The 72,089-nt window shown below is 41.8% G+C and overlaps 2 protein-coding genes across 3 annotated transcripts; both read right to left on the reverse strand.

Moving 5' to 3' along the window:
- Window positions 1-272: 272 nt before the first annotated feature.
- On the reverse strand, window positions 273-23,879 carry hck (HCK proto-oncogene, Src family tyrosine kinase). 2 transcript variants are annotated; one of them, XM_084068224.1, is made up of 13 exons: window positions 23,672-23,879; window positions 13,750-13,889; window positions 11,331-11,370; window positions 10,703-10,796; window positions 10,458-10,553; window positions 10,148-10,251; window positions 9,778-9,927; window positions 6,778-6,930; window positions 5,997-6,179; window positions 5,389-5,465; window positions 2,811-2,964; window positions 1,258-1,389; window positions 273-798 (listed from the first exon to the last, which is right to left on the reverse strand). In XM_084068224.1, the coding sequence occupies exons 2-13, from the start codon at window positions 13,879-13,881 to the stop codon at window positions 596-598; spliced, it is 1,518 nt and encodes a 505-aa protein (XP_083924350.1). In that variant the 5' UTR covers window positions 13,882-13,889; window positions 23,672-23,879; the 3' UTR covers window positions 273-595. The 2 variants fall into 2 exon arrangements, with proteins under 2 accessions (XP_083924350.1, XP_083924349.1); XM_084068223.1 differs by having other exon boundaries at window positions 10,703-10,802.
- Window positions 23,880-28,356: 4,477 nt separating this feature from the next.
- On the reverse strand, window positions 28,357-43,238 carry rbbp8l (retinoblastoma binding protein 8-like). Its single transcript, XM_084068403.1, has 15 exons — window positions 43,081-43,238; window positions 38,318-38,408; window positions 37,850-37,892; window positions 35,923-36,018; window positions 35,371-35,483; window positions 34,534-34,609; window positions 33,834-34,009; window positions 33,516-33,565; window positions 33,322-33,413; window positions 32,380-33,139; window positions 31,693-31,792; window positions 31,215-31,279; window positions 30,488-30,626; window positions 29,738-29,829; window positions 28,357-29,479 (listed from the first exon to the last, which is right to left on the reverse strand). Exons 2-14 carry the CDS (start codon window positions 38,376-38,378, stop codon window positions 29,753-29,755), a joined length of 1,848 nt encoding a protein of 615 aa, XP_083924529.1. The 5' UTR covers window positions 38,379-38,408; window positions 43,081-43,238; the 3' UTR covers window positions 28,357-29,479; window positions 29,738-29,752.
- Between the last annotated feature and the right edge of the window lie 28,851 nt (window positions 43,239-72,089).

A 72,089-nucleotide genomic window follows, 5' to 3' on the forward strand; every position in this document is an offset into this window, starting at 1 on the left:
TTTCCTGTCAATATGCTTTTTAGACACCAGTGTCTTGTTGAGATTCTGAATTCTGAAATAGAAAGCTGTATTTCGTTATTTCACTGATAGTTATACTATGTATTTAAAATGAAATCAGCCTTAACCTTTAAATTCAGGCCTTTGTGACTTCAAAAAAAAATACAAAACCAAAGGCTAAGCCCCTAAAACGATGAAATTCCAGGCCTGGCAATAGGCCATATTTAATCATTTTATACTGTAAAGTTTACTGCAGTTTACTTTTTTAAAAAAAGTGCAAATAGCCAAACTACAAGGTCACAACGTGTCCCATTGCGAAGTGTTGTGAGCTTGTAAATAAGCTATCTAAACTATTTTTGAAAATGTATGAACATTTTTCAACAGATGAATTCATACAGATGAATGGAAATGATTCTGACGATAATGCAAAATAATAATTGTGATTATCTCAAATAATTTAAATCAGCCGATTATGTAATATTTGTGACAGGCCTATGCATGTCCATCTGTGTCCTGTTATGAACACATTATGAATTGAACGCCACAGTGCTGTAATATAAATACTTTATGTGCCTAGGTGTGTTAATGTAACGAAATCTCATGGCTGTTGCTGGTACTGGCTCTCTGTGGCGGTGTAGAAATCTTCCAGAACACTCTGCAGGTATTCAAAAGTGGGACGTTCCTCGGGTTTGTTCTTCCAGCATTCCAGCATGATGTTGTAGAGCTCCTGAGCACAGCAATCCAGCCGCTGCATGCGGTACCCTTTCTCCAGCGCACGTATCACTTCTGGGTTGGTCATCCCTGGACAGAGGAACACATTACTGAGTAAGTGGATGTTCGTTACAAGTTGTGGAAGTTAAAATAACTCTTGGGTTTGTAACCAGAGATTGACATTACTTTTAGTTGGCAAACAAAAAGTGATTCTGGGGGAATTCTGCCCTAACAGTACAGTGGATGAAGATTGACACAGAGGGGGCAGAGATGAGACGTCACAGGAGGACCAGATTTGGAATCAAAAGCAACACATCAAGATTTAAATTATAATACATAACACACATAGAAAACATACAATAACACAATATCATTGATTTTCAAAAGTACTGTCGTTGTGTGATAAGTTCACAGCTGTGAGCATCTTGTATTTTGTTGCTTTTCAAAATAGTAAAAAATGCCTAAAAGGTTTAGGCATAAGGGGTAAGATAGGGCCAAATGACTTTTCAACTTTATGCTGATGTGATATTGAACTGAGCATTTCCTGACCTGGGTATGGCGTGCGTCCATAGCTGATAATCTCAGTCAGCAGGATGCCAAAGGACCACACGTCAGATTTAATGCTGAAGGAGCCATAGTTGATGGCCTCAGGGGCTGTCCACTTGATGGGGAACTTGGCTCCTGTTTATGTGTGGGAAATGAGTTACATCAATAACAATTTTGCATAATAATAATAATAATAATAATAATAATAATACTGCATCACACTACAATACACTGTCACATCTGATATATCACATGTGATGGTGGCTTTTTGATTGATTGAATACTTTATTAGTCAGAAATGTAAACAGCACGTAGTACAGTAAGATATTAAAGGTAGGGTAAGTGATTTGCGTTGGTTAAAATAATTGTTAAATAGCTCTATATTCTGATAGTACTCATTGCTATAGAGTGTTTGTTCAGTATTAGGAGTCTCCTTGTCTCTCCACCTCTTTATTAAACAGAAAATGCATTTTCGTTTCAGTTTCAGTTTCATTTCCAATTTTATCCAACGAGGACAGAGAACTCAATCAGGATACAGATTAAACAAGTGAAATTGGAAGTGATGACACTGAGAAATGAGCAGGCAAAATAGGAACTGGAACACTATACAAATTAAGCTTAAAAATGGGTACTTTCTCCTGATTGGCTGAGATTTTGACACCTACCGAAAAATGTATTTTCTGTTTATTAAAGAGCTGGAGAGACAGGGAGACATCTGTTACTGAAAAAAACACTCTATAGCAATGATTACTATCAGAATATAGTATTTTAACCTTTTAACAAGATACTTTTTGTTTTAACCAAAAAGTATCACTTACCCTACCTTTAAGGCTAAATGGATCAAACCTTGGCAACACAAAAGATCCTGGGCTGGGGACTTGTTTCCATTGTGGCAAGATTCAATTTGAAACCACTCACTCACTCACTCACTCACTCACTCACTCACTCACTCACTCACTCACTCACTCACTCACTCACTTTCACTAAGGCTCAAGTTTCACTAAGACAACAGTAAATTCTATGTCATCACTATTGTAGCTAGAATCCGCCCCGCATCTCTCATTCATTCTTTCTTGTTCAGCTCTCAGGGATCAGTTCTCCATCGACACAATGCATGGTAACAACAAAGCACTGTTATGTAACAGTGTATATCAGGTGTATCTCTCCCCCAAACATATCCAGCTGTAGCAGAAACTTGCCAATTCCATTGCATCCCATACATAGATAGGATAATAGTGTTGGGACAAAACAATCTAAATGCAAGCAAGGAGAGGCACTGCTGACTGTAAAATAAACAGCAAGAAATGCGGCAAGATATACGTAAACCTGTTGCTGTGTTGACTTGCTGTAGATCCCCATATAACCCATGTATTTTTGCATTGGCACTGAATTGCGTATTTTGTTAGCCTAGCTGTCCGTTATCGTAATGTCATACACTGTGAAGGAGTACATTTAGAATGCAAACAAGCATGCAGACAGAATGGTAGGCAATGTTAGCAGCTGAACCTTATAAATAAACGAATCTCCAGTATGCATGAATAGTGCTATAGTCTCACCTTCCCTGGCAGTGTATTCATTGTCCTCAATGATTCTGGCAAGGCCAAAGTCAGCGATTTTGCAGACTAAAGCCTTGTTGACCAGAATATTGGCAGCTCTCAGGTCTCTGTGGATATAATTCCTCTGCTCAATGTAGGCCATACCCTCAGCAGTCTAGGAGAAAAGAGTCATCATCAATAGAATTGGCAATAGGCAACACAATCATTCATATACATGTATATTGTAACAGTCGCTCTGTTTCATTCACTGTCTGTCGCAAAAGGATTCTCTTCTAACTATTTTCTCAACACAGAAACAAATTAAATCAAAAACTATTCCAGTTTTTCTCTTTTCGCTTGGATGCATTTCCTGAAACTCTAACCTCATTCCCAAAACCCGAAGTACGATCCCACAAAAAGTAAAATAATTTCTCATAACACTATACCAAGTACAAAAGTCTGTCTCTACAACAGTGTCACAAAATGTATGGCACCTTCTGATCTTGCAATGTCTCTCCTCTCTCTCAATGACTCTCCCCTCTCTGACCTTGGTTTCCTGACTCTATACAGAAAATACTGAAACCTTAGTGTACTAAAGTCTACTAAATACTAAAATCCTGAATGTTAATTTAAGCCTATGTAAAAAATGGACCTGCAATGTACTGTAGAATGCATGACAGCACATCCTGTACTGTATGGAGTGTGAGTGTGTTGCTTGGTTTGACCTACGCAGAAACAGTTTAAAACTTTCAAAGGGAATGAATCGTGGCCCGGCCATTTTTTCTCCATCAGATGTTTCCCTTTCATGATTTCATATGAGTGAGTTCACATCACTGCTACAGTCACTAACGCTAACCAATATGCTCCTTAATAGCGAGCAGTGGTTACTCAATTGACTATGAGTCAGTCATGTTTAAACATTACTTGAAGTTCTCTTTCACTTCATCCATCTTCGTCTCTCTCTCACACAAGCACACGCGCACACGCACGAATGCGCGCACGCACGCACGCACGCACGCACACACACAGGATTATCAAGACCAATCTGTCTGTGCCTATCTAACATCATCTGAATAATTTAACATACATTATATCAGGCTAGATATAAATCAGAACAGGCTGAGCCACGTGCTTTCTTCCTCTTCCCTTGTCTTTGTGTGGCTTTTGAAAACACCCTTTTGTTGATCTTCAACTAAAACTCCAACTTCAGTATGTTACCATATGCCTACCATGCCTTTGTTCAGTGGTTCTCCATTGAGGTCAGTTCCAAAAATGTAATAAGCAGCACTGCTTTATTACACTTGGGCTTTGCCATGACATTTGTGCAACATCTCACTAAACCCACTTGTAGCTCCTAATTCACTGGTTTAGACAGACCGCTCTTGTTCACTCTCCTATTTTAATATCTAATTGAAGACCTCCTGGCATGTGAGTTAAGGATGCAAATACACAATAGCCACAGGCCTGAGGTCATTGAAATGTAACAGAGCTCTCTACTGTACAAAACACCATGTGAGACACAGTGCCAACAACAGTTTCTTTAATCCTTAGAATTACAGAAACCATTGCTGCAAATTCCTCTAAAGCCAACAGTGAGTAAATTAATCCACGCTCACCCAAACACTCTTGCTCTTACAAAACAGGCCACTGAATTCAAGAGCTGTGATTTGAATATTGAAATACATCCCACAATAGGGAAGAAATGCGCTGGCAGGGAACAAAAGCTCTGCCGACACTAAACACACGGCAACCAAATCAGAGACAGACAGTGCACACCGAACAGAAACAGGAAATATATAAGCAACCTGCCATTGTTTGGAGTGAATGAGCAGGTAATAGTCCAGGGGCCAAGCCAGATTTTGGTACCACCTAAGGTGGCCGTACATTTTTGGTATTTTTGTATTCCTACATGTCTCTAGTTTATATTTTGGTATGATACATCTTCCAATTCAGTAGCTTAATGACAGTAATCACTCTAAACCGGCTAATGTATCCGGTAGGAGACACAAAGTAGAATCTTTGTGTCTCCTACCGGAAATACACCCGGGCATCAAATTATTGCGACAAAAAACAAAATATATCCATGTATTCAAGGCTTCATGGGGTGTGCAATTGATAGAAAATAAATCATTTTTTGGGTGAACTCCTCCTTTACATTTCCCAGGGGGACTCTCTACCCATTCAGCTATGACCACACTAGACCGAAGGAGGGTCAACTTTTACAAGCTTATGGAAAGCAGTCTTTTTGCAAACACCAAAAATCTGAGAAGTTATCAATTGCACACCCCATGAAGCCTTGAATGCATGGATATATTTTGTTTTTTTGTCGCAATAATTTGATGCCCTGGTGTATTTCTGGTAGGAGACACAAAGATTCTACTTTGTGTCTCCTACCGGATACATTAGCCGGTAGGTAGTGATAACTGCCATTAAGCTACTGAATTGGAAGATGTATCATACCAAAATATAAACTAGAGACATGTAGGAATACAAAAATACAAAAACTTTACGGCCACCTCAGGTGGTACCAATTTGTGAAAATATCAGTGTTGGCCCCTGGACTATAATAGTAGAGGACGTGAGACTGGCAGAAGCTCACCTGGGCAGAGAAGTCGATAAGCTTGGGCAGCTGGACGCGGTTGCCCTCGTCACTCTTTAGGAAGTCCAGTAAACTACCTGTAATTAAATTACACTAATGAACAGTATTACATACCAATCTTTCTCTGGGATAAATGCATGTTGTGCCTGTATATAGGGCGGTCACGATCATGACATTTTACAATGGACGATTAATTGTCATACAAATAATTCATACAATTGGCATTGAACATTGGAACACATAAATACAAATTTAATTTCTGTTTTTTCTTTTAGGCTCGAATCGAATACCAATCACTATGGCTAAAACAAAAAATGGCCATATTAAATCAATTCATATTTAGAATTAGTTTGACTAGAGGAAATAGCAGATGTACCAGCTCACAAAGAAGCGACACAATGCGATGCAGTGTGAGCTTGTAGATCAGCTATTTCATCTATTTTTGAAAAATGTCCGAAAGTGTATGAAACACACACACACACACACACACACACACACACACACACACACACACACACACACACACACACACACACACACACACACACACACACACACACACACACACACACAGACACACACACACACACACACACACACACACAGACCTTTCTGCATGAACTCTGTGATGATGTAGATGGGCTCCTCCTTGGTGACCACAGCGTTGAGGCGGACCAGCTTGTCGTGCTGCAGAGTCTTCATCAGGTTGGCCTCGGCCAGGAAGGCCTCCACGGACATAGTGCCAGGTTTCATGGTTTTCACCGCCACCTTGGTGTGCTTATTGTACGTAGCTGAGAAAGGGAAAATATTCACATGGTGGCCATTTTTCTCTTAAGTCATACTCAGGGGGGGGGGGGGGGTAAATAGTTATGACCACTTTCAACCTGGTGTTTAATAATATAGAACATCTGTAGGAGTAGCAGCAAAAAGTATGTTTTGAAAACACAAAATGACGGCCTATATGGAGTTGTGGTTCAAGAGTTAAAGGCCAAAACAACAAGTGGCCTGTTATATCGGCACCATGACGTACATTCTAAAAATGTTGGCGGTTCTTCCTTGGCCTACTGGGAGTGTGCATGCAAAGTCTGGAACGACCCCCAGCCTGGCAGACTGAGATAATAAGTTGCTGGTAAAACGTAGCGAAGTGCATTTAGTGGTGCAGTGCACACATGGGTTTGAAGTTTCACTGATGTGACCCCTACAACGATTAATTCTAGCAATGCAATGTGCTAAGACCAGACAGGACGGTAATGTGGCAGATTGGAGCGAACTGGGACTGGTACTTTAGTTCTATAAAATGAAGTTGAATAATCATGAATGTGATTTAATTTCTAGATGACTTTGACCTAAATAACTTACATTTGTTAGTGCAAAATGCATTTGACTCACCCAACCAAACTTCGCCAAACTGCCCCGCGCCCAGCCTCTTGTCCAGTTTGAGTGACTCTCTCGGGATCTCCCAGGCATCTTTCTCCCAGGGTTTCTGCGGCTTGAGGCTGATGCAGGGATTTGTTAGGCTCTGGCAGAGACCATCTGACTGCTCTGAAGCAGGTGGACAAAGATAACAATCACATCATTTATTTGTTTTTTTATCAATTATTTGTATTTGAGGTCAAAGTATCGACACTGTTTTGTCATTCATGCCATAAAAATGTATTTACAAAAAGAATATCCCATTTTTGTGTACGTGTAAAGCACGCTGGCCTGCATTTCATGACATGAAACTGAAACTGAACTGAGTTCAATGCAAATCCAATTGATATTCAGCCGGTAGAACGCTGTGGAGTCCCATTTGGCCAGCAGAGGGGGCTGTGTATCAGTCTAAGCAGCACATTTTGGGCTTACATGACTGACTGGTGATGAGTTGCTCTCTTTACCATTCCTTCCTGTGTAGGAAACACCTACTTCCTCCCTAGTCTGTACACCCATTGTATAGTGGTGTCTGGGGAAAAGGGCATATACTCTAATATTCAATGTGGCTCAAACTATATAGGAACAGCACCCTGTGTAAAAAAGAAAAATGACTGAATGCTGCCAAAAATTATCTGATTTGCAGCCCAACTTAACTCTCTAACTTTCTATAACTGCCAGAATAATAGCCTAATACAGCTAAAGGCCCAGATTGCCTGCGATTTTTCAATTTTCTTACCTTACCTAGTACACTAAGGGCTCAAAGTGTTTGCAAAGTCAATTGACTTATGCTGAAGCTAATGTTTGTAATTGTCACACACTTAGGGTGTCTACACACTGCCAGATATTTGAAGTGGTCGGGGAGTCATCAGATCGTTAAGCATTTCACACTACACACGCGACATTTTCTTGAAATCAGCTGTCATATATCGTTGTGGTTTTCACACTATTACGATTGATCGCCGACAAGGGATCACACATTGCAAGATGTTTCACCACGATGCGATCCACTCCCGACCTAATACATATATTTGTTTTTATTCCAATTCATTTTAACCGACGTCTCACGAAAAAGGTACACGGCTCCCGTGATATATGCACGAGACCAAGACAGGATGCTAATGACTGAATGACTGAAAATATGTTGTGCCATAGACCCCATGCAAGATTTGTGTGGATTTTGAAAACATTACACAATTTTCACATTTTTTCCAAGATATTTCTTTGAAAATAGCCGATCTACGAGCTCACAAACGAGCTTGTAGATCAGCTATTTTCAAATATCTAATGTATTACTATATAGGTTTAGTGCTTGTGTGGCCTAGTCGCTTCTTTTGAGCTTGTTTTTTTTTTATCTGGCAACACTGGTCAGACGCGTTTCCTCGGCGAGGAACGGCCGATTTTGCGTCAGATCAGGGGTTTTTTTCGGCAAGGTACAAAAAAGGTCCCCGACAGCCAAATCGGGTCAAATATCTTACAGCAGGGTTCCCCAATTAGTTTTCCCCAAGGGCCAAATTCTGTCTCGGGTGCCAAGCTGAGGGCCGGTGCCCTCGCGCCCGCGCGCCCAAATTAATTTAGTTTTTGCGGTTTTGGGCGGGTTTTGGGCGAAACTTTCGCGGTTTTGGGTGGATTTTGATTTCTGTTTTTGTCAACTTTATTTCGATTTTTTTCCCTTCTAATCTAGCTAATTTGACAGTTATTTTAGGCCTGGGGTTCTTGTGTAGTGCTTTTTAGGGGGGTCTGTTATAATTTTTACACACAATTTGTAAGTGTGTGTGAATTTCATTATTATCTTTAAAAAAAAAAAAAAAAAAAAAAATCATTTTTTTTTTTAATGCCAGGAGTCGTCGCGGGCCGCACAGTTGCCTCTCGCGGGCCGCAAATGGCCCGCGGGCCGCCTATTGGGGAACCTTGCCTTACAGTGTGTAGGGGGCCTTAAGGGACAGTGCTGTGGGATGTTTCTTTTTTACTGAAGACACTCATTCTGAATAACCAAACTAGTACATAGAGATCAGCCATTGTTCATGGAAATATCACTATTCTACTGACTGTTTTTAATTAAACTGTATGCATTTACATATATTGTTCTGCCTTGTGTAATTTACAAAAAAACAACAACTTTCAAGCGTGTATCTTGAAAAATCTGATACCATGGGGGTGGGGATACAGTAAAGTTTAGGCCATACATTTATTTAATTATCCATTTATTTATTACTTTTATCATTAGTGTCAATTGTGCAGCAAAAATGTATGCTAAAATGGATTGCTGTGCACACTAGAAGTGATTATGCCCACTGAAAAAAGTAGGTATATGGCGTGTACCTTCTTGGACGTATGTATATCCTCCACTACACCACTGTACATACCCAAGCTTCATGTCTTTGAGCAGGGCCTTTTTATGAGTCTACTCATAAAAAGGAGTCTACTCATAAAAAGGAGGTGTGGTTCAATTGTGACCGGATGTGTTAGGTCCTTATTTCTTAAGACTTGTAGATATTGAGCAAATGAGGAATTTCCACTTCTTTTGAAAATGTATTTTGAGCTGCCTCCTTTAATTTATTTTCCTCTCTCTATTTGATGTGTGTGTGTGTGTGTGTGTGTGTGTGTGTGTGTGTGTGTGTGTGTGTGTGTGTGTGTGTGTGTGTGTGTGTGTGTGTGTGTGTGTGTGTGTGTGTGCATGCATGCGTGCGTGCGCATGTGTGTGTGCGCTTGCAGGGGCCTAACAGATGAAAGTGTAGCTGTTGAAGAGACGATAATGAAAATGTTGAAGATGTTGTTCTTTTCTCATGTCTGAATCAAAAATCTATGGATACATATTGCAGATGACATCATTAAGTATATTTATGAGGTATCCACAGAAAACTAACCAGGGAAAAATGTGGTATCTCATGCGAGAAATGGGGGTAGGACTGATTACGGCTTTAAAGTTGATGGTAACAGACTCTACAGCAGCTAGAGTCCTGCACTGATGGAACTCACTCTTGTAATGGCCGACCAGTTCCTGCAGGGAGGTGAAGGTGATACGAGGGGAGATGTAGAAGCCTCCGTTGTCCAACGTACGGATCTTATAATGCTTGACTGTTTCTGCGCTCTGGACATCAGTGTCCCTCACCGACAGGGAGTAACTGCCTGTGGACGGACGGAGAGGATAGTTACTACAGGGATCAAAGAAGGTTACTGTTTATTTCCACCTGGGCCTGTGGTTATCATTGTGTCAAAACACACAGTGTAAATACGAATTATAGACAGACGCCCCTGATTCACAAATGGGGCTTTATGTTTTCATTTCTTCAGGTCGATGCACTCATAGTCAGTGCTGACACGTTGATGTGCTGATGTGTTGTCTCACCTGCAGTGGTCTCACTGTCTCTGATCATGAAGGAACCCAATTTGTTTCCAGAGGCCAGTAGCTGCCTCTCAGCATCCTTCCTGCTTACTCCCTTAAAGAACCACCTGAACCACAGCAAACGGGCATCAATCAATCAATCAATCAATCAATCAATCAATCAATCAATCAATCAATCAATCAATCAATATTGTACACAATCATATCTAGTTAATTATTCATTAACCAACCAACCAATAACACCAAGCTTTTTGCCCTGAGAGTGATGTGCACAGGACACATACAGAACAGTCATATAGTGAGTACTACTTACTCCTCTGTCTCCAAAGTGTCTTTGGCCACATAATTACTGGGGATGAAGCCCTCCTGACTTGTACTTATTAACATAGCCTTCCACCACTCCCCTGATCTGCATAGACAGAGAGAGAGAGAGGGGGGGGTGGGGGGGTACATTAAAAGTTGAAATATGGAGATATAAGGTTTCTGCCAGACCGCAATGATATGTTTGATAAATGGAAATTCCATTAAACACTAAAATGGAAAATGTGTGGCACTCACTCCTGTAAGATTTTGAGTTTGTCTCCCTTCTTGAAGCCCAGGTCTCCATCGTGCAGGGCCTCATAGTCGTACAGTGCGATCGCAATGAAATCTCCTGCGGGTTGGGACGATGGGACACATGAAAAAGAGTCATATGTGTAACACAACTGATTTCCGGTTGTACTTAATGACAATAGCAGTGGGGGTGGCCCTTTATGTGCTCAGGCGTGTGGTGAGGCAGTATGTGGTTGGGGTGGGAAATAATATGGTTTGAAGCCCACGCACCCCTTCCTCTCTCTGTGTCATATCCACAGCCTAAACAACACTAACGGACGATACACTTTAGACGTCATCTGATTCACTGATGTGACGGTGCTGGGGGTTACGTGTATTACTTAAGATCAAATGGAAACTGTAGTGACTGATTTCTGTATCGACATAATGTATGTACTAATGTAAGTACTTGCTCAGGGGAGGGTGAGTCGATAAATACAAAAGCTTTGCGAGGACATATGAAACACATTCTCTCTGGTACAGTAGCTCAACTGGCAAAGACATCGACAACCAAGATGTAACGTTACTTGTTTTGGCTCCAAACTGTGTACTATTGAAATAAAACAGAGATGCTGTGAAATGTATTTTTGCTTACCATCATTAGGTACTGTAGGTGGGGTAGACTGGGTCCTGCTCTGTAAAGAGAACAAAAAAGGGCAGAGGAAATATGAGGATAGGGAGAGTAGCTGAAATCGAAGCTAAATTCTAAAAAACAAAGAAACATTGCATTTTAAAAACAGCCAAAAGCCAAAAACAGCCAAAAGTATTTGGCATGTTATGCCAAATACAGTACTTATACTCATATTTGGTCTTGGGGAGTAGCTACTCAAAATCAAAGTACTCGGTCATGAAAATGTTAAAGTAAGCAAACTATATATATATATGATGAAAAAAAGGAATAGATCCCCTCATACCTGCAACCTATAAAAAAATAATAACCTAGCTGCAACAGAGAAGGAGTGCATGTGTCCTGAATGTTTTAATAACACCGGTTGCATTGGCTGTAGCGTGGCACTCCTCGGAGGGATGATCGCGAGCCCATTCATACTGTAGGATCTGCAGTCGGCGAGAGGGCCAAATATCAAACATGCTAGAAATCTAGATCCTCTCGGGAACGTCTCGCCGATGGCTTTTATCGGGGGTGGATTTTCTCTGAGTGCCTTTCACACCGCGCGAGCACCATCTCGGGCGAGAAACGGTCGATCTTGCGTCAGATCTGTGATTATGTCGGGGAAGACGAAAAAGCTCCCCGACAACCAAATCGGGTCAAAAATCTTACAGTGTGTAGGGGGGCTTAGTACTTTAGTTATCAAAACACTAAACCAGTTTCCTACTTACAGTACATGTATGTCATGAATAAACTTGATTCCTATTTTGAATGTGAAGAGACACAAATTGGAAAGAGGAAGCATTTTCCTATGACATCCGCTTACTCTACTGGTTTCACTTAGGGATCTGAATTTTGAATGAAGTCATTATACTGTACATCATCAGGACACAGTTGCACCAACTAGACTTTAGTATGCCTAGTCTGAATGCTAATGTAGCAGAGTAGCTCAAAGCCCAAAAGCCTAATATCTCCCCTGGTCAAGAGGAGATTCCCTCTTGACCTAGTGGTAGATGTTTGGTTTCGCACTAGGTTTGCATATGGGGTGTTACACTTAGTTTTGTTAAAACCAGTCTTTAGAACAGACGTTACACAAGTGGTTCTCAAACTTTTTAATTTTAAGAACCCCATAGGATAGGAAAGGATGTCCTGTTTACACCACATGATGCACAAAGCAACAGTGTTAACAGAATATAACACTTCTGCAGTTATGTTATTAAATGCATGGGAGAAGGTGAGTCCAGAATTAAATAAAGTGCTATATCAAAACATCACCATTTCTGTAGGCGGGCGGAGCTTGTCGTTCCAACATGGGTGCAAGCTACTGAAATCAACCATGATAGTATAGCTAAAACAGACACATTTTGAATTAGAAAACCAAGTTACGACCAAGCTAAATACCAGGCCTAAGCCTCGTAGGTGCAACCAACCTGAGCCAACATTGAATGAAAAAAATAAGTCTCTTTAATTCATTTTTTAGTATACCTAACCCTGTCGGAAGCTCTCACGGTACACTTTGAGATCTAAGTTGTAGAAATAATGTCTTGAATATTAAAGTACATTCAAGAGTCATGAGACATTTACAGATTCTTTAGCTAAAGACCAAATGCATAATTCTGTTTCTCCACAGCAGCAACAAAATGTTTGAATGAAAATGAAAAGGACACAACGCTGCGTGCAGAACAGAGAGTGGGTTCAGACAGAAACACAGCCTTTAAAAATAGAAGCATATAAAAATCCTCTGTATGTCTGCACAACAAAGGGAGACAGGCCTTATATCAGCTTTTACTGTTGCCATTTTGATCACGAGTCCCCTTTTGTGCCCTCTTTGGTTCTGCTTCTGTGTCACTTCCTCTTTTGCCTCACAGAGAGTGAGAAACAGACAGTCACTAATGTCAGCACACAGGAAGCAGTGACCAGCGGAGAGACACTTAAAACAATGCAGCAATTACAGGACGGCTCTTTCACCCACGGCACAGATCAGAGTCTGGTTATGCAAAGTAACCACAAGTGCACAGGGGACACAGTCATACTGTACACATCTCAACATTTAGGGAAGCCAGCTCCTGCTGGTACCGTCATGCTGGTATTGTCATGTCTGTACCAACATATTGGTACTGTCATGTTTGTACCCTCATATTGTTACTGTTATGTCGGTACTGTCATGCTCTTTGTGTGTCTTTTCTTTATTTTCCCCTTCATTCCTTTCTTCCTTTCTCTCTTCCTTCCTTTATCCTAGTCTTCCTTCTTTCTGTCACACTCGATTCATTATTTTTCTTTATTTCTTTCTCTTTGCATCATTTCTTTCTTTGTATTTCTGGATTCCTACCATACTTTCCCACTAATTTTTTTCTTTCTGCACATGAGTACCGTGGTCATTCTCCCAGACTTCATCGACCTCACTTACAGCTTTGGTTGCAGAGTTCCCAGTCGTGGGGTCTTTGACGTAGTGGGGGGTCTGAGCACGGTTCTGGGACTCCTCCAAGGCCAACCCTTTGCTGACGGGCTCCTGGTTGTCCTTGGAGCCCACGCACCCCATGGTGAGTTCTGTAGGCAGACAGAGGACATGATGAGAGGGGGTGTTTGTGTTTGCTGTTGTTGTCCCTATATGTTTTTGTAATATTTGTGTTTACTGTTCTCACTTTTTACGTGTTCTGTTGTGAAGCTCTTGAGAAATATGATTCAGCAAAGTGCTTTTATATAAAGTTTTACGTGATCCACAAGGATCAGTTATCTGTTGCTGTAACAGCATTTTGTCAGGTGACTAGTTCTGGACGGAGAACATGTGAAAACAGTATTTCACAATACAGTAAATACATCCTTGTTGTAGGGCCAGAAATATGTGTCACTCACTAGAGATGCTTCTATCATTTCTGACCTACACAACTTGACAGTGACTTCAGGATTTTGTTCTGAATAGATATTCATCTTTTGTAAAAAAAAAATTTAAGGAACTACATATACAGCAAATATATAGAATAGTATGTTTGTGTTTTTATTGCCTTTTTATAGCCTCTGTCCACATGATCTTCTTACTTCATTGTCTTTATTATACCCTATGTGATTCAACCACTAAGTCGCCTAAAGTGCAAAGGCAGCCAAATAAGACATGTTTTTATTCTTACATCTGAGAATAGCTACTGTTAGGCCACATCTCTTCCTGTCTGCTGGTCACACAACAGAGTCTGGAAGTGAAGCTGAACGAAGTGTCTTTTTTCTTGTGTCGACTCACAGTAAAACACATTCTCATACAGACACAAACCCTACTATTCATGTGTGTCTATGGAGCACTTTGTTGTTTCTCATGGCTGTACTGTGTGGTGTGTGCATGCATGTGTACGTCTGTATTAGTGTTTGTGTATGTCTATGTGTGTGTTCATGTGTGCAGTCAGTCATATGGAGCAAGGGATGAAACATTGACGAGATGGAAATCAGGCATAGATTGATAGGGTAAGAACAGAGGGAGTGTGTTGGGAGCGATAGAGGCCAGTTTATATGGCTCATTATGGTTGACATAAACGGATGAGAGCAGGAAAGAGACTGAAAGAAGCAGAAAAAGAGAGAGTGAGAAATGGACAGAAAGATAGGCTGTTGTATAACTCTCCACTGTTCACCTCAGTTGGCTCGGATTATTGCACATTCACTGATGGAAGGAAACATTGCTTATCAGTTTTTTCATCAATTAATGCCAAACAATGCGTACTGATAATACTGGGCATAAGCTAGCAGGTAACTTTACTAAGATCTGCACGTGAACTCAATCTTGTTTCATTTTTTGAGATTTGCCTTTTATACCACATCCCCACTATACAGTTTTTTTGTAAAAAAATGTTTTACCCCTTCTGGGGCATAGGCCGTCAACAAGAGTTCTCCAAACATCTCAATCCTGAGCCAACATCTCCAGCTGTCCCCAAGTGTGGCCCATTTCCGTGGCCGTCCTCTCTTTCTTTTCCCTTGGGGGTTCTTGTGTTGTTTGAGTATGGTTTACTGAGAGGATGGCCTATCCATCTCCAAGGTCGTTGGAGGATCTCTTCCTCTGCTGGTTTTTGGTTGGTGCGTTGCCACAATTATTTTTTGCTGATGGTGTTAGGCCAGCGGATCTGGAGGATTCGTTGCAGACAGGAGTTCATGAATGACTGAATTTTGTTTGTGGTGTTTACAGTCCATGTCTCAGCACCATAGAGTAGGACTGACTTCACATTGGTGTTAAAGATCCTGATCTTTGTTGTGATGGCCAGGTCTTTTTCGCTCCAGATGCTTTTTAGTTGGAGGTAAGCTACCCTGGGCAAGCCAAATCTGACTCTCACATCAGCATCTGTTCCACAATGCTTGTTGACAATGCTGCCAAGGTATGTGAACTCATCAACCTCCTCCAGCGCTTCGCCTTCCAGCATGATGGATGACGTGCTGGCAGAGTTGACTGTCAGGACTTTGCTCTTCCGTCTGTGGATGCTAAGACCAAGGCGAGCCGAGTTGGCTGCGATGGTGCTGGTCTTTTCCTGTATCTGCTGCTGGGTGTAAGAGAGAAGGGCCAAGTCCATCTGCAAAATCCAGATCATTAAGCTGCGTCCACATTGTCCACTGTATGAGAGGAGAGGGGATGGGTGAGGAGGAGAGGAGGGGGAGAGGAGGACCACTCAAGGGGAAAAAATATCTAGATGTGAGGGCCGCTAAGCGGCCCAAACCTAGTCTCTTCAATTGTCTCTGTGTCTGTCTTCAGTGCCTCTGCCAGGATGCTGTCTGGTCCTCCTGCCTTGCTATTTCTAAGCTTTTTTAGGCCTATACTGTAGCTTTCCGGATCTCCTCCTTTGTTGGTGCACTGCAGTCTATTGGCAGATCCCTGTCTGCTTGTTGGATGTGTGGTGGTGGTGGGTCTTGTGGGGCTGGTATCCTACTATAATTCTAGTAACCTGACGGTGGATGGGGTCTTGGGACTCCGATCAAACTGCGCATGCGTCGTTGCCAGGTTTCGCGAGAGAAACAAGCAGCGAGGTCTATGAAAACGAGGCCAAACCAAACGAACCCTATAACACCAACATTGGCCCAAATGCGCTTACAATCGGCGGACATGGCAACACCGACGCCGACGCTACACCATAGACCCCGCCCCCATTCTCTGACTGCATTCAGTGGAAACACAGCAGAGCAGACTGTGTGCGAGAAAAGTCTGCTCTGCTCTGCTGTGCTTGGTGTGACACCATGCACATACGCACACGCGCACTTTTAGATCCAGTACTATTTTAAAAGTCTGCGTATGGGGGACTCGCGTATCCGCGCGCCTGGTGTAGCCGCTATCATTGATAATCACTTGGATCTAAACAAACGCGCTGGACGATCTCTGTGTGTGTGTACGCCATTCTCCGTGCTGTGTGTGTGGGTGGGGGGGAGATGAATCTGATCGCACCACAATTGCAACTTGGGTCCGCGGCCGTGTATGCGTGGACACGCACGTGCGCATGCACGTTAGGGAGCCACGTGTCACAATGTACTTTATTTGTACTTTATACACACACACGCGACGCCCGTGTGTGTGTGTTCGCGACGGGAGGATGTACCGTGGTGTGTGTGTGTGTGTGTGTGTGTGTGTCTGTGTTTGTGCGCGCTCCCGACGGGGAACGGCTCCGCCTGTTATATGCGCGGGTGTTTGTGTTCTGTGCCTCCACGACGGGATGTGCGTGTGTGTGTACACACGAATACACCATTGGTTCTCAAAGTGGGGTCCAGGGACCCCCAGGGGTCCCTGAGGGAGTTCCAGGGGGTCCCCAGCTAAATGATAGATTAGGCACCAAATGGACCCACCGGCTACACGAGGCGCGCGGATACGTGCATCCCCCATACGCAGACTTTTAAAATAGGACTGGATCTAAAAGTGAGCGTGTGTGCGTCAAAAACTCTGCTGTGTTTCGTGTGTGTGTGTGTGTGTGTGTGTGTGTGTGTGTGTTTGCGACGACGGGGGGGACGGGGGGGGGAGTAGCATCGTGCCTCCGTGGTGTGTGTGTGTGTGGCTGGGGGGGAGATGATCGCCCGTGTGTGTTCGCGACAGGCCACGGGCCGCATGGATGTACCGTGGTGTGTGTGTGTGTGTGTGTGTGTGTGTTTGTTTTTGTGCGCGCTCGCGACGGCTGACGGCTCCGCCTGTTATGCGCGGGTGTGTTCTGTGCCTCCACGACGGGATGTGCATCCGTTTGTGTGTACACACGACTGACTACACCAGTGGTTCTCAAACTTTTGCATGTCAAGGACCCCCAAATTGACACTTATTAGCCCGCGGACCCCCATTTGAAAAGATAAGCCAGGGACCCCAATAAGAGAAGGTTTATACGGCTTTCTAGCAGTGATTCTCAACCATTTTAATGTCAAGTACCCCCAGTTTGACATGTATTAGGCTACGGACCCCCATTTAATGGCATTTATACCTGGGGCCCGAATTTGTATTATAAAATCAATGTTAATTTAACTCTGAGAGTGTGCAAATGGACACGTTAGGGTCCATTTGGTTCCATTTGTACACTCTCAGAGTTACAGAACCATAAGGGTGCATTTGGTTCCTATCCATCATTTAGCTGGGGACCCCCTGGAACTGCCTCAAGTACCCCTGGGGGTCCCCGTACCCCACTTTCAGAACCAATGGACTACACAGTACAAACTCACTTTCGATCCCTGATAAACTCTCTGTTCTCAGCGCATAAGCCAAACTACACACTTTAGGTGCTCATATTCCCCAACGGGTATGGTCTAGTGTTTAGTAGTTCTTTGAAATGTTCCATCCATCTTCTCTTCTGTCCTTCCTTACCAATTATCGTCTTTCCCTCTTTGTCCTTATGGTCTTTCCTGACAGCTTTTTGGTGGTGGCATACAGGTCCTTCAGATTCCAGTGTCTAGCTGCTTCTTCAGCTTCTAAAGCAAGGGTCTATGTAGTTTATCTTGTCTGTTTTGATGCTTTCTTCACCCTCTTATTTACTTCCCTGTACTGTGTTTGAGCATTCACTTTCTCTGCTGTTGTGCGGCTGTTGTTTAGAGCTGCCTTCTTTTCCGTCCTCTCCTTAACCCTCTTTTGTCTTTCTGTGGGCCCACTGCTACTTTGCAGGTTGTGGTTACGGCTTCCTTTACAGCCTTTAAAGGGATAGTTCACCCCCCAAAAAAAAAAAATATATCGATTAGTCACCCCATGGAGACTTAAATTCATGGATATTTCTTAGTTTTTGTCGCATTCCTAAGCCAATAATTTGATGACCAGCGGACCGGTAGGCAGCAGTTCCGGTAGGAGACACAAAGGAGACTCTTTGTGTCTCCTACCGGAACCGCTGACGGTCATCAAATTATTAGCTTAAAAACTAAAAAGAATTATAAAAATATCCATGAATTCAAGTCTCCATGGGGTGAAATAAGTCATTTTGGGGGTGAACTATCCCTTTAATGTGTCACAAAGTTTAAAACATATGTGAAAAAAGTATTAGTGGAGATACAAAACGGTAGCCTATTGGAAGTGTGCACAAAAATGACGCTGATCAGTGCAGTGACTTGCAAACACACAGACAACCCTCTTAATATTAAGGTAGGGTAAGTGATATTTTTTGCTTAAAACAAAAAGTATTTTGTTAAAAGGTTAAAATACTATATTTTGATACTAATCATTGCTATAGAGTGTTTGTTCAGTAACAGGAGTCTCCCCGTCTCTCCAGCTCTTTAATAAACAGAAAATACAGCTTAATTTGTATAGTGTTCCAGTTCCAATTTTGCATGCTCATTTCTTAGTGTCATCACTTCCAATTTCACTTGTTTAATCTGTATCCTGATTGAGTTCTCTGTCCTGGTTGGATAAAATTGGAAATGAAACTGAAGCTGAAACGAAAATGCATTTTCTGTTTAATAAAGAGGTGGAGAGACAAGGAGACTCCTAATACTGAACAAACACTCTATAGCAATGAGTACTATCAGAATATAGAGCTATTTAACAATTATTTTAACCAACGCAAATCACTTACCCTACCTTTAAACAACCCCATAAAAATAGCCTTTTTCCCGGATATGACCGTGTCTCTGTTGTTTTTGTCATGGCACATGAGCTGGGCCATGGAAAATTAGACCAGAAACAAATTGTTCCTTGTCCAGGAATTGAACCTGGGCCCTCTCACATTATGAGTGAACTTGGGTGACTGAATAAACAGGTTAACCCCACACAAACAAGGGATGCAGCTTATTCCTTTGACAAGAACGAGGTTTGACCCTCTGACAGAGTCTGTTAAAAGCAATACAGGATAGATAATAATAATTGTAACTGTAACTGCACACTAGCGTGTCATGCACTGGGAGTCAATTCATGCATGAACAGCTCACGCTAAGGATACAGAAGACAGGCTCCTCCTCTGGGACACCCGAGTGAAAGGCAACATCAATTTCCTATAACATTATTGTCATTCCAGTTTGCTACTAACTTTCACTAAAGTGAATTTAAACGCTGTGTCACTGATACAGAATGTAGTAGGACAAAATGTCTCACTTGTATAGCACACAGGAAGTTTCTGTGTTCTCGCGGTGACCTGATATAAATAATGGTGTAAACCTTCACTTCCTGATTCTCTTGGGCCATAGAGGACCCTTGTTCCTCTTTGACCAGAATATCAAGAGGGTTGAGTTTCTTTTGTTTTATTTATCTTTTTTTTAAATGCAGTGGTCATCATTTTACATTCACAATCATGCATTTGCAATGAGGTCATTGGTTATAAATATCTAACATCGATTTCTGACATGCTGGTGGCAAACACTCAGACCACCCGATAATAAACAAGAAAGAAAATGACTTGAAGTCATATTCTACCAGGTGCTCTGTGTGTGTGTGTGTGTGTGTGTGTGTGTGTGTGTTTGTTTTCATAGACCTGATTACTTGTTTTTCGGATTGCTTGTTTCTCTCGCCAAACCTGGCAACAGAATTTGCGACGCTAAACGCTAATAATGTTTTTTATATAAGTGATGGCAACATTTTTAGACACCACACAGGTCTTCCCAACAATAGCGAAGATGGAAGTCAGTGTGAACATGGCCAAATAATAACTTAATAGCCAAACTAGGTCTAATGAAGCACGCTAGCATTTAGGCTAACTGTCCTGCCTGAGGTTGCAATACAACTTGCACTGTCTGCAACTGTTGCAGTGTGAATGAGGGGAGCGGAGAGCGGAGCGCTGTTAATGGGGGGGCGGGCCGTCTCCCCATTCGTGTGGCCATTGGCTTAAAGGAGTGAAGGACAGCCAGGACAGCCAATGACGCAAATGTGTCGAAAATGTGTCGAATGCAAATCTGTAATATGTCGACTTCTACTCTGCCTCTTCATAGACTCAGGCGCTCTTCGAGCACCTGGTAAAAAGCAGAACAAAATTGACACCTGAAGTCAAATCACACATGATGAGTTTGTCTCTGTGTTGCAGAACTGCATTAACCTTAACGCCAACTTAATTATCCACTTAGACCCTATATACTTCGTTGACTGGGATCCCCCAGGGTTCTATACTTCCTTCCATTTTTCTTTCTACACCAAATCTTATCGCCAAAAATAACAAATTTACAAGCTCACAATGTGTTGCCCCTTTTGCAGAATGTTCACCTATTATGACATGCCTAGATAGGGATTCTAGGATCCATGTGGTTAAGCTCCTGTAATGGCCAAATGGAACACTATGACCAACTTGAGGTAAATTAAACCTTTAAAACTCATTAAGGCTTATAATTTGTAATCCAAAATAGTAGTTCTGTTTCTCCTGACTGTCCCTAGGGTTTTGTATAGAGGTGAGTGAGTCTTCATGAATTATTTAATTAAATTATTGTACTGCGTGTATCTGTGTAACTATGTGCTGCAGGGGACTGGGCCAGGTGTCTCTAATAGAAAAGGACATCAAGGTCAAAAAACAGTTTATATAAGGATTAAGTGAAAATTCATAACAAATACAAATGTTCTGATGATTAGCTTGTTCAGATGGGGCATCCTTTTCACTTTAGGAGCCAAATGTCTTTGGTTTAATTGTCACTGACTTAATTATTGGGGTTCTAAAAATAACCTTGATGAATTGCTTTACTTCCCAGGTAACTTACAGTATCTATAACTAAACTAAACAAGTAAAACAAATAATTGCCATTTACATCCATGTCTGTCCAGACTAATAGTAGGCTACATGCAGTGAATGAAGAAATTTAATGAACGTGTTTTGTGAGGTCACAGTAATCTTGTCCTTTGACCTCTGATCACCTACTTCTATTCAGTTTATCCTTAAGTACATGTGGACATTTGTGCCAAATATCATGAAATTCCTCAACGTAATTCCTGAAATATTGCGACATACAGTATTGTGTCTACGTACGTACATATACATACGGACGGATATACAGAACTGTCATGATACAACTAGAGCTGCATAAGTTTACCAACAAGATATTAATGAAATATACATTTCACCAACAGTATAAGCCATAATTATATTAGTAAAAGCCAAAGATTTCTGTTTTGTCTTCATCTTTCACCACACAATTCAAGAAACCATGGGAAGGAAGGGGGCAGTTTGTTTTTGGAACGGCATTTACTTTGTGGAAGACGCAAGCGTTGACTCTTACCAGACCATTACCATCAGGTAATGCACTAGTCTATTTCAACCTGTTGCACGGTGTTTCTTTCTGTGTGTGTATGTGTGTGTGAGCAGGGGGGGCGACACACACACACACACACACACACACACACACACACACACACACACACACACACACACACACACACACACACACACACACACACACACACACACACACACACACACACACACATACAGCCAGCCTCAGGCTAGAAGCCACTTTGCATTGTGGAAACTTACAGAACACAGTAAAATCCTCAGTGTTAATGTAACTCTGAGAGTGTACAAATGTCCTGTATAAGGGTCCTTTTGGTTACATTACACTTAAATGAACACATACTATTTGACTATGTGCAGCTTATCAAAAGATCAGGTGGGGGGAGGCTGTCTGGGTTGTGGGGCTTCTCCGACTAGCATACAGATGGAATCATTATTGCATACAACATTGCATTATCCTGCTATGTCATCCTGCATTATGTCTTGTGCTGTCCCCTTGCACTGAGTGTCTGCTCTGTATCAATGTGTCTATGTAGTGAGTAATGTGGTTGTGGACAGTAAATACAACTTTGCATATTCGTAGTTCTTGATTAATTAATTGATGCTGTATGCTGCTGAACCACCAGGAGGCATTCCTCAGACTCAGACTGTATTTCCTGTATTTATTTATTTATTTTGCGTACAGTAGTCTAAATAACCCCACATCTTGAGTTATAATATTCAATAATATTTGGGAGAAAATGGCTGCAGTGACCAGCGAAGTCCTTCCTTGTGCAGAATTATGCAGGATAGTTACAGTACATGATAACATAAGATCATTTTACAGTGGCTGTGCCTGTGGCAAACTCATACTCACTTTTACACAATAGAGTCCCATTATGCTCATTTTTGAGCCAACATTTTAGGCTACATGTCTTCAGTTGTGCCAACAAAATAACAAACACGCCGACATTAATCTAAGTTAATCTTAATTATTTTCGTTACAGTAGGCTATTAAAGTGAATCTACAACACAATAAAAAATTACTGTAGGCGCAGGGGGCTGCACACCATAGAGAACAGAAACTCGTCTAGAGGACTGATAGGGCATCTAAAAATAGCTTTGAAAAAAATACAAGTTGATGCAAAAATGGAAAACTCCAGGCTAAATTAAGCTGGGAAAATGTTTTTCTTTCATTTTGGAAAGTCATCATTTTAGCCATGATGCCATGAAAAATAAAAGCTGCTCAAATTGTCGCCCAATTAAGCCTTTAGGAAAATAAGATCCAGATTTTTCTCTTGTAATTGGATAAAAAAAAAGAACAGTTGCATGAGAAAATAGCCTACAGTGCTCTTATCAAGTGTCAAACACTTCCTCTTTTATTCATTTACATCCACATCTGCGTCCTTTGTTGTAAATAGCCTATAATAAAAATGTGACACATGCTATAGGACATAGTTCACTTTAATAGCCCTGAACTAGGCTATTTCTAATGACAAACACTGACAAATACACTTATAGCTTATAACATCATCCCTATCCTTCAGACTATAGCCTACTCTCTCCATTGGTCAAACACATAGACTAAAAGGAAAGAATAATAGCTGTCAACCACTTAAACCCCACAGAAAATAGCAGATCGAGCTTTCCCCACAATAACAGAAAACAGAAAATACACTAGTATGGAGCCCTGAGGGACTCCGCTCATCCATATGGGGTTTATAAAGTGGTTAAACTTACCTGGTATCAGCCGGACCCTATGTCCAGTTATGAATGAATGTTATTGAGCAGCAGTAGGCTGTTGGTTCTGTTCTCCTGTGTTCTGTTATGCCGGCTCCATCCTGTCCTGTGGGCTGATTGTCATCTATTGTCAGTGATGTGTGTGGACAGCGGACGGACTCGGACCGACGGTTTGAACTATGAACACGCTGCACGACAGCAGCACTGACTAGTAACTGTACTTCTTGAATCCGCGAGGCAACACTGACTCGCATCCGAGTCAGTGTTGCCAGACTCTGCGAGAGAAACAAGCAACCGCTCTAGCACTTGCCCCTGTAAAAAGTCAAAGCCTACACGCCCCAGCCCTATTTTTTTTGTATTACTGGCCTACTCGTGTATATGATGATGGTTTTTCATAGTAGGCTATTGTATATCTGTCTGTCATTTAGATGTTTCGATGAATAGGCTCTATTCACAGCAGCCGTATTACGAAGACATTCCCAGGTGTTACCAATGATACTAATGAAGGCTCTGTTCCATTTAGTGTAGCACAGTGGTTTCCACGACCCCCATAACTCTGAGAGTGTACAAATGGAAGGGTCCATTTGGTTCCATTTGTACATTCTCAGAGAGTTACACACCTGTAAGGGGCCATTTGGAAGCCCATGAGGGTCCCTGGACCCCAACTGTAGACCCACAGAGTGTTTCCACTAGGCCACTTTATCGGTTTTTGTTTAAAAGCCTAAATAAGCAAGTACACTTTAGAAACAATCCCCCAAAAACCGAACCAGCAACTACCAATATTTACAAGCGATTTCACAGAAAAACAAGCCCAATGTCGCTTATAATAAGCCGACCTGGCAACGCTGGTCCTCCTCGCTCGCATCCGAGTGCGAGATGAGAAAAGTGAAAGCAGAACGAGACACACTCACACATTAATCACACCTGACACCGCCCGCCGGCCGGCCGTGCAGGGGGGTGGGGGTGCGGGTGGGGTTGGACCCTATGGGTGGGGTGACGTCATGACGTTCAGTGACGTCATGACGTTCACTGTCAGTTTTGGTGTAGCTCCAAATAGTATAGGCTACATATGTAACCAAATGGACTCCTCGGAATTGAATTATCTATAAGCACTATAGCCCTGGATAAAGAACAGATTGTAAATTTAAAGTAATTTTTCTTTAACATTTCTATTCAAACTAAACTAAAATGCTGTTCTAACACAGTAGGCGAGATGTCAGATGGCTACTCCATGCTGTAGCAGACTACAATAAGAGACATTGACAATGATTTTTTTTTAGCTTATCAAGGCCCCTATTACAATTTAGGGTTGATTGGTATTCATGATTCTTTGTAAAAAAAAAGAAAGAGAAACAGTCCCCTCCCACTCATTTTGGAAGCCAATTACAGGCAAACAGAATCTCAAACCCTGTTTGAAACTCATTGTCGGAACTCCCAATTGTACCTAATTTGGTGAGGGGAAAACTGTTTGAATGATATATGTTTATCACATGACTCCAGAGATGTGTAGTGATTTGTGGACGTTTTGGACACAATCTGTAATAATAGCAAAACGTGTGTTTTTAAGAAATTGCTAAATGGCAGATAATCGAATATGGCGGAAATGGGCACATGGTCTATGGAGGCTTGCATGATGATCTAAGGAATCCGGGGAAAAAAGCATTTGGATTGTAGGCCTACAACCTATGGTTCAAGAGTTATAGGCCAAAATGTAAAGCGGTCTGGTACAGGGCCACCATGAGGCCGAATTGAAATATTTGGGGTGGAGTAGTGTCTTCCTCAGTTTACTGGCAGTGTGCACGACAGACACGACAGACAGACAGACAGACAGACACATGCACACAAACAGGGGCGAAAACATAATGTCCGCCATCCGGGCCTTCTGGCCGATGGATGATGAAGTGGATTGGGGGGGGGGCTCACTGTGTAATAGTGACACCTCTGCACAACACATATTCAAATTATAATATTTTGTCCGCTAGAATCTTCACACTGCGTTGAGGGAGAGGCGTGGGCAGCGGTCATCATCAGCAACACATCAGACAAATCCCCCGGCTCTTCAACTAATCTTTAATCAAATGTAAAGGATTAGCCTACAAACCAGCCAACTTCCTGAAAGCCAGGCTGCAACGATGAGGATGGGGGTTAAGACCAATACATCCATGGTTAAGACTCAATCGGAAGAGAGTGAATGTGATGAGAATAGTGGGGGGGGAGTCAGAGGAATGAGCGAGTGAGTCAGAGACACATGGCGAGAGATGAAAAAGGGCGAGAGAGAGACTAAAGCAGTTGTGGAGGGAGATAAGACGAAGATGAGAACAGCAGAGAAATGAAAGTGAGATCAGAAAAGACGGCAAGATAGAATAGGGGGGAGAATATATGATAAAGGATAGTGAGATGTAAAGGGAGAAGATAAATAAAATAAACAAATATTGCCTCGGGAATAGAGACTGAAAGAATCTTGTCTGTTACTGTAGTTCACGGCTTCAGAGGACCTCTGTACTGCTGTAGGCGGATGCACAGTCCGCTGAGAGGAGGGAGCCTCTATATGCCATATGCAAACTACAAGGACAGAATGAGGAACTTCACTGAGCACATAATCCACAGACAGCTCTAATTATTATCCTGGTAATTACACCGTATTGACAGATACAAATCCATTTATTGGATTTTCTGTCATATACTTTTTGTACTCTACTGCGGCGGTTCTCAAAGTGTTCAGGCTGCAACCCCCCAAAATAATCATATTTCAGCTGGGGACCACTCACCCTGACAAGCACTTGGAATTGTGGAGTTGAGGCATTCACTTTGTTCCACAGACTTTTTGGTTTATTTGTTAGAGGTATTAAAAATGTCTTAAAAGTCCTTAATTGTCACTGTAGTGCAGATACCCTGTATACACCATAGAGGTGGTATACACGTATACTGTAAGTTGGTTTGTTTACTGTTGAGTGAGAAAACAATGTTGCATCTGGGGACCCCCAAAAATCATTTGGAGACCCCTATCCACCCACAGTTTGAGAACCACTGCCCTACTGTAGCCTATAATATTCAACTGAGTATTACTGTACAACATTTGTACATAGAAAATATCTAACTGGTTAGTCATGTAAAATAGTCTTACTTGATTGTTACAATAATATAATATTGTGTGTCGTTATGGCATCAGACTTCTGAATGATGTGCAGTCCTCTATGGAAACCACTAGTGTATCTCAGGGGGTAGCAAAGTAGGTATAGTAAGATAAGATAAGACCTTTATTGATCCTACGACGAAAATTCAGTCACCAAAGGCAGCACAGCAGTTAACAGATTACAGGGCAAAGAACTGTATATACAGCAGGGTAAAAACAATACAAAATACATCACATTGAAAGCAACACCGTGGCAAAATATCCAATATGCGACAACACTATACTGTACACCCTCAAAAGACAAAACATACAATATATAACACAAAACACCCTCAACAGTGCTTGCATTGTGTTGGACAACACAGTAAGCATATCAGATAGTGTCCGTACTGTACTGAGCTGTTTTCCGAGCAATTAGTCTACTGAACGTCCATCGTGTGCCTCATTATACATCTTCATACTGTAGATAGCGGCACAAAGGACTGTCTATTGTCTGTTGAATTGATTGTCCCCATTGGGGAAGATTAATCTATCATTACCTGTCCTATTCTGCTGAACCTTCCCACAATCTCCAAGTGAAGGGGGTTTGGTTGTCCATGATAGCATCCAGCTTCCTTGCTGTACGCACCTTCATCACCTCCTCCACCCTGTCCATGTAGGGTAGCGCCAACAAAGGAGCCGGCTTTTCCAGTCAAGATGGGACAGGACAGGAACAGACAGGGCCATTTGGAGGAGTGAACCAAACCAAAGTGACATACAGATAGAGACAGACAAAGGAGAGGCAAACAATTGGCAAGCAGTTCCAGGACTGACAGATAGACAAGCCAAATAATAGACAAACAGACAATCATGGAGACACATAAATAACTGGGCAGACAGACAGAGAAACTAATGATAAATAGACAACATATTTCCTTTTACATGAAATTATGCTCATAATGTCAATTGTCTGTCTCTACTGTATTTTCCGAGGGCTGTTTCTCCTATTGTGGCAATCACATGCATTAGTATTTCAATGTCTCTACTTTGTATTAACTTGCCATCATTTGTATCAACATTTCAATAGAATTGACATGTTACAGGTTAGTGAAATATTATAAAACATTTGCCTCTGTAAAAGTGACTTCCGTTCTGGTATTAAAAAGCGCTGAAGAAGGCTTTGTGATGAAACACACACGTTGATGGTTTGCTGCCTGTGCCCATTAAATAAAGTACCTGAAGGGTTTCTGTGAGTGCTGGCAATTCCTTTGACTATAAATTAACCTTTCTAGACCATCCACAGTGCACCAGCTAGCTGAACTTAAATTATGTCCGGGAAACACAGACAAATCTCTATTTCTCTTTCTGAGAAATGGTTGATCGGTCATTGACAAAACATCCCTGACACTTCTTAACTTCTGCTTCCCTTATTAATAAAAATGTTTCAGAATGATTCAATCCCCAGTCAAGAGGAAGACGTCCAACCCCTCCCCACTTCTTCCAGATAAGAAAATCAGCTAAAAGCCGAACACATACACATGTAAATAAGTACTACTGAAGAATCATCCAAGACTCACATGAGAATGCATTTATTTCAACGTGAAACTTTATAGTGCATCTGTACAGTAGTGTCTAAGAGCTCATTATATTAAATCATTCCATGAATCCTAAACAACCTTGAGAAAATATCAAATGAAACATGGACAATGTCCAAGTGCATGGCTTGGAAGAGTAGCATAACCCAAATATTTAAAAATGACAGTATTTTTTTAATTTCTTTTTTACAGTAGTGTAGAGCAATCCATCACAGTTTAAATAATAAATATATATTTGTTTCCCCCTCTAGCTACAGTATCCACTTCCCTCCATTGACCATGTATGTAATGGACTCTAATAAGATTGCAGAGACACAAACGAGAGAGATGAATAGACTGCATTAGGACCTTTCAACTATCAGTGTTGTCACATACAGGGTAAGAACCATGCTCTTTAGAATCAAGGCCATAATATTCCTCTTTAGATTGCCTACTTAACAAAGACGCAGTCACAGGGACTTGAGTTCGGTGTAACTTTTTAAAACCCTCTGTCATCACCTGCATCCACCCCTACGTCACACGATGTGTCAGCTGTCAGTGGAAAGTTAAGCCTTGCAACATGGGCACTTTCGGAATATGAAAAAGAGGAAGAGGAACTATTTTTTGTTTGTTTGCTTGTTTGGCTTCTTATTTTCCTTTCGGTCATGAGGTTTGTGAATGTTGGAGGGGGGAGGCAAACAAACAAACAATAAGTGACAGCAGCACTGCCAGTAAAGAGGAATAATAATAACAATGTTACGATTAAAATGTGAGAGGAGGAGGCACAGAGTAACAAGAGAATGATGGGAGGACAACAGCAACGTTAGGAGACTGCAGTTGGCACTGATGCCCCCTCTGCTAGCTGTTTAGCATCAAGTGAAATGTGATTATATGGATGTATTTTTGCCAGTAGGCTATGTTATATCCTAACAACGGAAGTCTGATAATTCATTAGTATAAAAAAAAACTGAGAACATACATAATTTACAAAGAAGACAGAGGAGCCTGTCCATTAGTTTCTGGCTCTGTCACTCCAGTGGAATGATGATGGTAATGGTGGTGAAACCGATGTGGGTGTTGCTGGGTAGTGAGGTGGCAGTGGAGATGGTGCAGGTGGAGGAGCTGGGAATGAAAGGAGGCATGATTAAATGGTTGCAGTAGGGAATTTTACCGATCTTCAAGGATAGCAGAGGCGAGATGGGACAATATAAGACCAAAGCGTTCACAATTTCAATTAAATCATATCTTTATCGTAACACTTCACATTGTGGTATGCCACATTTGACTTTCTATACTTTCCCTTAAAATCTAGTTAACCAGGGGCATTATGTAGATGTGTGAAATAAATATGTGCATGTCATTTCATCATGTTTACATTACCTTGTGTGTGTGTTATCATCCCTGTCCTGTGTAGTTGGGACTAGACTCCTGAGGAACCACCACCATTTTGATCTTTCTCTCCTGCTGGATGGCTGTGAAGGGGCGACACGAGAGAAGCAGAAAAAGTATTTGTTAATGCCACACGTCAATGTACTGCGCACCATTTGCAATTGTTGAGACGTTTCCCCAGGTCTGCTAATATGTGACACACTAACAATATATATATGTTCTAAAGCAGTGGTTCCCAAACTTTTTAGCTTGAGACAGAAAAGATAAATCTGATGTCTCCCCGTGACACAAACTAGTGAAAAGCTCACAACGTTGTGAGCTTGTAGGTCGGCTATTTTCACTACTTAAACATTTGTTTTCGAATTCATGAAATGTCTTAGATTTGTGGCATTTATTTATGAAATGATTTTGAAAAATGTCTGAGTTTGTTTTTAATTCATGAACATTTTTGATTTTCTTTTTAATAATTAAAAACAAAATGTAAGAAATGAAGAAAGCATAAAGGGGATATTTACTCACAACCAATAAAAATGGACCTGCGACCCACAAATGGGTCCCGACCCACGGTTTGGGAACCACTGTTCTAAAGGATTCCTCCCAAGGCCAAGGATAATGCCAGGGTGCCCCACTAATGCAGGCAATGCATAATAAACAGGAAACATGTAAAGGTAGGAAGAATGGAAAAGGTTGATATCAGGAGAGAATGACAGGCAAAATGTAGGAAGCAGGAAGAAGAGTTACCATCTGTGTCAGAGTCCCTGTCAGTGTCTGTGTCCAACTGCCTCCTCTTCCTCTTGGATCCCTGGCTGCTCTCTGTCCCAGGGCTCTCCCCCCTGTCCTGCTCCTCTGAGCTGCTTCCTGGGTCAGCCGTCGATGGTGACTGCCAATGGGAGGCATGGTTATTATTATAGTTAGCTAAAACTAACGAAATAACAAAAACTAGAATTGGAAAAACATCCTAGTTAACTGAAATAAAAACAAAAACAGTAACTCAAACTGTTTTGTGAATTCACACAATATCTTTCTCTGTCAAAAAACATTTTAAAGATTTTAAAATGTAAGAGGAGGAGGCACAGAGGAACAAGAGAAAGATGGGAGGTTTCGACATGTGAGAACAAAGGAGCCAGTCATTTCCCAATTGACCAATGCATGTCTTTAGTTCTGATTGTCGTTCAGCCTGTGACATCACACATCACGTCTGAGTGTCAAACCTGGATCCAGCGATTGCTAATAAAGATCAGATTTAGTAGTTGAACACTAGTGCAATAACACTTGAGATGTGCAAAAGCGCAAGACGAAACTACCAGTGTTTTCACAGGTAAGCTTCAAAAAATCATTAACCAAACCTATTAAGAAATGAAAAATAATAATCTGAAACCGGTGCTTCCATCTTGGCCAGCCAACACAACTGTCAGTGTTCTAAATAAAACACAAACTAACAGGATGACACACAGACACACTACAGTACCTTGCCATTTGAGGAAGACGATTCCTGCTTGAGCAGTCCAGCATTGAGAGACTCCAGCAGCACCACTGTTACACACAGACAGATGAATAGAACAGTTACTGGACTAGGCCTGTCACAATCATTACATAATCGTCTGATCGCAGTTATTTGAGATAATCGCAATTATTTTGCATAATAGTCATAATCGTCATAATCGCTTCCATGTTGAAAAATGTTAATGTAACATTTTCAAACAATAGTGGAAATAGCAGATCTACAAGCTCACAGTGTGTTGCATTGTGACCTAGTAGATCGGCTATTTCCACTATTTTAATCAAATTGAAAGTATAAACTCATAAAAACTCTCATTTCTTTTTTTATGGTATCCCATTATGACATACACCACAGATTTAAAAGCTTTACATAGTTTCTTTATGTGGCTTTACAATTAAAGCACAAGTTCACCCATGCACATAATGCACATTATCCTGACACATACCTGGCCGCAGTGAGATGGTGAGGACAGGGACCTTTTTCCCGTTGGTTTGATCTGTTTTTCCGTTCGCCTCCTCCCTTATAACCAGCATGTCTTCCTCTGTCTGTGGTGATCACATGACCATCTCATCAGTATCATTGAATAAGGATGATAAGTTTACTGCGACACGGTGGGCTGCATTCACTATGTGTGTGTATAAATATCTGTACATTTATATGAATATGTGTGTTAGCTCAAATTACTCCTGTCCTTTAGGGCTGTCCTCAACTAAAGAAATACTTATAGTTGACTAATAGTTACAGGAATCGGTTGACAAATTGATTAGTTGAATCTGTAAAATTGTGTTTGCTGCATACAATGACGAGACCAGCCTTTTCAGGGCAATGAGGTTGAACGTTCTAATGTTGATTTCACAATGGCTACTGACTATTGAAACTTATGGACTGGCAGAATGAAAGGCGTATATCTAGAGTTTACAAAAGATGTGCATGGAAAAAAGCAGGAAAGAAAATGACTAATCAACTAACTAACTAAGTCTTGGTTAACAAAAATTAAACAATTAATTGTTCCTAATACTTAAGACTATGCCCCACAAGCATACTGTACAGGTTTGGGGTTAATGTCAGAATTAGAGTTGATGTTAAAAAAAAGATACAACATTTGTCATGTACTACAATAAAGTGAGGTTACCTTATAATCACCGGGATTGTGTTCCTGCTGCTGGCTAGGAAGAGGTGTACACGAGGAATGAGTCTTTGTGTCTCTGTCAGAGCCCCCCTCTTCCCTCTCTCCTTCTGACACCAGTATTGGCTCATCATCGTCCTTTGGTGAGTTGTTAGATTTGGACCTGCTGCCTCTATCCGACAGGTCAAGGGGCCCATCATTTACCTCCCTTAGGCCCTCTCCGTATGTCCTTTCTGGCTGCTGTGCAGCGGGCCTCCACTGGGCCACTACCGCCTCCTTCCTCTCCGGGGCTTTTGCTGGGCTGTTCTGCTGCTCCGACAGGCCCCTCACCCTAAACACCAGGCTCTGTTCTTTAGACTGTGATGGAGGGGGGCTCTGTTTGGTCCAGCCTTGCACTGAGACCTGCCTCCTCCCCGGGGCATGCTGGCCTCCATGGTTGGCGTGCTGGCTGGTAGGGATCAGGTTGGGAAAACGTGGGAGGCTGCTGGGTTTGGGGCCGGGCTGGACAACCGGGCTGCTGCCGGCGGCGGACGCGGTCATGCTGACCCAGTCAGAGGCCTCGGACAGGGTCCAGGGCAGGGGGGCGTGGCTGCTCTTCATGGGGCGGGGGCGACAGGGCACGGGGGCGTGGAGCAAGTGTCTGCCAAGCTTTACTTCTCCGGGCGCAGAAGGTGAGGAAGAAGAGGCAGCGAGGTTCTTCAGCAGGAGAAGGTGGGGAGGCATAGAGATGGGTGGTCGCTGCTCCACTCCCTCAATATTTTGAGTCCTAAGACGTGTGTGTGTGTGTGAGAGAGAGAGAGAGAGAGAGAGAGAGAGAGAGAGAGAGAGAGAGAGAGACTGTTATTTGCATAATCAATCTGTCTCTCTACTATGTTACAATGTAAAAGAAAATTGTCTGCAGTGTGAATATGATCAATTCAGTAGTGTTGGGATATCTCATGGCTTCACCTTCTCTCTGCACTGACCCTCCGAGTTAAACTTTGTTCCGCCTTCCAGGATGCTGGGATATCAGGATATAAATGAAGAGGCTTGTAGGACTCCTGTTTCAGAAAGGAGAGAAAAATAATAATAAATGATGCTTGTATACCCTGGTGGAAAAGTTAGGATAATACGGTATATTTTATATGATAAGAAAAACTCACAAAGTTGTTTCTGTTCCACACCCTCATCTGTCGGCGTTCAGACATATTTTCTGTTCAGTCACACAGAAGAGACACATCAGTTTGTTAGTATATGCATAATAAGACATTATTGCCTTATTGTTATTAGAATAAGATGGTAACCACTTCACTGTAAGGCTACTACTGCTAGTTTTCACTGCTGTTCGGAAGTTAATTAGATTCACTTGTGGTAAATTAGTCCTTAGCAGTACTCTGATTCCCCAGGAACAGAGTTTGGGACAGTATGCTAGAGTTCCAGTTCAGAGTGACTTTCGATCCCCTCCAGTGCCTCTTCCTCACCTTCAGTTCTTTGGTCTGTCTCAGTTTTCACAGCAACAGCACCACCTCCTGTTTGCATGTCTGCCTTGCTGGTTGCTGTGGTGAGGGCCACAGGCTCAGCAGAAGGCGAAAGATCAGGAGATCTTGCTGGTTTGCCTTCTGGTGTTGTGCTGTTGGAAGAGTGTTCGCTCTGACCACTGAAATAACAGCACGCACGCACACGTACCCGCACACGGACACGCACACGCACACACACAACATATATTTGAAAACGTAAGAACAATAAATTATGGTAGTTCAACAATAATTAGTGCGCAGATTCCACTGAATTATTCGAAGACATAGAAGAAAGGGTCTTCTGTGTCTCCTGTGTTATGGGTTTGGTATGTGTTTATGGTATGATAAAATAATGAGGATTCAGTCATGTTCAAAATGTGTTTCATACATTTGTAATGCTGCATAATTGAAAAAAATATTCCCAGTGACTAAATAAATCAGTGGATCTCAACTTAGGTTCTGTTGACTCTAGTGACTAGGCTACTAGCTTTCTGTGTTAACCTGATGTCTAGTAGCTAAATTAGTTCCTGATTTCTTTTTTCAGGAACAGCAAACATAATGCCAGTTTACTGTAGCCTATGCAAAACACAACATGGCTGCATAGAGGGCATTCAAGAGAGTGACAGTGATTCTGACAGACTGTAATAAAACACCAGATACTCACTCGAGCACACCTCTGAGGCTCCTGACTTCCTCTCTCAGTCGCTTGTTCTCCTTTTTCGTGTTGTTCATCTCTGCCGCTAAAACACACAGCACAGGTGATGATAAGACCACTGAAATGCTATAGTCAATGCTGGGGTGGTTAAAAGTGAGTAGAGGAGAAAAAGGTATAACAGAGTGAGAGGAGGAAAGGAGATGGATGGGATGCTAAATAGATAATGTTTCGGCAGGGAGTGTAAGGACAAAGGAATGGAAGGAGAGATTTATATATATGATGAGATTTATACATGGATGGATGGATGGTGGATGGATGGATGCATTGACTGATGGACAGATGGTCACTAGGACGTATGAACTGATGGACGGATGGATGGATGGTTCAGAACAGGTATTGGATACACAGTCAAATCCTCATTGTTTTGATCCATTTGTTATCCAGAGAGTGTACAAATGTAACCAACTTCAACTTCAACTTTATTGTCACATAACCGATTTACATGTGTAAAGTGGATGAAATGAAATCATATCATACAAGCTCCCATCATTTACAGTTTTCAGGAAAGGGGAAGAGAATAGAGATAGAAAGAAAACTTGTCAGAAGTGGCAAATATTCGGGCAATGGGATCAGGATGAGTCAGTTAAAATAGCAGTAGATATAGTAACTGATACAGTATATTCATATGGTGCCTATTGTTTAAAGAACAGTAGCAATAAAATAGCGACAAATTAACCAAATGGACCCTTACATTTGAACACTCTCGGGGTTAAATAAATACTGAGGATCTGACTGTGTAGATGGAAGATGTGGATAGATTCATAGACAGAGGGACAGACTGGGTACCCAGTATGGAGATGTGCTGCAGACTCTGTATTTGAGATGCTTCGTACTCCTGCTGTCTTCTCTTGGCTACCTCCTGAGTCACAGTGCACCTGTCACACAGCCCTGCCCTCAACCTGCCGTCAGCACAAAATACACATATGTACATGCTGCTTAAGACAACAACAACAAGGCCAAAGGCATTTTTGTTTTAGAAGGGCATCAAACATTTCACGATCTTGCTGCTGAGACATTTGAAAGTAAGAACCAACATTTCTGAGGACAGTGGTTTGGACTAGCAGATGGGCGGTGCATCAGAGAGTAAACTGAATTGACATTTACAGTAAATACTTCACCGACTGTCTAAATGTTGTTACCTTTTACCTACAGTCCGCAGTTGCTAATTCTCCTCATTTGCTCTTCCAAGAATAATTTAATTGCAAATGTTACAGGGCTATGTTGTAAAAATTCTCTCTCATAATACTGTATTGCTGGAATTTAGGCCTACAAAAGTGCCACCCTCAGGTCAAACTTTACATTTTTTGGTTGAAAGTGTGTAAATGATAAACTGCTCACCTGTTCTCTAGAGACTTGATGTTCTCAGTGAGTAATCTTTGTTGTTCTCTCATCTGTTGGTTTCTGTTGAACAGCTCCTCCATTCTTTTAATATCACTGCATACACAAGCATACAATAAGTCTGTGCAAATGAAAATTAAGATAAAATGGCCTATATTTTAGATAAGAACGTGGGCAAAAAAAATGTCACAACAAAGCAAAAGTTGTTTTAGTCATCATGACAACATTTTCTCTTGTTCATGACATCGCGTTTTCTCTTCAGTATTGATTTAAATGATCATGACACTCTCTATTTTCCAGGCTGCATCTGCAAACCCCCTACATACCCCTGCTCTGCCAGCTGAGCTCCTCATAGAATTATAAATCTGCTACACACTGACTTACTAATTATGTATATCATCAAGGAGTACAACTAATAAGAGAGTTATATTGCTAAAAATCAACTAACTTTAATGACATTTGGGTTTTGTTTGATTGGAGCGAGCACGAGCAGTTCCGCATGCATGCAGCCACGGCTCCCATCTCCGCTTTCATGCAACAGTAGATAAACAGCTTCTGGACTAATTGTTTACCTACTACAGCAAGGTGTGTGTTGTTTTATAACCTGGCATTGAGTGTGTTTAAATTAATGTTTGTAATTACAATGCAAGTCAAATGGGAACATTACATTTGTTGTTCATGGGAACAACAAAATATCTATGTATATCTATTTCAAATGCATTGTTTTTATTATTATGTGTTAATTCCTAACCTGTAAAAAAACGAATGTGGTACATTGGTTGTAATCAATGGGAAGTTGAACAATTCTAGTTTTGCCAGCAGAGGGCACTTGAAGCACAGTAAAATGTAAAATGAATGATCAATGGGAGATTTCCACAAATGTAGTATTTATGGATATCTATTATGGCATGCTAAAGTTTTGGCTGCAGCATATAGCCTAGCAAAGGTGATCTAACCGCTAGACCATTTTCTGTAGTAGGCTTATGTTAATTGTGGGTGTGCTTCATTTTAGATGTCCCTCCCTGTGTGCCAGCACAAAGTTAGCTTAAATAAGTGGTTCTCAACCTTTTCAGGCCAATGTTTGACCAGTTTTTATTGTATAGTTTGTTGATTACTTTTGATGCAGAAATTTTCTTTCTCTTTTTTTTAAGGTATGAACAAGATCTTAAAAGTCCTTCAACTGTCACTTCACTATGTCTGTTGTGAAATGTTCTTCTGCTAAGCTCCAGACTTATTGATTGATTGATTGATTGATTGATTGATTGATTGATTGATTGATTGATTGATTGATTGATTGATTGATTGATTGATTGATTGATTGATTGAATTAACACTTTGCAAAGACAAGCACAGGGAAGTACAGTCCAATACAAGATCTGTTAAGAGGATTTTAAACCCCAAAAAGCACTATGGCTTGTTTCCATTGGGGTCCTTTGTACACATCCACCCTCCCCTGGTCTCTGCATGTCTGCCAACAGACTACAGTAATTAACATATTAATATATTTACCCTATTTTTAACCTATTTTCAAATGTTTGAATTAAGGAGATCATTGTTTAAACGAATTCCTGGATATATATGGATTTAGACTAAAGGGAGCTGAAGCACATATATGTTTTCTTTTAATCTTATTTATTAGGTGCAGTGACTATCGTTTTGATGCAAGATGCACCTTCTAGAGCTAATATTATGTTCTATCAATATAGGGAACTTTTTCTTCTACGGAAGAAAAATCCTAAATTGTTTCAGTGTGCGCTTCTGATTCAAGCCTATTCAAATATAAAGACTCAAGTTGAGTGGAAGTTAACAATAATACTACAATAATAATGGACTGACATGATTCAAGTATTTCAAAGGAACAATGCCTGCTTTGTCCTGAAAACAAAAAGACCTTTCAGTGCCAGAAGAACAACAATGTTTCACTCACCAGCCCTTCTTATTTGACAGCTCCTGGACTTTCTCCTGCCAACCTAGACAGTGAAATACATGTCAAACAACTTGTTGGCTGATGTTATGGTCATCATCATATTCTGTCAACATCCATTACTAGACAGAAACATCCTTAGTGTTCATTTATCAATTTGTAAAAAAAAAAAAAAAAAATACATTGAGGATTTTACTGTGTACACTTATAGTTCCTGCATTTAACTGATAGTCTTATCCAGAGGAGATGTGCAAAAAGTTGGACAATGGACTTTGGTTTCCAGAACACCAAATACAAGCAATCAATAGTAAAGAGTAAAAGGTCAGATCATTAAAGCATGGATAATGATTCAGGAAGATCAGATACGGAGGTAGTGCCAGACCATCCATTCTCTCCTAGCTGATCAATGAATCAGGGCAGATGGTAGATTATACCGGTGTCATGGCTGTCAAGGGTTTGCAAGCTACTTACTCTCCACCTCGCGTTCATGGGCCTCCCGGAGTTTGTGGAAAAGCTCGTTGAAACCCTCCATGGCTTTCACCTTTCAGCTCCAAAACAGAATCTGGTTTGACGAGATCAGAATCAGTTTTATTGTCACATCACAGGTTGACAGGTGTAAATCAATGAGGGAAATTTGTTTTTGTGCAAGCTCCATCGGGGGGGGGCAAGGAGGTCCACATAGCAGCAGATAAGCGAGGTTAGACCCCCCACCCTTACAAGCACTTGGAATTGTAGGAGTTGAGGTATTACATTTAGTTTGACTCAGTTTGACGCAGATCTACAAGTTCACAACGCCTCGTGTTGTGAGGTATCGTGAGCTTGTAGATTGGCTATTTTCAAATGTTTTGCCCCTTTCTTATATAATTTGACAATTTGGCCAATGTTTGACCAGTTTTTCTAAAAGTGTGTTAATTACTTTTGATGCCGTAATGGTCTTTTTATAGGTTACAAAGGTCCTAAAAGTCCTTAAAGTCTTAAAAGTCACTTCACTGTCATCTGGAGACCCCCCCAAAATCATGTGGGGGTCCCCTGCATGGGGGTCCCGTCCCACAGATTGAGAACCACTGGGTTAGACGGTGCAAAAGGTTGGAGCACAATGGCAGGTCCATCTAAGAAGGTAGTCTGCATAAGGCAAAAACTTCACATCTAACAATCCACATGGTAGATCCACAAGGGAATAGTAGTTCTCATAGGTGAACACATTTTCTTTTCTTTTCGCTGTTTTCAATCCACACAGTTTTTTTTCTTTCGCTGTTTTCTTTGTAAAGCACTTTGTAACCCAGTTTTGAGAGGTGCTATATAAATAAAGTTTTATTATTATTATTATTATTATTATTATATTATTATTATTGTCCACACATTGCACAGATACATTGAGACATGATGAGATGAGTGAGAAAAATACATTTTAAAATGTTTTAAAATTCAGGTTTTGTATATACTACTCAATATTAATAGATTAATGGCGTACTACTGACAAAAAGCATATAGGCCTAGTTCTAATACATTTATTTGAAATATAAAATACTATTTTAATTTATTTAAAAAATCCTAAAATGGGAATTATTTTCCCTGTCATCCCCAAACGGCATCTCATTGTGTGCACTCCATTTCCAGCCAGAGTTACGCTGTTACGACAGAGTAGGAACACAGTGCACCTATCCAGAAACAACATGTGTAACTTTGTCCAGTAGCATTCTTCATCTAGATAAAAGAGGAACTAGATAGCCTGTTTAAACTGGAACGTGCCTCCTTACTTCACCAATTCAGAAAATACATGAAAACTAGGAAAGTGGGGCTGGGCAGTGGGCTGGCCTCAAGGTGAATTAGAGGACTTCTCTCCCCCAGAGTCATATGATGGGTGGAGAAAGGAAAGACAGTGTACTGTATTAATTGAGTTTATAAAGAGCCTGTAGCTGTGGCAAAACAATCCCTTGTTTAGGCTTGATTTGTCCTCCACCATGATATGGCCTTTTGTTTTAATTGAGAAAGACGCTTCTCACTGCTGATTTAGAGCCCATTTTAAATTGATAAACATTTTTGTTAATGAAGCTAGAAGAAGAGGCCTAACCATTTAAAGCAGGGTCTGTGTGCGTGCGCCTGTCTGTCTGTCTGTCTGTCTGTCTGTCTGTCTGTCTGTCTGTCTGTCTGTCCGGAGCGAGATAATCTCACAAACCACTGGACTGATAAGCGTCCATGGAGTGCATGGACTATGCAAAAAACACTGCAACTGTATACCTGCAAAATATTCAGTCCAGTACAATACACTGGACAGCTGATATAGAGCGTACTGAGACAGCAGGTTATAACTTTGTAACTTTGTATTGAAAATGTAGTACATTTAGTCTACAAGGCAAATAAGTGATGTATATGTTAGGGAGTGATTATGCACTCAAGATTTGGCTGTAGTTTTAAGGCTTGTCCGGTGTCGGTAGTTTTGAGGGTTGTCACTCTTGAACAAATATGACCACAAATTTTGTGTGGATATCGAGAATGACTCGAAACTAGCTGGACTGGTTTTGCTAGGTCTGTACTCCCCAGGGCTTTATCTTGTAGTTACATGTGTGTGTGTGTGTGTGTGTGTGTGTGTGTGTGTGTGTGTGTGTGTGTGCGTGCGTGCGTGCGTGCGTGCGTGCGTGCGTGCGTGCGTGCGTGCGTGCGTGCGTGCGTGCGTGCGTGCGTGCGTGTGTGTTTGCCTATGTTTGTGTATGTTTACACAGATGACTATGGTTCTCACATACTGTACGTATGTATGTGTATATATATGTGTGTGGTGGTGGTCTGGGGAATTATGTGTGCATAATTAACAGCGAGATTAGAGCGATTATTGGTGCTAAATCTCCATAGAGTAGGTGACTGTGTGGCCCTGCAATGTGATCTCCGTACATCTGGACTGGGACAATGGGCCATTGGAATGGCATTGAGTGTCAGAGGTTTTGAAATGCTCTGAACTTGAGCACAAATATTACTTGTATGCATCACAGTCACACACAACCACACACACACACACACACGCACACGCACACGCACACGCACACGCACACGCACACACACACGCACACACACACACACACACACGCGCTCACACGCACACATGTGCGTACGTGAGGGCACACACACTAAACACTGTTTTGCATTTCGATCGGCATGGCTCACACTCCCCATTGCATGTCAGGATCCGTCGGCCAACTAACTGTTTGGTAGCAAGAAAAGACCTGTCTGTCTCTATCCGTTTGCCATGCTGTATCGACATTATAATTCACAAACAGATGAAGGCATCCCTGTTACCCCTCTGATCAGGACGAAGGGCCCATTGTTTCTTGATGTTTCTCCAGCAAGAGCATTGATTTGCATGGTTAAACCACATCCTGCCAGTGACATTGTTTGACACATTGTATTGCTTATTTTCCACTTCTCTAGTTTAGGTGAAGTCCAGGCAAAGATCGGTGCGTACATACAGTTTATAGTATGGGCAAGGGAACTGCGCAAGAACTATTAACCCATTGAGACCTGAAGCCGATTCTACATGTCTCCTAAATCTCAACAGTTGTCTGAAAAACGTATGTTTCTATATCATGGTGCTCAAACTTTTTCATGTCAAGGACCCCCAGAATGATATGTATTTGACCGCGGACCCCCATCAAAATATGTTGTTCCAGGGACCCCCAGAAGCAAAGATTTGAGTTAAAAATGTCCGCTTTAAAAATATATATATTCAAAGATTTGCACACGTTTTCACAATTTTTCAAAAATAGCAGATCTACAAGCTCGTAGCGTGGCACTCGGTGCCGCGCTATGAGCTTGTATATCTGCTATTTTTGAATAGCCCAAAGTGTACAATACGTAATGCTTTTTAGCTCAAATCTAAAAATTAGACCAGGTCCAGGTCTCAATGGGAGAAGATCAAATCATGGTGCCAACACGACCTTGGTCACCTCGCATTGAATCTCAGTGGTGACAGCATCCTGCCAAAATGGGGAGTAACATGAAAGTAATGACAGAGAAATAGGCGTGATGTAATGGTTTCACATTTGGAAGTAATGCTTTAAAGGAGGAGTTCACCCAAAAAAATGATTTATTTTCTATCAATTGCACACCCCATGAAGCCTTGAATACATGGATTTATTTTTGTTTTTGTCGCATTCCTAAGCCAATAATTTGATGCCCGGGTGTATTTCCGGTAGGAGACACAAATAATCTACTCTGTGTCTCCTACCGGATACATTAGCCGGTAGGAGACAGGAATCAAATTATAGCTTAGGAATGCGACAAAAACACAAATAAATCCATGGATTCAAGGCTTCATGGGGTGTGCAATTGATAGAAAATAAGTAATTTTTTGGGTGAACTACTCCTTTAAGCATTGTTGTTACTTTTAGTTGGAGTATTGAGCAGAATGTCCTAGTTGTTTTTTTTTTAGTAATGAGTGTGTCACTGATCTCATGGCAGTAGCAAATGCATCAATTGTGTGCATCACGCAGCGTGGGAAATTGACGCAGTCACGCCAGTGAAGCATTGTCGCAACTTGTCTCTGTTAGTGCAGTGAGGCAGCTACATACAAGAGAGTCAAAACTAACTGTCACTCTTGCTCTCACATTTTGGTCAAACAGACCCAAGCAACAGACTGTAGTTGATGATAGTGAAATGATGGTTTGTTATCACAGTAGTTAGTGGTCACTGGAAAGTGACCCTACATCCTATGGACCTAACTATGTATATCTTTATATCTTGACTATATACAGTAGAAACATAAAAGGGAGTATTGTGTGAAGAAATTCATCTTTTGCTGAAAAATGTATTATAAAAGAGAAATAAGATGATTAAACACATGCGCGCGCGTGTGCACGCACACACACACACACACACACACACACACACACACACACACACACACACACACACACACACACACACACACACACACACACACACACACACACACAACATAAGGCCACCTGACAGCAACATGCAAGCCACATGCGCATTCTGTTATTCTTCATGAAGGCCTTACAATGGTAAAAGCACTCTCATCCATTCTACAGCAGCTGTATGTCATATGGTGGCTTTCCTCTGAAATGCTCAGAGGGCAATCACAAGGAGGACCAGTGAGAACATGTATGATTTCTGCACTGCCAATGAAACAATCACGCCAATGAATCAATCGTACATTCCAGCACATTTTCTGTGTACCTGGCCTTCAGACATCAGCTCATTACATATTCACTGATACTCACCTCATCAAGCCAAGCTCTGTCCCTGCTGAAACCACACGTCTCCCCTGCTTCAGTACTCCACAGCACGCCAGAGAGGGACTAGAGTGATACCTCTGAAAGAGAGAGAGGGACAGAAGGAACAGCTAGGAGAGACATGGAGGAGAAAGAGGTGAGGGAGAACGCCCCGCACCCTCCCATCTCTCATCTCTCCACCCCAGAGAACCGGTCGGGGCAGTCTTCCGCCTCAGGAACACAAACACTGAAGTCTGGGCAAGTTCTACCTTGATATTCCGGTTCTGCAGAAATCCCACATAACCGGCTCGACCGGCCCCATAAAGCCCTGCAGGGACCAAGCAAAATGGTTAGTGAAAACAAAGTCATCCAACAGCTGCTGAATTCAGATTCTGATATTGCTGTGGCAGACACATGTCATATGCATTTATTTATATACATCTTCAAATGTAACCACTTACAGGAATGATTCACTGGTTATTGGAATGGATTGAAACTTTGGTTGGTGTTTACCCTTACAGCATAATAGATATAATCACAGTATTAATGAATGATGATACGCTATTAAGTCATAGACTGTTTTTACCTCAAGAACTAAGATTCATGTGTGCAGCTCATGACAGGAAAGCATATGCCTACAGTAGGCCTACGCAAGGGCATGAAATTGACGTTCACAAAATTTGGCGGTTGGTTCTGTTCATTCAACTCAATGTTCTGCTTAACCTACATGAACTTGCATGAGACTTGCATTGAAGTGTGCCCGTATTGGACCACATGATGCGGTCCCATACGGGCAGGGTGTGGTGCGGAATACCCTCTAAGGTTCCGGTATGTGAATATACGTCACGGCGAACAACGATACTAACACACTTGTCACTTAACGCTGACAGGACAGTCACACGATTGATCAGAACAAAGAAACGAAAAAAATACGTTTCCTGTTTCCCCGTTGAACCAGATTCTTTCAAACTGGCCTGACGGGATTCGTCCAGACTCTAAGTATACATCCTCTTCATCCTCATCCTCCGACCGACCAATCCCTGCCACAATCGGCGTCATAGGCAACGACGCCACTGCATTGTTAATCTGTGATCAACAATGCCGATGGGCCCTGATCCAATGGTTTGACGCCTGGTTCCCCCGAACTTCATTTTGTGTCCTTAAGTATGACATTGAGCCGCTAAATGCTCACGATGAGCAGGTTGGTACCTTGCATGGTAGCCTCCTAATGTATCGGTGTGTGAATGCGTGTGTGTGTGTGTGTGTGTGTGTGTGTGTGTGTGTGTGTGTGCGTGTGCGTGTGCGTGTGCGTGTGCGTGTGCGTGTGCGTGTGTGTGCGTGCGTGCGTGCGTGCGTGCGTGCGTGCGTGCGTGCGTGCGTGCGTGCGTGCGTACGCCCGTGTGTGTGTGTGAGAATGGGTGAATATTATGCACGTTGTAAAGGACTTTGGATACAAGGTGCTATATCCATGCAAACTATTTACCATTTAGCAGAGTTACCCCTGAGTCTCATGCAGAGCCAAAGCTTGGTGATGATGGAAGACTGTGTCATTTAAGCAAACTTTCTAATCCCAGTGTAAAGAAGAATGTCGGATTGTCAGAGTTGTCATTGTCTTAACGGGGGCTGGAATGCTACAAGGGAATGAAAGGAATGATGAGATGACTTTATGTGTTTTGTCTCACTCTATGGAAACATGGAGTCTTCATAGAATTTAAGGACAGTTCTTTGGTGGTCATTTCATTCACATAACCATCTTCTAGATCCCTGTTCAGTCACTGACTTTTCAGTACTTCCACTGGAACTACTAGTTTGACTACAATTTAACTACACTTGTCCTACCTGACAAGTGTTGGGGGTAGTACACCTACTGGTTGACTACATTAATACAGTTATTTGAAGCAGACCATGCACCACATTGGACACTAGCTGCACTGGCATCTTTATTGCGGTTCATCATTGCAATCATTGTCGGGAGCGACGTATGTACTCGTCTCTACCTATACCTTATGTTATGTATTAACATACTTTATGTTATGTACCTTATGTTATGTTTTGTTTTGTTTTGTTCTGTCGGTATCTACGTTGTATAATTATGTTCTCTATTTCATCATGCGTCTCGCTAGCCAATCAAAGCACACCCTTTCAACATATTGTCACGTGTCACGTGAAGCTTGACCAATGTTAGCTTGGTGGACACACGGAATGACGAGAACGAAAACATAGTCTCCTGGCGGAGACAAAAATAACTAGAAAAAGTGCTCCTCGGAGCACAACTCTCCGCCAGAAGACTTGTGTTGGTTCGAAGGTCGCGAAGGTCGCTATCCCTCTTGTATATGTAAGTGTCCTATCCATCCTGTCTGGGTAAGTGTCCTCTTCCGTTCATTCTGTGTAAGTGTCCTATCCCTCCTGTCCTATCCGTCCTGTCTATGTAAGTGTCATATCCCTCCTGTCTATATAAGTGTCCTATCTGTCCTATCTGTCCAATAAGACAGATAGGAACAATTGGACCGCGACTACTTGACTACTTCCGGTTCGAAGGTCTGGGAGTGAGCTAGTGGCCGGATTTTCGGTATTGGAATCTGGCTTATCACAGTGACACATGTATTTATAGGTCGCTATCCCTCTTGTATATGTAAGTGTCCTATCCAACCTGTCTGGGTAAGTGTCCTCTTCCGTTCTGTCTGTGTGAGTGTCCTATCCCTCCTGTCTGTATAAGTGTCCTATGTCATATCCCTCCTGTCTATATAAATGTCCTATCTGTCCTATCTGCCAATTATGTATCAGCCATGCAGCCATTTCATGGTTCCCGTCTTACCTCACTCTGACAGTGGCGGAGACACTGTCAGAGTGATGCCATGTATATATAGGCCCGGTGGCGTCACTAGCCAATCAGATCACAGTATTTCACGTGTCACGTGAGGCTTGACCAATCGGTGTGTCATGTTTAGAAAGTGAAAACGCAGTGATAACAATACTCTCCTGGCGGAGAGTAATAATTAATAATTCATTAATTCATATAGGTCAACAATGTGTAGAATCATTCTCTGGTGAAGGACACGTTTTGCAAGCCTGTCATCATCAGTGCCCTGAAGGCAATAGATGACCATAACTGGATGCTACAGTTCTGTTTGCCAGACCCAGAGGGTTGGCCTACATGAGGCTTTGTCTGTCCCTCTTTCGTCCCTCTTTTGTCCCTCTTTTCTCCATATATGGCATAAATGGGAAGACAGATACACAGACAGACAGACGGATCCCTCTTTTGTCCCTCCCTTCCTCTTTTGTCCCTCTTTTCTCCATATATGGCATAAATGGGAAGACAGATACACAGACAGATACACACGTCATGCGAAGTCCGGCCATTGAGATTTCAGATTTCAACCACTAGGGGTCTGGCAGTACCAGGTCTCCTGGTTCTAGTTTCCATAGAAGACCAACTCCCACATCAAACGACAGCAATAGATTTCAAAGAATGCCTTTTTAAACCTACATAACATTGCAAAAGTCAGGCACATCCTGTCTCAAGAAGATGCAGAAGAACTAGTCCATGCATGTGTTATCCCCAGGCTGGATTATTGCAATTCCTTATTATCAGGCTTTCCCAAGAAGTCTATAAAAACTCTCTAGAGCTGGTTATTGGCAGGAACTAGGAAATGAGATCATATTTTTCTCATATTCCAAACATCTAAATAGCTAACTAGATTTATTGGCAGAATTCACAAACCTTCAGCTGTTTACAATAAACAAATCAAACATGAATGATTTAAATAGTTCAACACAACCAATATCACATGTGTTTTCTCAAAATCAAACACAAAATGCCACTTTCAATGACTACTGCTTTGATGCCTTTCATTGGTCTGAAAAAAAACCTCAGTGCCTGCTGCCACTACGTCTTTTTGCAGGACACCTGCCTCCTCAAGAATCTGGCGCCAGCCGTTGGTAGCTTCCTTTTTCTGCCACGTCCAGTAGCCATGTTCCTTTAACTTTGAACTTGCAAACTATGCTTCCAACTGTATCTCTAGAAACACCCAGTACCTTCGCCATCTTTTTGTTTCATTTTCCTTGTTTATGCAAAGCAATGATCTCTTTTCTCAAGTTTTTGGACGATTCTCTTGACTTAGTCATATTCATAACACGCAATCAAACGTCACCATCAACAAACCCCTAGCCACACCAGGTATTTGCTGTGTTCTATCTCAAGCACACCTGATATAGCCTGGCATGGCCAGACTAATATCACTGCATAGATATTAGTCTGGAATATCTGTGTGGAACCTGCATTTCCGAGGGGCAAATAAAAAAAATGCCTCTGGTGATAAACCAGCCCCATATTTGCATACTGGGCCCTGATTGGTCCCTCACAACTTCGGAGGGAGAGAAATAGAAACTCTATTGAGAGGGGCCAGACCTAATCTGCCACGGGCCATTTCTTTTTGCAATGGCAGATTCATCTGCAACCTGATACAGTATACTCAACGGTGGAAAAAAACACTACGACACCCGAGCTGACCCCCCTGGGTTAACGTGACCATCAACAAGGAGACTCCCAGGGCCTACCATGGTCCTGTCTTACTCAACTTTTAACAGTGTGCACAAGTTCGACCTAAACCTAAGCCACCAAAACCTGCCAACAGGTGAAACCCATGCTGCTGCTGTGGGAGTGTGGCTGTTCTGGGCGGCTACATCTATGCCATGGGAGGGTTTGATGGATATGTGAGACTCAGAAAAGCATAACTTTATGAGCCTGAAAGCAACCAGTGGAACCAGATTCCATCCATGCACACGCGGGAGAGTGATGAGAGTGCCAGAACACTAGATGGAAAGGTGATGTAGAATACAGAAAAGGACACAAATGACTAAAGCAAGGCAGATGGCTAACAATACACATATACTGTATGTAGGATGCCAGAGGTTTTCTTACTTGAATTGACAATGTTCTTTTAAATCGTCCACTGTGGGCCTTCGAAACCTTATTGTATCATTTGAAAAACTACAGGTGTATTCAATGAGAAAATACATTCTTTCTCTGAGCCTCTCTACCAATAAATGCTGTTTAATTTTTACGGTGTGGCTCTACAGGAGTCTATCTGTATGTCTGTGTTTCCGGAGCTAATCTAGCAAATAGCTGGACCGATTACTGTAGCTCAAAACGTTTTTTTTTGCACACACACGCACACGCACACACACACACACACACACACACACACACACACACACACACACACACACACACCCACACCCACACCCACACCCACACACACACACACACACACACACACACACACACACACACACACACACAGACACACACACACACACACACAGACACAGACACACAGATACATCGCAACACAGGCTGCGGCGCAAAGACAGACACAAAAAGAGAGAGAGAGAGAGAGAGAGAGAGAGAGAGAGAGAGAGAGAGAGAAAGAAAGAAAGAGAGAGAGAGAGAGAGCGAGAGAGAGAGAATGAGAGAGAGATGGAGAGATAGAGAGAGAGTGAACTGATGTGATATCAACAAAAGTGACATAAGTGAAGGTCAACACAGCTGCACATGCAATGAGTGTTTTCCAACTGTAGTCTACTAAAAGAGAATGCCCCTACTATTATCGATGCTGCCCATTCCAAAACGAAATACAAGTTGAAGCACTGAAACAAGTAGGAACACAGTTAAATTACAAGCTTGTTTTAAAAGCAAAGGCTGGCGGAGATCTGCACTCTATGGAGCGCACCTTTCTAGATGTGCCTGTAGTTCCGCCTGTAGACCAGATCAGTTGTTTGTAAACAAACGTGTGGGGCGGTATTTCTGGTTAGAATATCTAACCGGAAATACCAAAGTACATTTACACAATATTAAATAAAGTGTCCAGAACATTAGCTATGTCTAGTTTGTCAACCTATGGATATTTAGAATAAAATAACATATTTCTAATACCCAATAACAATATCATAAGTGTCCTGTTATTCCAGAAATAAGGTTAATGAGTAATACTGATCCCGGCGTTATCTACCCAGAAATACATTTGTTGTAGTGGTGTTGTGATGATTTGGTCTTTTGAGGTAATGCTGCTTGATGGAGGCTCATGCAGTACAGTTCAATAATACGGATGCTTCTCATTCATCCACTAGAGGGCCCAGTTGAACTTTCAAACAGGACAAAAGCTTGGTGATCAACTTTGATAGGAGAGTCTGCTGTGAGCAAGAGATTGAGAAGGGAGGGGGGTGGTGGGGTTAGCAGTATAGAGGCTTTTCCGTTTACAATGACCCAAAAGATGTCCAACCTTTACTCGTAATGACGGACCACACTGAGAGCAGAACATTTGAAGTGGTGTTGCTGTCTTTTTTGTGATTGTCGGATGAGATATGGGATTAGAATGGATGAAATGTGAAATTAGATGAAATGTGAAGCCTGTGTTCAGTCTACCTCCAACATCAGAGTTTGTATTCAAACAAATAATAATAGCCTTGTTACATTGTATTTGATATGGATAGCAAACTATCTATGTAAAGTACTCTGAGGACTATAACTATAAAAAAAAAGAGAGACAATAGTTTTATTCCCACTCTCAAATCAAACAAATAATTAAATTGTCACAAAGACTTAAAGACTTAAGCCCTATGTACTTTGCTGCTAAATAATAGTGAAAATAGCTAATCTACAAGCTCATAATGTGTGATGAATGAGACGCGTTGTGAGCTTGTAGATCTATTTACACTATTTCTTCTTAAAGATTTGGCCTATAAAGACATGCCCAGGGATGCCAGGATTAAAGTGTCTAATTCACGTGAACCTTTCTGAACATTGGCACTCCTTATGCAAGTTCAAGTGGAATAGAGCTGCAGTAAACGTATGTACAGTAGGCCTATGAGTGTGATTCATCCAGGTGCCAGTGGTAACGGCCGTGTAGACTGATAGGAGAGAAGTAGGCTACAGTGGTTGTTTAGTTCTCTATTCAGACGGTCTAAAAGGAACTTGAACAACATGAATAAACAGAGAGCCACGATCGCACAATCCTATCAGAATGTGTGTGTGCTTTATAGGGTGAGTCTGTCTCAAGGGCTTTCTGGTACAATAACACAGACCTTAGCATACCTTTCAGTGAGCACCACGTGTGCGTGTGAGAGAGAATACGTTCGAATGAGACTTTGTGAGTGAGAGAGACATAGTGAGATAGAGAGTGTGTTAGTGTGTGAGTGCAAGTGTGTGTGCACAGCATTCATCAGGCATTTTATAGAATAGAATGTTATATATTTTTTGTGCCAATGCTTTGTCAATGCAAATGCGTGGATTCATGGTCTTGCGCATCTTTCCGCGTGTCGTGCACACCTAGCATTTATGTGCTCCATACGCCTGCTGGTACATGCCATACTGGCTGCAGAACACTGTCACACCAAAATATTTTGGTGCGACAGTGCCCTAAGAGCTGAAAGTTTCACCATTGAGCTAATAGAGGCGGCCTGCATGCTCGGGGATAAATTGAATCTCGACCATCAGGTCAAGATTTTTGTCAGATCCTGTGTCTAGGTGAGACATGACCTTTGACACGATCAAACTGTCTCAATAGAAGAGCAGGGAGACAAAATACAACCACCCCAAAATTACATTTTATTCATTAAAAAAAGTTACATGTGAGGCTTAACTTATTCATTATTTTTTATATTTGTGAAATGAGAAAAAAATCGACACATGGACTAAAACATTATATCCTAGATACTCTGTTAGTACATTATTAATTGAAAGGCATCCTGGACACCTATATAGCCATATATCATGCATGTTCAGATCATTAAGATGTAACTCTGTTGCTTAGGGTTAGTTGTCTGCAACTTAGAAACTTTTATTTTATGAAAGGCCATAAGTTGTAGTCAGTCCATGAGTTGAATGTTCATAGTATTGGTATAGGAATTTCTGTCTGCCAGAAACCTTTCACAACGTTTATTTTATTTTATTTATACATTTTGTCGGTGGGTGGGTGGGTAGGGGGTCAACAAGAGTCGTGTAAGTTACGACATCGGTGAGGTGTAGGAATTTGAACTCAGACCTATTATGATGTCCGGCCAGGAGTGATTTTCTCTTCAGTCATGCACTCTCTTTCTTTCTCGTTCCCCCTCTGTCTCATTCAGTTTTCAACTCATTTTAATATCAATAAAATGTATAATAAGACATTTTGAAATAAGAAAATGTTTTCTCTTTCTTCCTGTAAAATCTCTTTCTTTTCTCTGGTGTTACGTCTGACTATGTGGTTCTCCTGCACGTTTATTTATGATCATTACCTTGACCTGCGCCGGTCGTCATTAAAACACTCACAGGACTGTAAATCACTGGAGTGTCAGCCTCTCGCTCTTGAGGTCTCTGTTATATAAGCTTTTAACCGATCCGCTGAGAAGACAAGGCCCAAGGGGCATAATCACAAAATCATTGTCATTGTCTCATAGGGAATATAAAGACATTATTGCTACATCTGCCTTGTTTCACACTGTTTCAAGCTATTTCTGTTTATCCCACACAACAGTACAAGGGAACATATTGCATAATGTGGATATAGGTTTTGTGGAATTCAAAATAAGCTCTGTTGCAAGCTCTGTTTATTTTTTTAAACATCGCACTTACTTTGAGTTGCTTATATTTTCATAATGTTGTGTCTGTGATTAATGTAGCCTATATATACAACGACCCATCAAGTCAAATACAAATTTAGCCCCTGATTATGAATCTTATTCTGTCAGTTGATTGGCTACTGTGTCCAATGTAATTTCATCATGCTCCACAGATTGAGGATGGATGGACATGCTAAGCATGTACATCATGACATGCAAGAAGAGCTGCAACTATCAATTATTTACTTTGTGATTACTCTATCGATTCTTTTATATTAGAATAATAGATTAAGCATTTAAGCATTATTTTATACGTCACCGTTCAATGGTCTTGTTTTAAAAAAAATGCCTAGAATGACATACCCCAAACAGGGATTGATTATTATTATATTAATGTATCGATTATTGATTAAAATAGTAATTGATTACATTGATTAGTTTGATTAACTTTTACACCCCTACATGCAAGACACCTCATAAAAACCCATTGAATCATGACTGGTTGGAAGGATGGTTGGAAGGAGGAAGGCAATTCTAATACATCCATTTTTACTTAACATTTGTTTAGACATCCATATTTAAAGTGATACTTTCTTCTACCTGCTTATATTTAAAATAAATTAAGTACATATGACAGTAATCACGGATCTTGCACGTGATACGCACGCACGCACGCAGAAACGCACGCACGCACGTACACATGCACAGTTGCAGGTACATATAAACTCATACGCAGTCCTCCTTTTTATTGAATTATGTGCACATTATGAGTTTCTACACATAAGTGTACACACACACACACACACACACACACACACACACACACACACACACACACACACACACACACACACACACACACACACACACACACACACACAGCTATCCACATCGACACACTCACAGGTACACACCCCCACACACATACTTACATACACACACAGCACAGTGCAGAGGAGATAAGACATCAAAGCATTGGGCAGATTTACTAGATGTGGTCGAGGGCCTGTAAAAAATACTGCTGCGTAAATGTTTATGCAGCACTCTCTATGTCAGGCACTAGGGGGAGGAGGGCATGGCTGAGCAGTGCAAAACCAGACACTTTGGAAATTAATGGCCACCCATGAATCTGCCAGACCGATTCCATTTCTGTAGGGGAGGCATTGTAATACACTTTAATGGCCACCCGCGTAAATCTGGGCTGGTTAGGAAGGCCTGCCGGGTTTGACAGGTGCACTGTGGAAATCCTAAATCAGGTTTTCAAACACATGCTTGTGGTGAGAGGGAGGGAGATGCATTATGCTTCCATAGGAAGAAAGTAAAAAAAAAAAAGAAGCATGTATTGGAGGTGTTTGTCTGTCTGTCTGTCTGTCTGTCTGTCTGTCTGTCTGTCTGTCTGTGTGTGTGTGTGTGTGTGTGTGTGTGTGTGTGTGTGTGTGTGTGTGTGTGTGTGTGTGCGTGCGTGCGTGCGTGCGTGCGTGCGTGCGTGCGTGTGTGGCGGGGGGGTCCCAAGCTGATTGTAAGAGTTAGAAGATCTTTCGCGATCTACTGCCTGTGTGGCCTTATGGCTGCGGAGCCACTTTTCATGTGGCATCATCTGAAACAGTTTGTGGTTGGGGTGATGATGAACACAGCATTCATCGCATGTCTTGGATGGAGGGAAGTTCCCATACCAGGCAGCGATGCAGCAGTCAGGATGTTCTCGGTGGTACCTCTATAGGACGGTAGGACCCAATCCATGCCGAACTTCTTCAGTTGCCTGAGGCGTTGATGTGGCTTCTTCGCTACACATTCAGTGTGTACCGTCCAGGTGTGTTTCTCAGTGATGTGGACTCCCAGGAATTTGAAGTTGCTGACCCTGTCCACTGCAGCGCCTGCCCCGCCTATTTAGATGGGGGTGTGTTCTCTATCAGCTCTTGGGTCTTGTCGACATTGACTGCCAGGTTGTTCTCTGTTATTTACAGTATTGTAACACTTATTTTATTGTTTTGGAAATGAGGGCAACCTCAGTGACTTTTCAAGTTGAAATAAAGGTTTGAATGGATATATACTAGTCACATATAATTGAATACTCCTTTCATTATAGTCACTTTAGCCCACCATTAACCATATTAACACTAGGTCATTTATTTCTTACTTAAAGATGAGCTGAAATGCCTTTTCATGAGTGTGTAGCTCTGTATCCTGATAAGATGGGAGATTGTTTTGAGAGCGACTACTGAATAAGAGAATGATAATAGTGAGGTTTATCAAATAATCATCCTGAGTTATTGCACTCATTTTGACAACCCCCCAAAAAATACCAAAAGATGGATTTTTCTTTCTTTTTTCCCATGAATTGCTGACCACAATATGTCCCCAATACCACAGATGCTCTAAAGTGCTAAAATATATATCTAAACTTCAGTTCTACTTTAATACTCAGGGAAAGGTTAGACTGCAAACTAAATGGCATATGCTGTCAAATCAAAAGCAAATGTATAACTATAGGGACTGAAGTTTCAGGTATTTACTAGTCTAGCACTGTTACGACCTGGCTCGTATGCCATAATAAAAAAGAACAAGACACGCGGCTTAGTTTAAAGTGTATCAAATGATATATTTATTTACAACATAAACTAGACGCGTCGCAATTCCGGGGAAATTGCAGAGTGTGGTTGCGCCGACGCCGGTCGCGGGTCGCGGCCGCCGGGACTCGAGGAATAGGCCGGGAGGAATAACGTCGGAGGCTGCGCCAATTACATTGTCACGTCTCTCATGAGATCGCTTGCGTTTCATTTTGAAAGGATCGATCCACCCCGAAATAATGTTTTTGCATCAAACGGTTACATTTTGCGCATTTGTGGCGCCCCCTATGGGTCAAAGTGGAAATGCTTTTGGGAATTTGTTGAGTAAACCACCCTCGACATGTGATTCGAATTTGGGATTGACCGGACGTTTCGTTCGTGATTTCTGGCATTTTTGGTAAAATGGGCCCCTCCCGCTAACTTTGGAAGCCATTTACGGACGGACGGTAAGGACTATGAAGATGCCGTTTGGATATGTTTACCGCATGGGCTCAGAGATCATGTGTACCGATTTGTGTGAGATTTGGAAAAAAATTGTAGGAAAAGGAGCAAAAAGTGTGTTTTGAAGAAAATTCAAAATGGCGGAAAATCTATCCTGACGCAAATGGGCGTGGCCTATATGGGGAGATGCGTAATGACCCAAGGAATCCAGGGAAAAAGAAATTTTGATTTTACGACCTACGGTTCAAGAGTTATAGGCCAAAAGGTAAAGTGGGCTGTTATAGCGCCACCATGTGGCCGACTGGTGTGATTATTTTCATAATAATTTCGCAAAAAACTATTAACCTCCCCTCCAAATCTTGTAACTGTAGCCCTTACGGTTTCCGAGAAAAAAATACTTGAATGGGAGTTTTTGCAATTCCCATTAAAGTGGATGGGGAAATTTAATGCAGAAATAAATCAATATCAAAAAATCTATCCTGACGCAAATTGGCGTGGCCTATATGGGGAGATGCGTAGTGACCCAAGGAATCCAGGTGAAAAGAAATTTTGATTTTCGGACCTACGGTTCAAGAGTTACGGGCCAAAACGTAAAGGGGGCTGTTATAGCGCCACCATGAGGCCGAATGGTGTGATATTCTTTTCAATAATTTCGGACAATATTATGAATTATCCCTCCAAATCTGATAACTCTAGCTCTTACGGTTTCTGAGAAAAAAATACTTGAATGTGATTTTTTTCACTTTTACATTAAAGTGGATGGGGAAATTTAATGCACTAATAAATCAATATCAATTAAACTATTTAACCAATCTCTTAGCCCTATACACGCGCACGATTCCCGATTTAGACGGTCATTTTGATATATGGCACGACATTAGGGGATCAAAACTGTGGGAGGAGATGCGCTCTAAAGTATTGTTTATCTATAAATAAAGAAAGAAACTAGACGCGTCGCAATTCCGGGGAAATTGCAGAGTGTGGTTGCGCCGACGCGGTCGGGACTCCAGTAATACGCCGGGAGGAATACCGTCGGAGACTGCGCCAATTACATCGTCACGTCACTCCTGAGATCGCCTGCGTTTCATTTTGAGAGGATTGATCCCCCAAAAATCATGTTTTTGCATCAAACGGTTACGTTTCGAGCATTCGTGGCGCCCCCTATGGATCAAAGTGGAAATGCTTTTGGGGATTGGTTTAGTATACCACCCTCGACATGTGATTCAAATTTGGGATTGACCGGACGTTTCGTTCGTGATTTCTGGCATTTTTGGTCAAACGGGCCCCTCCCGCTAACTTTGGAAGCCATTTACGGACGAACGGTAAGGTCTATGAAAATGCCGTTTGGACATGTTTACCGCATGGGCTCAGAGATCATGTGTACCGATTTGTGTGAGATTTGGAAAAACATTGTAGGAAAAGGAGCAAAAAGTGTGTTTTGAAGAAAATTCAAAATGGCGGAAAATCTATCCTGACGCAAATGGGCGTGGCCTATATGGGGAGATGCGTAATGACCCAAGGAATCCAGGGAAAAAGAAATTTTGATTTTACGACCTACGGTTCAAGAGTTATAGGCCAAAAGGTAAAGTGGGCTGTTATAGCGCCACCATGTGGCCGACTGGTGTGATTATTTTCATAATAATTTCGCAAAAAACTATTAACCTCCCCTCCAAATCTTGTAACTGTAGCCCTTACGGTTTCCGAGAAAAAAATACTTGAATGGGAGTTTTTGCAATTCCCATTAAAGTGGATGGGGAAATTTAATGCAGAAATAAATCAATATCAAAAAATCTATCCTGACGCAAATGGGCGTGGCCTATATGGGGAGATGCGTAGTGACCCAAGGAATCCAGGTGAAAAGAAATTTTGATTTTCGGACCTACGGTTCAAGAGTTACGGGCCAAAACGTAAAGGGGGCTGTTATAGCGCCACCATCAGGCCGAATGGTGTGATATTTTTTTCAATAATTTCGGACAATATTATGAATTATCCCTCCAAATCTGATAACTCTAGCTCTTACGGTTTCTGAGAAAAAAATACTTGAATTGGAGTTTTTTCACTTTTACATTAAAGTGGATGGGGAAATTTAATGCACTAATAAATTAATATCAATTAAACTATTCAACCAATCTCTTAGCCCTATACACGCGCACGATTCCCGATTTAGACGGTCACTTTGATATATGGCACGACATTGGGGGATAAAAACTGTGGGAGGAGATGCGCTCTAAAGTATTGTTTATCTATAAATAAAGAAATAAAGTGTGTAGAGTACTATAGTCTGGTTGCCCTGTTGGGCAACCACACTAACTAGACGCGTCGCAATTCCGGGGAAATTGCAGAGTGTGGTTGCGCCGACGCCGGTCGCGGGTCGCGGCCGCCGGGACTCGAGGAATACGCCGGGAGGAATAACGTCGGAGGCTGCGCCAATTACATTGTGTCGTCACTCCTGAGATCGCTTGCGTTTCATTTTGAGAGGATCGATCCCCCCAAAATAAGGTTTTTGCATCAAACGGTTACATTTTGAGCATTCGTGCCGCCCCCTATGGATCAAAGTGGAAATGCTTTTGGGGATTGGTTGAGTATACCACCCTCGACATGTGATTCAAATTTGGGATTGACCGGACGTTTCGTTCGTGATTTATGGCATTTTTGGTCAAACGGGCCCCTCCCGCTAACTTTGGAAGCCATTTACGGACGGACGGTACGGACTATCAAAATTCCGCTTGGATAGGTTTATCGCATGGGTCCATAGATCACGTGTACCGATTTGTGTGAGATTTGGAAAAAAATTGAAGGAAAAGGAGCAAAAAGTGTGTTTTGAAGAAAATTCAAAATGGCGGAAAATCTATCCTGACGCAAATGGGCGTAGCCTATATGGGAAGATGCGTCGTGACCCAAGGAATCCAGGGAAAAAGAAATTTTGATTTTACGACCTACGGTTCAAGAGTTATAGGCCAAAAGGTAAAGGGGAATGTTATAGCGCCACCATGTGGCCGACTGGTGTGATTATTTTCTTAATAATTTTTCAAAAAACTATTAACCTCCCCTCCAAATCTTGTAACTGTAGCCCTTACGGTTTCCGAGAAAAAAATACTTGAATGGGAGTTTTTGCAATTCCCATTAAAGTGGATGGGGAAATTTAATGCAGAAATAAATCAATATCAAAAAATCTATCCTGACGCAAATGGGCGTGGGCTATATGGGGAGATGCGTAGTGACCCAAGGAATCCAGGTGAAAAGAAATTTTGATTTTCGGACCTACGGTTCAAGAGTTACAGGCCAAAACGTAAAGGGGGCTGTTATAGCGCCACCATGAGGCCGAATGGTGTGATATTTTTTTCAATAATTTGGGACTTAATTATGAATTATCCCTCCAAATCTGATAACTCTAGCTCTTACGGTTTCTGAGAAAAAAATACTTGAATTTGAGTTTTTTCACTTTTCCATTAAAGCGGATGGGGACATTTAATGGCACAAATAAATTAATATCAATTAAACTATTCAACCAATCTCTTAGCCCTATACACGCGCACGATTCCCGTTCAAGACGGTAATTTTGATATATGGCACAACATTAGGGTATAAAAACTGTGGGAGGAGATGCGTTACGCCGGTCGCGGGTCGCGGCCGCCGGGACTCGAGGAATACGCCGGGAGGAATAACGTCGGAGGCTGCGCCAATTACATTGTGTCGTCACTCCTGAGATCGCTTGCGTTTCATTTTGAGAGGATCGATCCCCCCCGAAATAAGGTTTTTGCATCAAACGGTTACATTTTGAGCATTCGTGGCGCCCCCTATGGATCAAAGTAGAAATGCTTTTGGGGATTGGTTTAGTATACCACCCTCGACATGTGATTCAAATTTGGGATTGACCGGACGTTTCGTTCGTGATTTATGGCATTTTTGGTCAAACGGGCCCCTCCCGCTAACTTTGGAAGCCATTTACGGACGAACGGTAAGGACAATCAAAATGCCGTTTGGATATCTTTACCGCATGGGTCCATAGATCATGTGTACCGATTTGTGTGAGATTAGGACAAAATTTGAAGGAAAAGGAGCAAAAAGTGTGTTTTGAAGGAAATTCAAAATGGCGGAAAATCTATCCTGACGCAAATGGGCGTGGCCTATATGGGGAGATGCGTCGGGACCCAAGGAATCCAGGTGAAAAGAAATTTTGATTTTACGAGCTACGGTTCAAGAGTTATAGGCCAAAAGGTAAAGTGGGCTGTTATAGCGCCACCATGTGGCCGACTGGTGTGATTATTTTCATAATAATTTCGCAAAAAACTATTAACCTCCCCTCCAAATCTTGTAACTGTAGCCCTTACGGTTTCCGAGAAAAAAATACTTGAATGGGAGTTTTTGCAATTCCCATTAAAGTGGATGGGGAAATTTAATGCACAAATAAATCAATATCAAAAAATCTATCCTGACGCAAATGGGCGTGGCCTATATGGGGAGATGCGTAGTGACCCAAGGAATCCAGGTGAAAAGAAATTTTGATTTTCGGACCTACGGTTCAAGAGTTACAGGCCAAAACGTAAAGGGGGCTGTTATAGCGCCACCATGAGGCCGAATGGTGTGATATTTTTTTCAATAATTTCGGACAATATTATGAATTATCCCTCCAAATCTGATAACTCTAGCTCTTACGGTTTCTGAGAAAAAAATACTTGAATTTGAGTTTTTTGACTTTTACATTAAAGTGGATGGGGAAATTTAATGCACTAATAAATTAATATCAATTAAACTATTCAACCAATCTCTTAGCCCTATACACGCGCACGATTCCCGTTCAAGACGGTCATTTTGATATATGGCACGACATTGGGGAATAAAAACTGTGGGAGGAGATGCGCTCTAAAGTATTGTTTATCTATAAATAAAGAAATAAAGTGTGTAGAGTACTATAGTCTGGTTGCCCTGTTGGGCAACCACACTAACTAGACGCGTCGCAATTCCGGGGAAATTGCAGAGTGTGGTTGCGCCGACGCCGGTCGCGGGTCGCGGCCGCCGGGACTCGAGGAATACGCCGGGAGGAATAACGTCGGAGGCTGCGCCAATTACATTGTGTCGTCACTCCTGAGATCGCTTGCGTTTCATTTTGAGAGGATCGATCCCCCCCGAAATAAGGTTTTTGCATCAAACGGTTACATTTTGAGCATTCGTGGCGCCCCCTATGGATCAAAGTAGAAATGCTTTTGGGGATTGGTTTAGTATACCACCCTCGACATGTGATTCAAATTTGGGATTGACCGGACGTTTCGTTCGTGATTTATGGCATTTTTGGTCAAACGGGCCCCTCCCGCTAACTTTGGAAGCCATTTACGGACGAACGGTAAGGACAATCAAAATGCCGTTTGGATATCTTTACCGCATGGGTCCATAGATCATGTGTACCGATTTGTGTGAGATTAGGACAAAATTTGAAGGAAAAGGAGCAAAAAGTGTGTTTTGAAGGAAATTCAAAATGGCGGAAAATCTATCCTGACGCAAATGGGCGTGGCCTATATGGGGAGATGCGTCGGGACCCAAGGAATCCAGGTGAAAAGAAATTTTGATTTTACGAGCTACGGTTCAAGAGTTATAGGCCAAAAGGTAAAGTGGGCTGTTATAGCGCCACCATGTGGCCGACTGGTGTGATTATTTTCATAATAATTTCGCAAAAAACTATTAACCTCCCCTCCAAATCTTGTAACTGTAGCCCTTACGGTTTCCGAGAAAAAAATACTTGAATGGGAGTTTTTGCAATTCCCATTAAAGTGGATGGGGAAATTTAATGCACAAATAAATCAATATCAAAAAATCTATCCTGACGCAAATGGGCGTGGCCTATATGGGGAGATGCGTAGTGACCCAAGGAATCCAGGTGAAAAGAAATTTTGATTTTCGGACCTACGGTTCAAGAGTTACAGGCCAAAACGTAAAGGGGGCTGTTATAGCGCCACCATGAGGCCGAATGGTGTGATATTTTTTTCAATAATTTCGGACAATATTATGAATTATCCCTCCAAATCTGATAACTCTAGCTCTTACGGTTTCTGAGAAAAAAATACTTGAATTTGAGTTTTTTGACTTTTACATTAAAGTGGATGGGGAAATTTAATGCACTAATAAATTAATATCAATTAAACTATTCAACCAATCTCTTAGCCCTATACACGCGCACGATTCCCGTTCAAGACGGTCATTTTGATATATGGCACGACATTGGGGAATAAAAACTGTGGGAGGAGATGCGCTCTAAAGTATTGTTTATCTATAAATAAAGAAATAAAGTGTGTAGAGTACTATAGTCTGGTTGCCCTGTTGGGCAACCACACTAACTAGACGCGTCGCAATTCCGGGGAAATTGCAGAGTGTGGTTGCGCCGACGCCGGTCGCGGGTCGCGGCCGCCGGGACTCGAGGAATACGCCGGGAGGAATATTGTCGGAGGCTGCGCCAATTACATTGTGTCGTCACTCCTGAGATCGCTTGCGTTTCATTTTGAGAGGATCGATCCCCCCAAAATAAGGTTTTTGCATCAAACGGTTACATTTTGAGCATTCGTGGCGCCCCCTATGGATCAAAGTAGAAATGCTTTTGGGGATTGGTTTAGTATACCACTCTCGACATGTGATTCAAATTTGGGATTGACCGGACGTTTCGTTCGTGATTTATGGCATTTTTGGTCAAACGGGCCCCTCCCGCTAACTTTGGAAGCCATTTACGGACGAACGGTAAGGACAATCAAAATGCCGTTTGGATATCTTTACCGCATGGGTCCATAGATCATGTGTACCGATTTGTGTGAGATTAGGACAAAATTTGAAGGAAAAGGAGCAAAAAGTGTGTTTTGAAGGAAATTCAAAATGGCGGAAAATCTATCCTGACGCAAATGGGCGTGGCCTATATGGGGAGATGCGTCGGGACCCAAGGAATCCAGGTGAAAAGAAATTTTGATTTTACGACCTACGGTTCAAGAGTTATAGGCCAAAAGGTAAAGTGGGCTGTTATAGCGCCACCATGTGGCCGATTGGTGTAATTATTTTTCTAATAATTTTGGACTAAATTATGAACCTCCCTTCCAAATGTGGTAACTGTAGCTTTTACGGTTTCTGAGAAAAAAATACTTGAATGGGAGTTTTTGCAATTCCCATTAAAGTGGATGGGGAAATTTAATGCACTAATAAATCAATATCAAAAAATCTATCCTGACGCAAATGGACGTGACCTATATGGGGAGATGCGTCGTGACCCAAGGAATCCAGGTGAAAAGAAATTTTGATTTTAGGACCTACGGTTCAAGAGTTATAGGCCAAAAGGTAAAGTGGGCTGTTATAGCGCCACCATGAGGCCGAATGGTTTAATTATTTTTTCAATAATTTCGGATAATATTATGAACCTTTCCTCCGAATTTGGTAGCTCTAGCTCTTACGGTTTCTGAGAAAAAAATACTTGAATGTGAATTTTTTCACTTTTACATTAAAGTGGATGGGGAAATTTAATGCACTAATAAATCAATATCAATTAAACTATTTAACCAATCCCTTAGCCCTATACACGCGCACGATTCCCGATTTAGACGGTCATTTTGATATATGGCACAACATTAGGGGATAAAAACTGTGGGAGGAGATGCGCTCTAAAGTATTGTTTATCTATAAAGAAATAAAGAAATAAAGAAATAAAGTGTATAGAGTACAATAGTCTGGTTGCCCTGTTGGGCAACCACACTAACTAGACGCGTCGCAATTCCGGGGAAATTGCAGAGTGTGGTTGCGCCGACGCCGGTCGCGGGTCGCGGCCGCCGGGACTCGAGGAATAGGGCGGGAGGAATAACGTCGGAGGCTGCGCCAATTACATTGTGTCGTCTCTCATGAGATCGCTTGCGTTTCATTTTGAAAGGATCGATCCACCCCGAAATAATGTTTTTGCATCAAACGGTTACATTTTGCGCATTTGTGGCGCCCCCTATGGGTCAAAGTGGAAATGCTTTTGGGAATTTGTTGAGTAAACCACCCTCGACATGTGATTCGAATTTGGGATTGACCGGACGTTTCGTTCGTGATTTCTAGCATTTTTGGTAAAACGGGCCCCTCCCGCTAACTTTGGAAGCCATTTACGGACGGACGGTAAGGACTATGAAAATGCCGTTTGGATATGTTTACCGCATGGGCTCAGAGATCATGTGTACCGATTTGTGTGAGATTTGGAAAAAAATTGTAGGAAAAGGAGCAAAAAGTGTGTTTTGAAGAAAATTCAAAATGGCGGAAAATCTATCCTGACGCAAATGGGCGTGGCCTATATGGGGAGATGCGTAATGACCCAAGGAATCCAGGGAAAAAGAAATTTTGATTTTACGACCTACGGTTCAAGAGTTATAGGCCAAAAGGTAAAGTGGGCTGTTATAGCGCCACCATGTGGCCGACTGGTGTGATTATTTTCATAATAATTTCGCAAAAAACTATTAACCTCCCCTCCAAATCTTGTAACTGTAGCCCTTACGGTTTCCGAGAAAAAAATACTTGAATGGGAGTTTTTGCAATTCCCATTAAAGTGGATGGGGAAATTTAATGCAGAAATAAATCAATATCAAAAAATCTATCCTGACGCAAATTGGCGTGGCCTATATGGGGAGATGCGTAGTGACCCAAGGAATCCAGGTGAAAAGAAATTTTGATTTTCGGACCTACGGTTCAAGAGTTACGGGCCAAAACGTAAAGGGGGCTGTTATAGCGCCACCATGAGGCCGAATGGTGTGATATTCTTTTCAATAATTTCGGACAATATTATGAATTATCCCTCCAAATCTGATAACTCTAGCTCTTACGGTTTCTGAGAAAAAAATACTTGAATGTGATTTTTTTCACTTTTACATTAAAGTGGATGGGGAAATTTAATGCACTAATAAATCAATATCAATTAAACTATTTAACCAATCTCTTAGCCCTATACACGCGCACGATTCCCGATTTAGACGGTCATTTTGATATATGGCACGACATTAGGGGATCAAAACTGTGGGAGGAGATGCGCTCTAAAGTATTGTTTATCTATAAATAAAGAAAGAAACTAGACGCGTCGCAATTCCGGGGAAATTGCAGAGTGTGGTTGCGCCGACGCGGTCGGGACTCCAGTGATACGCCGGGAGGAATACCGTCGGAGACTGCGCCAATTACATCGTCACGTCACTCCTGAGATCGCCTGCGTTTCATTTTGAGAGGATTGATCCCCCAAAAATCATGTTTTTGCATCAAACGGTTACATTTCGAGCATTCGTGGCGCCCCCTATGGATCAAAGTAGAAATGCTTTTGGGGATTGGTTTAGTATACCACCCTCGACATGTGATTCAAATTCGGGATTGACCGGACGTTTTGTTCGTGATTTATGGCATTTTTGGTCAAACGGGCCCCTCCCGCTAACTTTGGAAGCCATTTACGGACGGACGGTACGGACTATTACAATGCCGTTTGGATACGTTTATCGCATGGGTCCAGAGATCATGTGTACCGTATTTTTGTGAAATTTGGAAAAAATATGAGGGAGGAGGAGCAAAAAGTGTGTTTTTTAGAAAAGTGAAAATGGCGGAAAATCTATCCAGACGGAAATGGGCGTGGCCTATATGGGGAGATGCGTCGTGACCCAAGGAATCCAGGTGAAAAGAAATTTTGATTTTAGGACCTACGGTTCAAGAGTTACGGGCCAAAAGGTAAAGTGGGCTGTTATAGCGCCACCATGTGGCCGACTGGTGTGATTATTTTCATAATAATTTTGCAAAAAACTATTAACCTCCCCTCCAAATCTTGTAACTGTAGCCCTTACGGTTTCCGAGGAAGAAATACTTGAATGGGATTTTTTGCAATTCCCATTAAAGTGGATGGGGAAATTTAATGCACTAATAAATCAATATCAAAAAATCTATCCTGACGCAAATGGGCGTGGCCTATATGGGGAGATGCGTCGTGACCCAAGGAATCCAGGTGAAAAGAAATTTTGATTTTACGACCTACGGTTCAAGAGTTATAGGCCAAAAGGTAAAGGGGGCTGTTATAGCGCCACCATGTGGCCGACTGGTGTGATTATTTTGTTAATAATTTTTCAAAAAACTATTAACCTCCCCTCCAAGTTTTGTAACTGTAGCCTTTACGGTTTCCGAGAAAAAAATACTTGAATGGGAGTTTTTGCAATTCCCATTAAAGTGGATGGGGAAATTTAATGCACTAATAAATCAATATCAAAAAATCTATCCTGACGCAAATGGGCGTGGCCTATATGGGGAGATGCGTCGTGACCCAAGGAATCCAGGTGAAAAGAAATTTTGATTTTAGGACCTACGGTTCAAGAGTTACGAGCCAAAACGTAAAGGGGGCTGTTATAGCGCCACCATGAGGCCGAATGGTGTGATATTTTGTTAAATAATTTGGGACTTAATTATAAATTATCCCTCCAAATCTGATAACTCTAGCTGTTAAGGTTTCTGAGAAAAAAATACTTGAATTTGAGTTTTTTGACTTTTACATTAAAGTGGATGGGGAAATTTAATGCACTAATAAATTAATATCAATTAAACTATTCAACCAATCTCTTAGCCCTATACACGCGCACGATTCCCGTTCAAGACGGTCATTTTGATATATGGCACGACATTGGGGAATAAAAACTGTGGGAGGAGATGCGCTCTAAAGTATTGTTTATCTATAAATAAAGAAACTAGACGCGTCGCAATTCCGGGGAAATTGCAGAGTGTGGTTGCGCCGACGCCGGTCGCGGCCGCCGGGACTCGAGGAATAGGCCGGGAGGAATAACGTCGGAGGCTGCGCCAATTACATTGTCACGTCTCTCATGAGATCGCTTGCGTTTCATTTTGAAAGGATCGATCCACCCCGAAATAATGTTTTTGCATCAAACGGTTACATTTTGCGCATTTGTGGCGCCCCCTATGGGTCAAAGTGGAAATGCTTTTGGGAATTTGTTGAGTAAACCACCCTCGACATGTGATTCGAATTTGGGATTGACCGGACGTTTCGTTCGTGATTTCTGGCATTTTTGGTAAAACGGGCCCCTCCCGCTAACTTTGGAAGCCATTTACGGACGGACGGTACGGACTATCAAAATGCCGTTTGGATATCTTTATCGCATGGGTCCATAGGTCATGTGTACCGATTTGTGTGAGATTTGGACCAAATTTGAAGGAAAAGGAGCAAAAAGTGTGTTTTGAAGAAAATTCAAAATGGCGGAAAATCTATCCTGACGCAAATGGGCGAGGCCTATATGGGGAGATGCGTCGGGACCCAAGGAATCCAGGTGAAAAGAAATTTTGATTTTACGACCTACGGTTCAAGAGTTATAGGCCAAAAGGTAAAGTGGGCTGTTATAGCGCCACCATGTGGCCGACTGGTGTGATTATTTTCTTAATAATTTTGCAAAAAACTATTAACCTCCCCTCCAAGTTTTGTAACTGTAGCCTTTACGGTTTCCGAGGAAAAAATACTTGAATGGGAGTTTTTGCAATTCCCATTAAAGTGGATGGGGAAATTTAATGCAGAAATAAATCAATATCAAAAAATCTATCCTGACGCAAATGGGCGTGGCCTATATGGGGAGATGCGTAGTGACCCAAGGAATCCAGGTGAAAAGAAATTTTGATTTTCGGACCTACGGTTCAAGAGTTACGGGCCAAAACGTAAAGGGGGCTGTTATAGCGCCACCATCAGGCCGAATGGTGTGATATTTTTTTCAATAATTTCGGACAATATTATGAATTATCCCTCCAAATCTGATAACTCTAGCTCTTACGTTTTTTGAGAAAAAAATACTTGAATTTGAGTTTTTTCACTTTTCCATTAAAGCGGATGGGGACATTTAATGGCACTAATAAATTAATATCAATTAAACTATTCAACCAATCTCTTAGCCCTATACACGCGCACGATTCCCGATTTAGACGGTCATTTTGACATATGGCACAACATTGGGGGATAAAAACTGTGGGAGGAGATGCGGTTTGAAAAAAGTTTATCTATAAAGAAAGAATAAAGAGTATAGAGTACTATAGTCTGGTTGCCCTGTTGGGCAACCACACTAATAAAGTGTGTAGAGTACTATAGTCTGGTTGCCCTGTTGGGCAACCACACTAACTAGACGCGTCGCAATTCCGGGGAAATTGCAGAGTGTGGTTGCGCCGACGCCGGTCGCGGGTCGCGGCCGCCGGGACTCGAGGAATACGCCGGGAGGAATATTGTCGGAGGCTGCGCCAATTACATTGTGTCGTCACTCCTGAGATCGCTTGCGTTTCATTTTGAGAGGATCGATCCCCCCAAAATAAGGTTTTTGCATCAAACGGTTACATTTTGAGCATTCGTGGCGCCCCCTATGGATCAAAGTAGAAATGCTTTTGGGGATTGGTTTAGTATACCACTCTCGACATGTGATTCAAATTTGGGATTGACCGGACGTTTCGTTCGTGATTTATGGCATTTTTGGTCAAACGGGCCCCTCCCGCTAACTTTGGAAGCCATTTACGGACGAACGGTAAGGACAATCAAAATGCCGTTTGGATATCTTTACCGCATGGGTCCATAGATCATGTGTACCGATTTGTGTGAGATTAGGACAAAATTTGAAGGAAAAGGAGCAAAAAGTGTGTTTTGAAGGAAATTCAAAATGGCGGAAAATCTATCCTGACGCAAATGGGCGTGGCCTATATGGGGAGATGCGTCGGGACCCAAGGAATCCAGGTGAAAAGAAATTTTGATTTTACGACCTACGGTTCAAGAGTTATAGGCCAAAAGGTAAAGTGGGCTGTTATAGCGCCACCATGTGGCCGATTGGTGTAATTATTTTTCTAATAATTTTGGACTAAATTATGAACCTCCCTTCCAAATGTGGTAACTGTAGCTTTTACGGTTTCTGAGAAAAAAATACTTGAATGGGAGTTTTTGCAATTCCCATTAAAGTGGATGGGGAAATTTAATGCACTAATAAATCAATATCAAAAAATCTATCCTGACGCAAATGGACGTGACCTATATGGGGAGATGCGTCGTGACCCAAGGAATCCAGGTGAAAAGAAATTTTGATTTTAGGACCTACGGTTCAAGAGTTATAGGCCAAAAGGTAAAGTGGGCTGTTATAGCGCCACCATGAGGCCGAATGGTTTAATTATTTTTTCAATAATTTCGGATAATATTATGAACCTTTCCTCCGAATTTGGTAGCTCTAGCTCTTACGGTTTCTGAGAAAAAAATACTTGAATGTGAATTTTTTCACTTTTACATTAAAGTGGATGGGGAAATTTAATGCACTAATAAATCAATATCAATTAAACTATTTAACCAATCCCTTAGCCCTATACACGCGCACGATTCCCGATTTAGACGGTCATTTTGATATATGGCACAACATTAGGGGATAAAAACTGTGGGAGGAGATGCGCTCTAAAGTATTGTTTATCTATAAAGAAATAAAGAAATAAAGAAATAAAGTGTATAGAGTACAATAGTCTGGTTGCCCTGTTGGGCAACCACACTAACTAGACGCGTCGCAATTCCGGGGAAATTGCAGAGTGTGGTTGCGCCGACGCCGGTCGCGGGTCGCGGCCGCCGGGACTCGAGGAATACGCCGGGAGGAATATTGTCGGAGGCTGCGCCAATTACATTGTGTCGTCACTCCTGAGATCGCTTGCGTTTCATTTTGAGAGGATCGATCCCCCCAAAATAAGGTTTTTGCATCAAACGGTTACATTTTGAGCATTCGTGGCGCCCCCTATGGATCAAAGTAGAAATGCTTTTGGGGATTGGTTTAGTATACCACTCTCGACATGTGATTCAAATTTGGGATTGACCGGACGTTTCGTTCGTGATTTATGGCATTTTTGGTCAAACGGGCCCCTCCCGCTAACTTTGGAAGCCATTTACGGACGAACGGTAAGGACAATCAAAATGCCGTTTGGATATCTTTACCGCATGGGTCCATAGATCATGTGTACCGATTTGTGTGAGATTAGGACAAAATTTGAAGGAAAAGGAGCAAAAAGTGTGTTTTGAAGGAAATTCAAAATGGCGGAAAATCTATCCTGACGCAAATGGGCGTGGCCTATATGGGGAGATGCGTCGGGACCCAAGGAATCCAGGTGAAAAGAAATTTTGATTTTACGACCTACGGTTCAAGAGTTATAGGCCAAAAGGTAAAGTGGGCTGTTATAGCGCCACCATGTGGCCGATTGGTGTAATTATTTTTCTAATAATTTTGGACTAAATTATGAACCTCCCTTCCAAATGTGGTAACTGTAGCTTTTACGGTTTCTGAGAAAAAAATACTTGAATGGGAGTTTTTGCAATTCCCATTAAAGTGGATGGGGAAATTTAATGCACTAATAAATCAATATCAAAAAATCTATCCTGACGCAAATGGACGTGACCTATATGGGGAGATGCGTCGTGACCCAAGGAATCCAGGTGAAAAGAAATTTTGATTTTAGGACCTACGGTTCAAGAGTTATAGGCCAAAAGGTAAAGTGGGCTGTTATAGCGCCACCATGAGGCCGAATGGTTTAATTATTTTTTCAATAATTTCGGATAATATTATGAACCTTTCCTCCGAATTTGGTAGCTCTAGCTCTTACGGTTTCTGAGAAAAAAATACTTGAATGTGAATTTTTTCACTTTTACATTAAAGTGGATGGGGAAATTTAATGCACTAATAAATCAATATCAATTAAACTATTTAACCAATCCCTTAGCCCTATACACGCGCACGATTCCCGATTTAGACGGTCATTTTGATATATGGCACAACATTAGGGGATAAAAACTGTGGGAGGAGATGCGCTCTAAAGTATTGTTTATCTATAAAGAAATAAAGAAATAAAGAAATAAAGTGTATAGAGTACAATAGTCTGGTTGCCCTGTTGGGCAACCACACTAACTAGACGCGTCGCAATTCCGGGGAAATTGCAGAGTGTGGTTGCGCCGACGCCGGTCGCGGGTCGCGGCCGCCGGGACTCGAGGAATAGGCCGGGAGGAATAACGTCGGAGGCTGCGCCAATTACATTGTGTCGTCTCTCATGAGATCGCTTGCGTTTCATTTTGAAAGGATCGATCCACCCCGAAATAATGTTTTTGCATCAAACGGTTACATTTTGCGCATTTGTGGCGCCCCCTATGGGTCAAAGTGGAAATGCTTTTGGGAATTTGTTGAGTAAACCACCCTCGACATGTGATTCGAATTTGGGATTGACCGGACGTTTCGTTCGTGATTTCTAGCATTTTTGGTAAAACGGGCCCCTCCCGCTAACTTTGGAAGCCATTTACGGACGAACGGTAAGGTCTATGAAAATGCCGTTTGGATATGTTTACCGCATGGGCTCAGAGATCACGTGTACCGATTTGTGTGAGATTTGGAAAAAAATTGCAGGAAAAGGAGCAAAAAGTGTGTTTTGAAGAAAATTCAAAATGGCGGAAAATCTATCCTGACGCAAATGGGCGTGGCCTATATGGGAAGATGCGTCGTGACCCAAGGAATCCAGGGAAAAAGAAATTTTGATTTTACGACCTACGGTTCAAGAGTTATAGGCCAAAAGGTAAAGGGGGCTGTTATAGCGCCACCATGTGGCCGACTGGTGTGATTATTTTCTTAATAATTTTTCAAAAAACTATTAACCTCCCCTCCAAATCTTGTAACTGTAGCCCTTACGGTTTCCGAGAAAAAAATACTTGAATGGGAGTTTTTGCAATTCCCATTAAAGTGGATGGGGAAATTTAATGCAGAAATAAATCAATATCAAAAAATCTATCCTGACGCAAATGGGCGTGGCCTATATGGGGAGATGCGTAGTGACCCAAGGAATCCAGGTGAAAAGAAATTTTGATTTTCGGACCTACGGTTCAAGAGTTACAGGCCAAAACGTAAAGGGGGCTGTTATAGCGCCACCATGAGGCCGAATGGTGTGATATTTTTTTCAATAATTTCGGACAATATTATGAATTATCCCTCCAAATCTGATAACTCTAGATCTTACGGTTTCTGAGAAAAAAATACTTGAATTTGAGTTTTGTCACTTTTCCATTAAAGCGGATGGGGCAAATTTAATGCACTAATAAATCAATATCAATTAAACTATTCAAACAATCTCTTAGCCCTATACAAGCGCACGATTCCCGATTTAGACGGTCATTTTGATATATGGCACAACATTAGGGGATAAAAACTGTGGGAGGAGATGCGTCTGAAAAAAAGTTTATCTATAAATAAATAAAGAAACTAGACGCGTCGCAATTCCGGGGAAATTGCAGAGTGTGGTTGCGCCGACGCCGGTCGCGGGTCGCGGCCGCCGGTACTCGAGGAATAGGCCGGGAGGAATAACGTCGGAGGCTGCGCCAATTACATTGTCACGTCTCTCATGAGATGGCTTGCGTTTCATTTTGAAAGGATCGATCCACCCCGAAATAATGTTTTTGCATCAAACGGTTACATTTTGCGCATTTGTGGCGCCCCCTATGGGTCAAAGTGGAAATGCTTTTGGGAATTTGTTGAGTAAACCACCCTCGACATGTGATTTGAATTTGGGATTGACCGGACGTTTCGTTCGTGATTTCTGGCATTTTTGGTCAAACGGGCCCCTCCCGCTAACTTTGGAAGCCATTTACGGACGGACGGTACGGACTATCAAAATTCCGCTTGGATAGGTTTATCGCATGGGTCCATAGATCACGTGTACCGATTTGTGTGAGATTTGGAAAAAAATTGAAGGAAAAGGAGCAAAAAGTGTGTTTTGAAGAAAATTCAAAATGGCGGAAAATCTATCCTGACGCAAATGGGCGTGGCCTATATGGGAAGATGCGTCGTGACCCAAGGAATCCAGGGAAAAGGAAATTTTGATTTTACGACCTACGGTTCAAGAGTTATAGGCCAAAAGGTAAAGGGGGCTGTTATAGCGCCACCATGTGGCCGACTGGTGTGATTATTTTCTTAATAATTTTTCAAAAAACTATTAACCTCCCCTCCAAATCTTGTAACTGTAGCCCTTACGGTTTCCGAGAAAAAAATACTTGAATGGGAGTTTTTGCAATTCCCATTAAAGTGGATGGGGAAATTTAATGCAGAAATAAATCAATATCAAAAAATCTATCCTGACGCAAATGGGCGTGGCCTATATGGGGAGATGCGTAGTGACCCAAGGAATCCAGGTGAAAAGAAATTTTGATTTTCGGACCTACGGTTCAAGAGTTACGGGCCAAAACGTAAAGGGGGCTGTTATAGCGCCACCATGAGGCCGAATGGTGTGATATTTTTTTCAATAATTTCGGACAATATTATAAATTATCCCTCCAAATCTGATAACTCTAGCTCTTACGGTTTCTGAGAAAAAAATACTTGAATTTGAGTTTTGTCACTTTTCCATTAAAGCGGATGGGGCAAATTTAAT

The sequence above is a fragment of the Gymnoscopelus microlampas genome, assembly GCF_963454915.1.
Source record: "Gymnoscopelus microlampas genome assembly, chromosome: 10".
Taxonomy (NCBI): domain Eukaryota; kingdom Metazoa; phylum Chordata; class Actinopteri; order Myctophiformes; family Myctophidae; genus Gymnoscopelus; species Gymnoscopelus microlampas.

Bases quoted from the DNA above. Each gene is read 5' to 3' on its own strand.
- rbbp8l (XM_084068403.1), bottom strand. From the start codon at position 38,378: ATGGAGGGTTTCAACGAGCTTTTCCACAAACTCCGGGAGGCCCATGAA. The intron at 35,484-35,922 runs GTGAGCAGTTTA...TGCTGACGGCAG, and splicing joins ATCAAGTCTCTAGAGAACAG to GTTGAGGGCAGGGCTGTGTG. The intron at 29,830-30,487 runs GTAACTCTTCTT...GCCCCTTCACAG, and splicing joins CAGGGACTCTGACACAGATG to CCATCCAGCAGGAGAGAAAG.
- hck (XM_084068223.1), bottom strand. From the start codon at position 13,881: ATGGGGTGCGTGGGCTCCAAGGACAACCAGGAGCCCGTCAGCAAAGGG. The intron at 10,803-11,330 runs GTAAGCAAAAAT...CATCGTCCCAAC, and splicing joins ACCTACAGTACCTAATGATG to CCGCAGGAGATTTCATTGCG. The intron at 6,931-9,777 runs GTGAGTTCCATC...CACCTGCTTCAG, and splicing joins ACTGGTCGGCCATTACAAGA to AGCAGTCAGATGGTCTCTGC.